We start from the raw sequence: 69,884 nt of genomic DNA on the forward strand, positions 1-69,884 counted from the left end.
CCGATGCGGATATATTCATGGAGTAGGTGAAATTCAAGAGAACGTAAAGCGTTTTGTTTCGCGTGATAAGGCTCGGGTTTAATTAATTGCCATGAATTTGCTTGGTATTTATAAAATATCACTATATAAGGGCTACCGTTTAGTTGTAACTTGGGTGATCCATCTCTTCGCCCTTGTAATTACTATACTTATCTCTCTAGAACAGTCATTTCTACTCCAGGTTTATAGAACAGGTAATGGATAATAAAGGCCATTTGTTTTCGGGATATTAAAACAAGAAGGTATAATTTCACGGCAATAAAAAAAAAAGATAGAAAAAAAAACACCTCCCAACTTTCCTTATAATATTCACTCCTACATCAGAACGTTTAACTTTCAATTTAGGGACGCGAGGCTGCGTGTTCGTGTGAAGTGGGTTCATTTGGAGGGGTGAGGGAGGGAGGGCAGAGGGAGGAAATTAAAGGTATCATTTCCAAGGCTATTTCTAATTCATCTCCCTCGCTCGGGGCGGACTCGGCGCGGCCCGGGCTCAGCGTCCCGCAGCACCAGCCGAGGGCTGCGAGCACCGTTCGGGCTGGGTTTCCCTTCTTTTTCTTTTCCCTACCTGACAATCAATGGAATGAGCTTTTTAATCCCGTTTTTCTTCCCCAAATGAGCTGTTTCTCGGGGCAAGGTGGGGCGGCAGGGATGCTGCCCGGCCAGCGCTCCCTGCATCGAGGGCTTGAGGTGAAAGTCTGATTTGTTTTTATCCATAAGAAATGGAAAGGACACCCAAGGCTGGCAGGGAAACCACGCAAGGCTTAAACCTCCCTTTTCCCGTTGCAAAACAGGTGTGGGCTGGTTTCCACCCTCGATACATTTACACAACTCAGACGCAACCGAGGGGCTAGTTGCTCCTTATTAAACGTTCTCCCCTAGAGAAGCATCTCAGGCTTCCAGCGCTCCCCGTTTGCTGGGGGGGGGGGCTGGAATTCCCAGTTTCATACACAAACCCGAAAGGTTTGCCCTTCAGAAAGGGAAAAAAATCAAGTCAAATCCCCATCCTCATTGCTGCCAAACTCGAGAGCGAGATCCCTGGAGGAGGTTGGAGAATATACCGGGGGGGGTGTGTGAGAAATAAAAAGCAAGAGCGGAGCGGGGCTGGGGGGTGCGGAGCGGGGCTGGGGGGGCGCGGAGCGGCGCGGGGTGAAGCGCGGGTCAGCGCGGCTCTCGGCGGCCGCCGCGCTGCGGACACGCCTCGCTGTTTAACAAAGACTGACAAACTATGAGATTAATACCAAAACTTGCGGGTTTCCCACCCCAAAATGCTCAGAGGGCCTCCTGGCGCTGCCAGGAGCAGTTCCGCTCGCCTGTAAGGACAATAGTGGTTTATACTGGGGGAGAGGGGGAGGGGGCACCACCAAACCGCACCAAAAAAAAAAAAAGGAAGGAGAAGAAGAAGAAGAGAGAGGGAAATTAGTGTTCTTATCGAGAAATAATCTCATTGAAAAAGCAACACGGGGGAGAGAGAGAGCAGAAGAGCCCAGGCAGGATTGGGGAGGGGGTGGCGGGCCGGGGGGGGCGGTGGGGGGTGTTCAGGGGGTTTCTATAGGATTCTGCCTGCAAAACCTTACCAAGTTTTGAGGGAGCGCCCTGAACCCTCGGGGATTGCTCCGGGGAAGGGACCCACGTTTTGCCAAGGTAGGTACGGCTGGCGGGGTTACACCTGGGCGGGGGGGGCAACCCTCGCTTCAGGCCCCCTCATTTGGGGCGACCAAAACGGCGCTGAGCACCAGGAGCGGCTCAACAGCCCCCGCTGCGCTGGCAGGTGCCTTTGGGGGAATTTGGGGCGGGTTGGGGGCTCCCCCGACCTCCCCTGGCTGGGAGAAGCAGAAGCTGGGGGATGCGGGGAACCCCCCCCGCTTCCTCCCCATTGAGGTCGCTTTGAAATGGAAAAGAGCCCGAGTGAAATTTGCGGTGAGAAACTTCCGCGTCGTGGGGCGGTTTCCCAGCGCGGGGGAGAAAGGTGTGCGGGGGGGCAGCGAGGGGCTGCCTTTAATTTGGGCTCAGGGAGATTTCTTGGAGGTGTGTGGGGGGAAGAATTCTGGTAAACGCTAGGGGTGCTGGTTTGCTGGCTCCAAACCCCGTGTGCCTTTGGGTAGGAAAATTAAAACCGATTTTTTTTTAAAAGGATGTGGGAGGGGGTTAAAAATACAGAATAGGCCTAGTTATTCTCATCCAGACTCCTCTCCTCAGTTAGGAGATCGCTACGGTACCGTCTGCGAGGAAATACAATAAAATAAATCAGATATGGGCTTGGAAAGGAGGAATAAAATTTGAGAGAGAGAAAAAAAAAAAGGAGGGGGAGCTCTAATGGGATTGGTTGTGTAGAATTATTTTATGGCATTTACCTACACGTTGTACAAGCAGATTTGATTTGACTTGTTACTTTCACGGCAGGTTTTAGAGGGGAAGGTCAATTGTAGCGCTGCTGTTCGCTGCCCGAGCGCGGGCGCTGCGGGGGGAGCCGCTGCCACGGCCGGAGCGCGGCGGCGTTGGCTCCGCTCTTCTCAAACCTGGGGCTCGTTCGGGCTTGTCAAATGCTTCGGGGCGTTTGGGTTTGTTTATTAAAATATAGGTTCGTTTTTCTGCTTACCTGGGGATTATACGGTTTATCAGGAAAAGCGACTATTCACCTGAAAAATCTCGGGGCACCGTGTGTCCGGGAAAACTACGGGACATGAATTCTTGGTCGTAACTACTTTCGGCAGAAAAAAAAAAATGCAGGAGTTTGTGAAATATATTTAAGATGCTTTCCCAGGAATTTTAATGTAGGGGAAATGCAGTTTTTCTCTGGTCGCTTGTCTGCTGTGGCATTTAAATGCAATTAATTCGAGAAACACTTGACCAAAAATGTTCTGTCTTTTGAAATACAAAAATAAGGGGAGGGGGGGAAAGGATGAGAGGATGTTCTACTTTTAATCTCTTGGGCAACTGTAATTTTAAACGAAATCTCAACATGATGCTACTCTCATTAGTTCCGAATGAAGGTTCATTACCTAGACAGTATGAATATTTTATTGCTTTATATCCCTTTTTCGGAAATGAAACGCCTTTGATCTTTTTCTCGGGTTGTAAAAAGAATTGCCTGTCATTAAAAAAAAAACCTGTCGTCCCATCTGCCTTTACATTCTGTATTTCTTTTCATCTGCTCCTTCCTTTTTTTTCCCTCTCTTTCTTTTCATTTGTTTTTTTCGCGCACACACACGTATCAACTCAAACCTCTGTTCGTATCAACTCAAACCTCGGTTTGTATCAACTCAAACCTCGGTTCGTATCAACTCAAACCTCGGTTCGTATCAACTCAAACCTCGGTTCGTATCAACTCAAACCTCGGTTTGTATCAACTCAAACCTCGGTTCGTATCAACTCAAACCTCGGTTTGTATCAACTCAAACCTCGGTTCGTATCAACTCAGACCCTGGTTGACCTCCAAGAACGAAAAATGGATGAAATCTCGGCGCTGCATATCAGGGAATAATTAGGAGGGTTTCGGGGTGGAGGGGGACGGAGCGATGGCGTTTTGCTTTTAAACGGCGATTATTTGGATTCGGGTCTCGTTGTGCGTCTGCATTTCTATAGTTAACTCAGAACGCGGTATTTTTTTAGCACAGCGGTAAACTGATGTATGAGCTACGGAGGAGAAGGGAGGAAAATTCTAATTGTTCCAACCTCGTATCAGATATTCGGATACTGAATTAGTGCTTTCATTGTCTTTCCTCTGAGGAGTTAATATTTTCACCATCTTTAGATAAATTCTTGATCTCTTGAGTCACAAAACTTTGCCCCCCTGCCCCAGAAGATAATTATGGCAATAGGCGGAGATCTGTGACCAAGGAGGATGCATCTGTCTTCTATATGTACCCTGTAGATCCGAATTTGTGTAAAGGAAGTTGGGTCACAAATTCGTATCTAGGGGAATATGTAGTTGACACAAACACTACAGGTCACAATCCCAGAAGGCATTAAAAATAAACCCCCCCAAAAAAGCCATCCACACCCCCACAACCCTAAATAAAATAGTGAAAACAAGGTCTTAACCAGAAACCCGTTTTATAGCTGAAAAGAAATACTTTGGATTTGACCTTAGCTCAACTCCAGCGCTCCTGCGATAAACTTTGTCATCATTTCGAGATAAAATCTGAGCTGCGAAGCTGGGGGAGGTCAGGGGCGTTATTACTGCGGTTTGAGAGCCAGGATCCCGCTATTGCTTTAGTTTGTGTAATCTCAACACTGACACCGAAAAAAAGAAGAAATATCGCTTTCTTTCCTGCCGCTTGTGAGGAGCTTATTGCGCGTTTCAGATTTAAACGCGAATTTGAGGAATTAGGGGTGGCTTTTGAAAGGCTGCTGGTTCGCTCTGGCTTTTAAAGCGTCTTTATTACAAGAAGGGCGAGGCGAAGATGCATTAGGACTCGGGCTAATTCGCTTTTGTAATTGTTCATCAAGTCCCTGATTTCTTGCTCGGAGGACGGGCTCCCTTTTTTTCCATCGGTGCGTGGGAAACCAGTCAATCTCAGAGCACAGCTAAATGTGATTTAGGAGACCGGGTACCCCGAATTAGCTGATGAATTTCTTATCGATCCCATACAAGCCCTATTCATCTCTGCCAGGCTCGGGGCGCAATGTCCCTTCCCGTATCACCTTAGCGCGGAATGAGATGCAGCCGCCACCCGGAGGGACCGCCATGGATCATGTGCTGAAAAAACCCTGAAAAATCATTTTTACACTGGATTTTTTTTTTCCTTTGGACCGGGGGGGGCGATATTTTTATTTCTTTCCCGCCCTCCTTCCCCCGGTTCCCTCCCGCCCCGAGCCAGGACACACCCCCGAGGGGTGTGGGCCGGGGGGGCCGGTTCTCGCCCGCGGGCGCTGCGCAGCCTGGGGCCGGTGGGGCCGGCGGGGCCGGGGCGGCCGGAGGGGCCGGAGGGGAGCGGGCGCCCCCGCCGCCTCCCCGGGGATGCTCGGGGCCCCGGGAGAACCCGGGCTGGGCAGATTTCCTTATCCGGGGCTCGCAGGGCACCTCGCCATTGGCCCGCGCTGTCACATGGACTCCAACTTTGTTCACTTGACAGTAAGTAGGAGGGTTTCACGAAACAGGAAAACGAGTAAAGGGGGGGGACAGGAATAAATTTTAGGAGAGAGATACATATATTTTTTTTTTCGTGTGTGCAATTCTAAGAAATTAATGGCCATGAGCTCGTTTTTGATCAACTCCAACTATGTGGACCCCAAGTTCCCACCCTGTGAAGAGTATTCCCACAGCGATTACCTTCCCAATCACTCGCCGGAATATTACAGCAGCCAGAGGCGAGAGAGCACTTTCCAGCATGAAGCGATGTACCCGCCGCGGTCAGCCTGCAAGGAGCAGCTCTACGCGTCCTGCCCGAGCTCCGGCCACCCAGCAGCGGTGTTGTCCCCCCGGGGTCATGTCCATCCTCCGGCCGCACTGCACAGCCGCCTCTCGGAGCCGCAGCCGCCCTGCGAGCCGGGCACCCCCAGCCCGCCACCCTCCTGTAGCCAAAACTCTCTGAACCAAAGCCCTGCCAGTTCCTCTTGCAAAGAGCCGGTAGTTTACCCCTGGATGAAAAAAGTCCATGTAAGCACGGGTAAGTGAACTAAAGTGGCTTTGCTTTATACTAAGTAGCACCTCAAAGTCTTGTAGAAATCTTATTGCACCGGTTGTAAAATAACCATTCGTGGAGATTTACGATCGCCTGTTTGCAGAGCGGTATAATTACATCCTCCATAAATTTTTATTGCTCTGCTTGGCCATGTGCCTTTGAAGTCTCTGTTACCATCCTCCTCCAATTTCTTGCAGGCTACTTTTTTATGGCTGTTGAATCTTCATAAGTTAAGTTTTATGTTTTTGTAATTTGTATTTAAGTGGCGGGTTGAGTAAACTTTTACTATTTTCCCTCCCCCATCTTTTTTTTTTTGGTGCGTGTGTGATATTTAATAAAAAGGAGTGTCTGTGTTTGCCTGTTTGCATGTGTGTAGGGGGAACTTTAAAGATTTGGGGATAACAGAGTTATGCTCGGGCAGAGGTGTGTGTATAAATGGATATATACACACGTAGAGGGCATGGAAAATGTGTCTAGGGGACCTTATAAAAACGTTTAGACAGGAATACACGTCAAGCAACGAGGATGGAGGTGGAGATTTGGAGTTAGGTTCTGGGTGTATTTTTAGAAGGTTTGCGGTGTGGCTTTTTGAGTATATCCCCCCACCAAAAGAATGTGTGATGTTTTTTGTGGGAGAAAGGACCCATTAAAGGAACCGCTCAGTAATTCTTCTGCTCTTTTTTTTTTCTCCTCCTTTTTTTTTTTTTTTTTTCTCCCATTTTCTTTTTCCTCCTTTGTGTTTGTTCAGTAAACCCCAATTACTCCGGAGGGGAACCGAAACGCTCCCGCACAGCCTACACCAGGCAGCAAGTCCTGGAGCTGGAGAAGGAGTTTCACTATAACCGCTATCTCACCCGGAGGCGCAGGGTCGAGATCGCCCACTCCCTCTGCCTCTCCGAGCGCCAGATCAAAATCTGGTTCCAGAACAGGAGGATGAAATGGAAAAAAGATCACAAGTTACCCAATACCAAGATAAGGTCTAACTCTTCCAGCTCCTCGGCCAGCCTGCAGATCCCACAAGGAGGATCCCAAACCCGATCCCATGGACCAGCCAGCAGCCTATAACTGTTCCTTGGGTGCATGCATGGATGGATGGATGGACGGATGGATGGATGGATGGAATGTGCGTGGCTGTGGGTGTGAGTTTGTGTGTGTGTGTAGGGAACACATGATATTTTTTTTTTGTTGTTAGTGCTCCAAGAAGCGAGGGAAGGAGGGCTGCTCTTTATTTATAGGGGGAACAGAGGGAGACTCAGCTGCAACAAAGCCGAGCTGCGCCGTTGTGCCTCTTCCATTAGAAGAAGGCTGCAGATAGTCGTGTTCAGATTTGGCTAAGATGGATCCTTGTTTCATCTTTAATCACGCCAAGCTCTGCCCCATTTGTCATGTTTACTCTCCCGTACAAAGGATGGACCTTATGTCTGCTATTACCTCGACAACCAGCCCTCACTTTAATAAATGAGGCTCAGTTTCTTGAAGACGAACTGGATTTTCACCCCCACCTTCTTTTTTTTTGTTGTTGTTGTTTTTAATTTCCCCCCTCCTCTTTTTCTTTTCTTGCCTACAAACGGAAAGTTTATGCCCCATCATCCCAAAGACGCGGCGGTTCTAGCACAGTCCTACGATGGAGAAAAAACCCAACCCAACCAAACCCAACCAAACAACAAAGAAAAACCCAACCAACACAACCAAAATGCCCCCGAGCACGGAGCGTGGGGAGCGGGGGCTCTCGGGCGCTGCGCTGGTCGTGCTGGGGGGGGGAAGTGGAGACAACCCCTTGTGGGGGGGTAAAGAAAGGAAAATTAGGTCTAGTGAGTGGTGGACAAAGAAAGCGAGAGGATGGAGAGTGATGTAGGAACCCCCCGGCTTTGTTTTTTTTGAGTCCAGCAGGTTTAATTGCGAGTCTGGGAAAAGGGTTGGGAGGGAAAGGGGAACGAAGGGGTTTAGATTAGAAACTGGGCGAGGAACACCTGAATGCACAGAGCCGGGGGGGGACGGGCCGGGGGGGTCGGGAAGCTCCTCTCCCGCTGCCCAGCCCAGGTTTGTACCCACAATGTGAACTGCGGGCGGGGGGAGCCCGGGCTGAGCGGGGGTTCGGCCAGGGCCCCCCGAACCCTCCCGGCCCGGCCGCCCCCTCCCTTTGTCCTTCGTGCTGCCCAGGATACCTGTAAATAGCAGAGAAAAGGAACAAAACAACCAACAAAAAAAGCGCAATTGGAAATAAATTTTTTCATTGTGAATCTGGCCCTGTGTGTTTTTTTGGGGAGGCGGGTGTTGTCTTTTTGTTCCGGTGAGCAAAAAATATCTATTTGAAAGAAATTAATTAAACAGCACGTTTCTCTTTTTCCAGGGATTTCTGTTGTCAATGGCACAGCCTCAAGTCCCTAATGGAAACAAAAGATGTTTGACTATAGGGTATATCAGCCTTAAGTACTGCTAAGCCTTACATATTATGATTTATTTGTTCTAAGCATGTATTAATATGCTCTTCCCAAACTGGTCTCAGACAAACCAGAGGTAGTCATTAGCGCCTTGCTTTGAGTAAGGAATGGATGGAACGTTGTATTTCTCTAGAGACACTTTTCGATTTAAAAAAAGACAAAAATCTCCTTCTCCAAGGTAGTTAATGCATTAATGAGTCTAATTTTTGCACAGATGTTTCTCGGTGTTTGCAGGTTTTCTGTGTATTTTTATATTACAAAGGAGCTGGCTCCTGCGATAGCTCATAGCCTGACAAGCAAATAGATAATCAAGAAGACAAATGGCTTCTTTTGTGAGCCGCAGCTCTTGTATTAATTTTCATTTTCTTTCTCATAGAAAGTATCGAAAATACTGTTCAGGACGAAATAGCATTCCAGTTCCAAGTTACAAATGTACATAAAGAAAGACTATTGTGAGCAGGGGGTCCGCGGGGGGAGGAAACCTCCGCACCCGCCGAAGAAAATAATCATTTAAAACAAAAAGGCTTTTGCTTATTTGTTCAATGTCCACGGAATTCTCTGAGACCCCCCAGCAGGACCGAAATATCTCCCTGCACTATCCAGAAACAAAGACAGGGCTGGAAATACTTCAAGCCGGGGTGTGTTTCTGCGTTATCCCCGCAGTTGTATTAAAGTCACCGCAGCACCACCTTGCAAATAAAGTGTCCCCCAAGTCTCCCTGCCCCCACCTCACACGGCCATTAGATTTTTCTTTCCATTGACACTTTAATACTTTAAAATAATATTAATGTATCCCCATGGTACAGATCTGCTGCACACTCTGATATAGAAGAAATGGATTTATGGATGTATTTTGGGTTAACTATCGCGTTTTTAGGGGTAGCAACTGCAAGCGTTTAAAGTTTGGGGGGGTTTGTTGTTTTGCAGGGAGGGTGGCAAGGGCTGTATTTTATTGTAATGCCAGAGCTTGGGGTGTTTTGTTGTTGCATTTTATTTTACTGTTTGTCTCTTTGATCTGCTGGGGTTGTAAAGAGGGTGTTATTTTCAGGATAGTCCTTCTAAGAATGGCAAAAAAAATCGTTCTTAAAAAAAATAAAAGGAAAAGAAAAAAGGCAAAAAGCAAAGCATATGCTTCCAGGAATGTGGGGTCTATAGAAGCAAATCAAAGCTGGAAAGTATGAATAGAATAGAAGGGGGAGAAAAGAAGATTTCTATAGGACCTAAAAGTTCACAGCCATTATAAGCAGACAGAAGCCAAGAAAAATGCGAGAATTATACAGAAAATCATTAATCACTTCTTTTCTTTAAATACTTATCCTTTTCCCATTGTTATTCAACAGCAAATCTCCGCAGACCGTCTGTTGGGAAAAAAGCACCCGGAGTACTACGAGAATCTTCAGGGGAAATAATAATATTAATAATAAAATCTGGATCGTAAAGGTGAAAGCTTTATTTTTGGGGGAGAAAAACCAAAAGCAAAGCCCCCCCCAAGTCACCCCCTCCCCCAGACCTCTCACTTTGGAAGAAACCACCCAAAGCATGAGGGCCATCCCTGGGCCGCTGGAAAAGGATGTGGGAGCGAACCAGGTAACAGAGCTGCTCTCTTGGCATGCACTCCGCTCGGGTTAGCGCTCCTTCCGCCACAGCACTGGGGAAAGCAAAAGAAAAGAAAAGCTTGCAAAGAAAAAAGGGCAGAAAGAAAAACAAGACGTGAATTCTTGTGCGGGTTTTTCCTTCTGTTTTCTCGGTTTCTCTTGAGCGAGGGGAGCGGGCAGAGAAAGTTTGCAGGCGGGTTTCTTGTGGCGAGAGGGGGTTTTTCCTCCTGGATTCGCGGCTGTGCGTGGCTGGGGCTCAGTCCTGGGGGCTGTGAGCGGGACCTCGGGCAGGGCGGGGGCCCGAGTTTGGGGATTCCCCCCTTTGCTCATTTTCTTTCTTTCTTTTTTTTTTTTTTTTTTTTTTCCCCCGAACAAGTTCTCCTGCCCGTGTCACAGTTTGGGAAGGGCTTGGTGGGGTGTCCCAAAGCGGACAGAGCGCCGGGGTGCGGTTGTGCCGGGGTGCGGGTGTCCCAGGACTGTGGGTGTCCTGGGGGAGCGATGCGGGGTCCGCTGCCCCGTCCCGGGGGCGCTGCGGGAAAACGGTGGCGCAGGAACGGGGTGAAAATTGGGGAGACAAAACCCAGAGCTGGCAAGTCCGGCTCGGGGGATAGAGTTCATGCAGAGGACACGTTTTCTAGGCGATTAGCGGTGTATTACAGCCGGGGAGTGACCTCCAAACCCCTTGACCTCTCCGAGGCTGGACATGGTGCTGGGCAACAGAGAAACCGTGCGGGGTCCCGCCGGCCCTCCCCGCGGCCTCGGGCCGTGCGAGCGGAGAACCGGCTCCGAGAGGAAAAGGTGGGGGGAACAAGGGGTGCAGAAGGGATTTACAACTGGGTTTATTTCTACTTTTTTACGGTTTAATCGTTCTGCTGCCGAGCCCGGGGCCGGCAGGCGCTTTCTTCTCTGATTTCACATGGAAAGCTCCCGTTGTTTGCTTGTTTGTTCGCTTCTTTGTAAGAAGGGAGGGAAGGAGAGAGGCGCGGGGGTTCCGCAGGGCTTTGCCTCTGCAGAGCGGGCTGCTCACTGTTTGCTCTACAGAAATAATTTGGGGAGACCAACACCAACCCAAACCCCAAGCAAAGGAGCAAAGCCCCCAGTCCGCCGGCTCTTCCCTCGTCCCGCGTCTCATCTCGCCTCTTATTTTCAGAAATTCCTTTGTTTCCGAGAGTCCCTCTCCATCTTCCCCCCCTCCCTGCCCTCCCCGCACCTCCTCCCACTTTGCCCCTGCCCACGGCGCTCTCAAAAGCCTCTCTGTGCCCAGCTGTTGGCGCGGAGCTGCGCGGAGCGGTGCGGGGGATCCCCCGGGCCGAGGGACGCTCGGGTGGACTCTCCCCGGTACCCCCTTACCGGGACCCCTACCCACCCCCCCGGCACCGATCCTGTCCGAGCTGCTGAACCCTTTTGTTTCCTTTGAGTCTAAAAGTTGGATTAAAAATCGGGCTTCGTGTGAGAAAAATAGCGTAACCCAGCATAAACGAGATGTAGTTATTAGAGAGAAGGGGTATACGGGAAGTAAAAATAAATATATCTGTGTATATCAATCTATATTTGTATGGATGTGAGGCGGGGCTGGGGGCTCTGCCGGGTTTAGGGGGCCCGGGGGGGTCATGCAGCCCCGGCCAGCGCTGCTCGCTGGAAAGGCGGCTCGGCCGGGCCAGCGGGTTGGGAGTTTCTCAGCACCAGTGACAGATTTATGATCCGCAATAAGAACGGCGTGTTTAAATCCGTAAATCAATCTCGCTTTCTCACTATATAAACGTTCATTTTGTCTTTAGAAAGAAAACGGCTTTGATCACGGCACCTCGGAGGCGAAGCCGCTGTTTATGGCCGCGTTTCCGACCCTTTGAAATGGGGGCTTTAAAAAAAACACCGAAACGGGTTCTCCTTTTGCATGAGACAAACCCCAGAATGGCAGCGGAGGGGCAGGGGGGGTTATGTGTCCCGTTTGCTGCCTGTGACGGCTCCGTTCCTTCTTTTATTATTATTTTTAATTTGTATTTACTCGTCTCCATTCACAGGGACACTTCGGTTTATGACTAAGGAAAACAAAAAAGTTTAAAAAGAACTAGTGGTAGCAAAGCGAAAGTTGCGGGTTCTGAATTGACCTGAAGCTCCCATAAAAGGCCTCCCCGAAATTTCCTCCCCCGTGGGACCCACCCCCCCCAGCGACGGGAGCCCCTTTTAATGGGATTTTTCCCCCGCTTCCTCCCACACCTTCACCAAACGTCTCTTCCGACAACCGCTTCCACTCGATAAAATCGATTCAGATATCATCGAGGGCTTTTGAAAACCAAGCGCTTGCCCGCTCGCTCCGTGCTGGCCGGGGGGAGCCCAGACCTCCCTAAGCTCGGCTTAAAGGGGGGCAGAACCCCGCTTGGAGACTTTAAGGGTTTTTTACGTGTAACACGAGCTGTCTCCGGGTTGTACCCGCGAAGGGCGGGGGGGCATTTCAGGGCGTCGCTGCCCCGGGGGGACTGTGGGATGCTGGCACGTTGCGGGTGGGAGAGGCTTTGTCCTGGGGTCCCCCGCGCTCTGGGACACCCCGAGGTTGCTGCATGTTCTCGGGTGACGATTTCCCCCGTGGGTGTAGGGCCGCGCCTTGGCTGCTCCGCGGCCTTTCCCATCGCCTCCCTTTGTTGCGATGTTTTTTTCCCGAGATCCTTGTACTTGGCAGAGCTCTTCAGACTGAAAATCTGATTGTTTTTTAATGCAATAAGGGCTGGCCAAACAATAACAGCGGCAGGGAGAAAGGCCTGGAAGTGAAGCAAAGGGAGGGCCGAGTTGTTTAAATCCAGGGGTACAAAAATATTCTCAGCTGGTTTAGACTCTCAAACAGTTGTGCTATTCAGTACAAGATTGTAATAAAATCTCAGTGCCAAGGGGGGGTGGGGGAAACAACAACAACAACAACAAAAGGGGGAAAAATGGACGCTGTAGCTTAGCTGAACCAAGGTCCAGCAAAGCCAACCTCCAGGAAAGGTTTAGAGAAGGGTTTAAATGCTCCCAGCTCCAGGCAGGAGAGAGGATGGGGAAATAAACCTCGAATCGTGGCCTCTGATGGAGGAGTGGGTGAGGTGGGTGCCCTGCGCACCCCCCGTGCCAGGCGGCCCTGGGCAGGGGCTTCTCTGGCCAGCAAGAAAAGCTTCGTTCAGTTCGAAACTTCTTTAAAAAAATCCTGTTCCGGTGGAAGGTCACAGTGGTCCTTTGAGTATGAAACTGAGAGACCCCCTTCCCCCTTCCCCATCACGTGATTCATTAAATAATTAATGCAGAGGTTGCAGAATAGATATGTATTCGTCAGGAAAATCGCAGACATGGTCTCCTTGTGTCTGACGTGAAATTCAACTGTCCTTTAAAAAACAAGCCTATAGCTGAGGAAAAAAAAAGGAGAGAGAGAAAGAGCGAGAGGGAGAGAGAGAAAGTGGGGAGAGGAGGAGAGAGGAGAGGAGTCTGCAATAAAACAATTCTCAGGAACCACGAAGCCACGCCGAGGGCTGGATTATTGTAAGTAGCAGGGGCTTCCCAATTCCTAGCGTGTCTATATGTCCATGTAAATTTATTGTTTGTTATTAATGTTATTGTCGTAAAATGTGACAAATAGCCGTCTTCATTTCCTCCCATTTCTCTTCACATGGTGGTATGTGTGTTTATACCCATCGAGGCATTTCATTGATATTTTTAGGAATATTCCTCTCTCTCCCTCTCCCTCTCCTCGCAACCTTTTTTTTTTTCCCCTTCCCTCCTTTCTTGATTTATTACAATAAACATGTCAGCAGCAGTGCGGCTGCCATTGTGTGTGTGTTTGTGAGAGAGTTGTGTTGTTTATAGTGGTGTCCAAGATAAATCATTTCTCGAGTGAAAATGATGTGCAAGCGATGATATTTTAGAGCGAGGATCTCTCTCTACCCCACTCCCTGGAGTTGATTATTTCAGACGATTTACAGTAATAGATCAGCAGCTAATATGAAAGCTCTGTAGCTGGGGGTCTTAAATTACAGCATCTGTGATTACCAATTAAGGAAAGATTTGTATAAATTTGGTAAAGCGGGAACGCCTCGTTGGCATATGAACCTAGTAAAAGAGCACGACCTTAATATAAAAATTACAGCTCGGAGTCCTGCTTTGCCGCATCCCTTTATCAACGAGATCTCATTTTCTCCCCATCCCCGGCAGGACTCGCTGGAGAACAGGCACAGGTTGCGAGGCCGTTTCTGGAGATGCCCTATTTTAAACTAGACACAGATATCGGACTTAAGATGGAATTTTAAAAGAAAATAGAGTTTACAGCAAGAGGACTGGAAGGTGGCTCCTGTGAGGGGCACGGCTCCGGTCCAGGCAGGAAGGGGAGTTTGCCCATCCAAAGCAGAACAATGGGGACCTGCGGGAACGGGGGCGCTGCCGGGGACACCCCAGCAGAGGCGGTTTGTCCCTATAACCACTGAGGACAGAAAGGGGGATCAAGTCCTTGCGGGGTGATTCGGTGTTTTTCTAGCAGGAAGGTAACTGGCTGGCTTTGAGCGCCCGGGTCTCTCTGAGGCTGCGACGGTGATGGACAGAGAGTCAGAGGAGAATGTTCTTATGATGAAAGTTGGAGAAGGTGCTCTGAGGAATTTATTCCTATTTAGGATCCCAGGCCTGTTATTTACCTCGGGAAAAGCAGAGCTACGAGGAGAAATAACACTGAAAACAGGCTGAAATAGTAGCAAGACCTGGCCAGCAGCTGTTACCTTTTTGGTGGATCCTATGTAAAACACAGCTGAGCTCTATCAGGGAAATCTCGGTCAGGACACTGAGGTTGGGCAGAGAAGCTGCAGCTCTGGGGCCGAGGTGTGTGTCCCAAAGTGGGGGCACCGGTACCTGCCCAGTGTCCCCCGCGGAGGATGGGGCGTCAGGAGTCACTGCCCTCCCCTGCCGCCCCCAAACTGGACCAAATTGGTCCTAACCCAGCGTGTTGAAAGGGAAGGAGGAAGTGGGAGATGGCGTTTTTAAATATTTTACAAGCTCCAACATGCGAGGGGTCAATAAAACTGACAACAGGAGCAAAGATTAAATGTTCGCACCGGATTCTCGGATGAGAATTTAGCGCTTTTCCCCCTTCCCTTCCCTGTCCTCCCTCCGCTCGCCAGCCAAGTCTCACACCGCCCGAGCGGGATATTTAACTCTGTCTGCTAGTGTAAACCTTTATGTAGCAAAATTAGAGCAACTCAGCGACTTTCATTAAATATTAAGGGAGATCCAGGGACGGTGACTGAGCCAGAAATACAGCATCATTCTCTGTCAAGCCCCGTATGAATTTAAGTTGTCGGCTTCAAATGGATGCAGACCCCCACCCCCCTTTATTTTATTCGGTGGTATTTGTTTTATTTTGTTGCATTCTTATTTTCCCTCTCTGTCGGCTTGGGATGTTGAGCGTGAGAAATTGGCCCTTGGCGGGGGGCGGTTGCGGGCTCGGTGCGGGGGAGCCGCCCCGCAGCCCCCACCCTGGGCGGCAGCTCCCTTTAAATCAATACCGGGGCTTTATTTATCCCCGGTCCAGACGCCTTTGTGCGAGTGTCGTCCTTTAATAATCAGATGTCAGGAGGAGATGGGGTGGCCGAGGGCTGCCGGGTCGCTCTAGCCGAGCCTCCGTGCTGGGGACACTGCCCCGACCGCGGGGCTCCGGACCCCAAATATGACCCTGAGTAAGAGCCCCAGACCCCCATTAAGAAACTCAGAGCCAGAATAGATGCTCAGATCCTGGATAATAGCTCCGCATCTCCATTAGCATCCCGAGACCCAAGAGGACATCCCGTAACAGAGATAGGATCCCAAAACTCGGGAGAAGAGACTCAAACGTTGGAGGGGACTCCAGAGCCAGGGTAGTAGCCAGAGCTGGGAGAGAACCCCAGAGCCCAGGTAGGGAGCGGGGCCGGGGCAGAGAGGGGCTTGGGTGATGCAGAACTTCACCAGGATCCGGGCTGGGAGGCACTGCCATCCCCGAAGCACCAGCTCGGTCCTTGTTTCTGCCCCAGATCCTCAGGGCTCTTCTCCTTCTACCCCTGTCAGCTCCATCGTCCTCAAAAAAACAAGTTTATCCATCCTGCGGTTGACGGTGACCCGAGGGAAAGTGCTTCATTTCGGCCACAGCTTGGGAAGGAAAGTCCGGAGCAGAATCTCCTGCCCCGCGCATCCTCCGCGCATCCCCCGCGCAGTCCCGCCGCTCTCCACCGCCTCTGCCAGCGCAACAGCTTCTCCTCTCCCAGACCCGCTAAATAGAACGAGCAAATCTCTCCTTACCATTTCTAAGCACTATTTCTTTATTAACTCCTTGAAACGGAGTTTTTCGAGAAATCAGCTATTGTAACTTATAGTTACAAATGCCAGAAATAACATTCAAGAGGCGGGAGAAGATAATCAGCTATTTCAAGTAGCTCGAACAGGCGCTATTTCTTGAATTTCTGTGCAATAAGCCTTTCCCCTCTCCTGTCATCTAGTCAGAAGTTCCCGGTCTATCCGAGCTGCGAATCCGTGTTTATCACAGTTCATCCCCAAAGAAATCTCCCTCCCTTCCCCTTTCGGCCACACGTACCCTCTCTCTTTGCCCAAAGAGGAAACTATTAACGTTGTAAATATGAGTCAACAGCACCTTAATTCATAATTTATTGCAGGCGGTAGGAGAGAGATATTTAAGATCAAAGCATCACGGAGGGCGAGAGCTGCAGAAGCGTGGAGACCAGAGAGCGGAGCCGTGAAGGAGGATAAGGCGGAAACCCGCGGAGAGGCGCGGAGACGGGCGGGCAGGACGCGGCTTTACCTTCCCCCCCCTGTTTTGAAGCGGCTCCGGCTGGAGCAAACCCGGTGTCACCCCCAGCCCTCCCCACTGCAGGCCCAGGAGCCGGTGCCAATTCTGCTGCTTCGTTTTCGTATTTAAAAAGGAAAACGAACACGGGCCACAGGCAGACGAGACAAAAGGGAAGAGCTCAGTCTCTTTTCAGTTGAATGGGCAAAAGTTTGGAAACGGTGACAGTTTTCTTTGAAGTTCTCTCCTTTTTTTTTTTTTTTTTTTTTTTTTTTTTGTCGGTAGGAGGGGAAAGGCGAAAGAAATAAAAGGCAATAACCACATTTCAACACTTCCCTGCGCGTAACCATCCCAGTTGAAAAGGGAGGTTATAAATCAGAGGCGATGGTGGAGATTTGACTCTTTTTTTTTTCTTCTTTTTAGGGTAGATATGAGGGGAGGGGTTAAGGCGAAATCCCCACTCGTTGCTGTATCGTCTCCTTTTGATGTCCGACTCAATGCGAAATATATCAGGGCTTTATTGGCAGCGGTATCTAGAGGTCAGGAGAGAAGCCTGAAAAACTCCGGGTCAAATTCTCTCTGATCATGTCCCGGTGAAGTGAACAGGGAAAGGCCGCCGGTGGGCTCGGGAACTGGGGGGCGGACGGGCAGAGGGTCCGACCCCCCCTCCCCACACCCCGAAACTCCGGGGTCTCCGGTCCCACCGAGCCCGTCACTTGCAGCCGGGTCCAGGCTCCGGCCGCTCGCACTGCGCCCCCCGGGTGATGGGGGTTTGCTGACCTACCCCGGGGTGAGGGAAGGGATTTTGCGCCCTCCCCCCCCAACCCCCTTCCCTCTGTTTTTTGGGGGCCGGCGGCGTCTCCCTTTCCCCTGCACCCAGGTCTAGGTTTCCTCTCCCCGCACTCAGGTCAGTTCCAAGAAAGCCGAGTCTAAAAATAACTTCCAGGATCTGGCTTGTTGCTCCTGGTACCTCTCTGTGTTTCGAACGCGAGAGACCAAAATATTCCCTGGAAAAGGGCAAGATTTAATGGCAGGGTATTTATCCGGGGCTACTGGGAAGGGTGGAGTTGAAAGGAAGAAAGAAACGCCGTGGGTTTCTCATAAGTTTTATTTCCCCCCATCTTTCTCTCCTTCTTTCTTTCATTCCTTCGTTTTTTCCCCTTTCCCCGGACGAGACATATGGAATCAATTTTGCATCCTGACATTGAAGGCCGGCCAATTCCTACTGGCTCTAAAAACCAGAATCCATTTGGTTCCCTTCTCTCCAGCACCCCTTGTCACTCAGTATTATAACCGTCTTGCAACATTTTAAGTCTTTATAAAGAGAAACAGCTTTCCAGATAGATACCAAGGATTCGGGAATGGGGGAGGTTTTTTAGGGCTTTTTGTTTTGTTTTTGAAGGGGAATGTGCGCGCAACCCCCCCTTCCCGACACCCCCATCACATCTCCCCCTGCTCGCCATCTCTCTGCAAAGGGGGCCGCATCCTTGCAATACTTTAAGCTATTTTGGAAGAGTTTCTTTTATTCTCCACGTCAAGTCGGTTCCGTTTGAATCGAGCGAGTCCAAAAAAATAATCAAAGCATCTTTGGGGACCAAAAAAAACCCACAAAAAAAACGAGAAAGCTGTCAGCAAGATCCACCGGGGTGCAATAAAGTAGTTTCTTCTCCTTAATTTGCCTGCTCCAGTTGCGAATTCACACCACCCCGGTCCGGCTTCGCTCCTCTTCTTCTTGAAATCCTGGGTCGGACAGTATCGCAGGTAAGAAGTTAAATAAATCAAAGCATGATGCAGCTCTGCCTTTTGTACCTTCTCAGCTCCAGCGCTGTGAGATATAATGAATTGCTCCGAAAACTTTGACAGGCTTGTTCCCCGGTCCCCGTGAGCTGTAGCTGGTTTAGTCCTGGTTACAAATTAAGAGAGATGCCTCGGGAGCAGGATCGGGGAAGCTGCAGCTGAGCAAAAATCCTCTCGTAGGGTCCCTAACGGAGCGCGACCGCAAAGCGCCGCTTCCCGAGTGCGTGTTCCCCGCGAGGTTTGTCTGGGACACATTTGGTAAAGGTTTAGCACCTCTCTCGTGTTTGAAAAAGCAACTACAAAAGCCCATTGGAAAAGCGGGGTGTTAATCTGAAGAATGTATGTGATGGTGATTTATGACCCTACAAAGTTTTTTGTTTACTTGAAGCAGACCTTAATTACAAAAGCTTCTTTAAAAAGAAAGAAAGAAAGAAAAAAGGATTTCCCATGCTCAGTGCCTGTCCATAGCGGGTTTTCCCTCCCCAGGTCTGGGTGTAGTGGCCAGATGTGACTAATGAACATCTGGTTAGTTGAGTTGCTGTTTCTTTTAGGCGGTCGAAATGGGTAAGACTGAGACTCTGAACCGTCCAGCATGGGAGCGAGGGCTACTAGGGAAGCCCCAAAATATCGGGCTTTTCAAAAGATTCAAGGTTTGTTTGGGTTGGGGGGAGATGTCCTCGAAAATGGGTCATTTGGCTCAACTGGAGTTTCTGGGATGGCCGGGAGGGCGAGATTTCGCGGGGGAATATCGGGCGCGTTATTTGCTGTGGACTTGTGCTGTTCATTTCTGGGTCAAAAAACCCACAATCCCCTCCACCCTCCCCCGTGACGGCCCGATGGGTGTTTTAAGAGACAGGAAAAACGTTTGTATGGAGGAAAAAAAAAACCACCTCAGAGAAATCTAATTAAACCTGTAAAGTTTATATATATATATATATATATATATATATATATATATATATATGTATATATTTGTGCTCTCTGTCCTCCTTTCGTTCCTTTCTTTTTAGAGCGAGATAATAACTCAGTCCCCGGGACAAGCTGCCAGTTCTAAAAATGTCTTTATGCATTGTGAAACTGGAAAAGTTTTGACTCAGTGACCAATATTTCCTGAGGCGAACGCGTATATTGGCAGGAGCAGGAGCTCGGATACACAAGCGTCTGGCTTGTTCTTTTATATATATATATTTTTTTTTTCCTTTTCTTTTTCTTTTTTCCCTGAAAATTGCTTTGCATTAAATTTCCTCAGCTTCAGAATTATCTTTACTCGCCTCCAGCTACACTCGAAATTTTTTACCAAGCGCTTGATGTGTTGGCGAATGAAATCTGAGAAGAAACCGCAGGCCCTAAGTGGCCGTAATTTAATTGATTTTATCATAAATCATCAACTTCATGAAGACCCAAAGTTTTCATTGAAGTAAATTGATATTAATGGACACTTTCTGAAATCTAACCGTATAGATCTATATGATGGTGTTGCTCCCACTTCTGCTCTTTTGGGACAGATTTTAGGGGAGGGATTTTTCCACCTTTCTCGTTTTCGTTTCTCCCACTCTCCCTTTTGATTCCTCTCTCTCTTCCCCCCCCATCGTGGGGACGCTGAGCCCTGGGGTGGGGGGCGGATCTGGGAACTCGGCTCCTCTTCGTGGGTCAATCCAGGAGCACCGAGATGAGGCTTTTTGGGGTGGATGAGCACTGGATAGTTGGGTTTCTCAGTTCTTGCGTGTGGAGGCCGTGGGGAGGGATATTTCTGGCGAGAACACGCGTGTTGCAGCGCGGAGCGTCCCAGCGCCAGCACCACCTTGCTCGCCTCCGTGTGACAAACAGAAATTAGGGTTTAAAACCCCCGCTTCCACCTACGTGTCCTCTGTTGCGTTTAACATTGCCGTTCCCAAAGCTTTCTCGCCTAATTAAAAATTAACTAAGAGCCAGGCATGGATGGGAGCCCTTTGATGTGGTGATGAGGGTGACAGAGCGAACACCCTTCAGCACCGAGGATTCGGTGGGGCCGCGGCTCGGGTGTGCGTGTTTGGGGGGGTTGCAGGGGTGCGCTGTGCGGGGAGGATGCAGGACCCAGTGGCATCCACACGGTTCCCTACAGCCGATAAATATTCAGTGTGGACATCCCAAACCAGAGAAATATAAGCCTTGACACCCCTTCTTTCTCCCTCTGCTGAGACTTCTTCTTCAGAAATTTGGGGTCTTTACAAATGATCAGGTGGAAGCAGGTACAATGGAACTCATTCCTTCTCCCCCACGCCCAGCTCGTTCTCCAGCGCCAGCCGGGTCCCGGATTCAGGCGAGTATCACTGCAAAAACCACCCGAATTCCTTCCTTTTCTCACAGAAACATCCACGGCGGTAGCGTGGGTGACTGGTCCTCCCGGGGGGGAGGGAGAAAGAGCTTTGAATCCTCGTTTTCTCCCTCTTTTTTCTTTTTAATGGGAGGAGCAAGGTGGGGGTTAAAACGGGAAGAAACGGGGAGTCGGGACGCGAGCGCAGGAAGAGCAGGAGCCGCGCCCGGCGGTGCCAGCCGCTCTCCTTTCTTTCTGTCCCCCAAACCCGTTTGTTTTCCCCTCCGTTTCCGTCTTTGCCCTTCGGTTGGACGCTGTGGCTGCTGCAGTCGCTTTCCTCTTTAGTGTTTGCTCGCTTCCTTCGCTTTCGGGTTAAAAGATAAAAAAAGCAAAAGGAAAAACTAAAAGAAAAGCAGAAAAAGCAGCCCAGAGTGCCCCAGAGCCAGGGCAGCCCCAGTGCGGCAGCGAGCGAGTGGCATCGCCCGCCCCGCTGCCTGCGAAGTTTGGGGAATTAGTGGGACGGGAGGGGAGAGTCGGTCATGGACCAATTCTGTACAAAACGGGCAAAAGGTTGACGTGTCCCAGTCACGTGAGCGCATAATTCAAGCTATTATTTTGGCATTTGGAAGGCGGGGGGGGGGGGGTGGCAGAAAGAGGAGTGAGAATGGTGATTCCCAGCCCGCCTCTGCTGAGCTGCTCCCAAAATAGCGATTTGTAGCACGCTGATAGCGCGAACTGCCGGCTCCTCTCCCCCCGCACATCCCATGGCCCCCCCAAACCCCACCTCACCCCTCGCTGGGGCTTTTGGGGACCCGTGGGAGGGAGACGGGCGGGGGTCGAACGACTCAGTGCCCTAAGGAGCCTGGGACTTGTGGTTGTTTTTGTTTTGTTATTTTTGAGACAATTCCAAAGCACTTCCGCTGATTGATCATTAACCTGGTGAGTTATTGCTCTTCTAAGCAAAGGTCAGGGAGAGAAAAAGGTCTAATCTGTCAAGGCAAGCCCACTGCTCACTCCGTCTCATTTTGATTTCTTATCCGGGCTGGCTTCTGTTTGGGGTTTCAGAAGGTCCTGGACCCTCCATAACTCTCCCTCCTCTTCGGAGCTCTCCCATCCCTCGGGCTGTTTGTGCAATGTGAAAACACAAACTCCTTCCCTCTAGACAAAAAACAAGGGCCAGGGCAGAGTGGGCAGCCCCACGGGGGACGCGGTGGGGCCGGGGGCAGGAGCTTATCGTGGGGTGCGGGACGAGCAGGGGCCGGGCTGGACCTGGGGGACAAATCAGTGCAACTAGAGGAAAAACAAAACAACAAACCTCAATGAAAACAAAGAACAACGAGAGGGGAAAAACCCCTCTCTCCATCCCCCTTTTGCCTGTACTGCGAGGGAATAAATGAAAAACAAAGAAAAACAGCCCCACAACCCCCGCCCTCCTTGCCGGAGCCGTTCTTTATTACAGCGTCTTTTCGGTTGTTTGCTTGTTTCTCTTTTCCCCTCCTCCCTCCCGAATCCACTCGGAATAAACGCGATCTCCCCCTTTCCCCCCTCCCTGGGCTGCGTGGGAGGAACTCGCGGAGGCTCGGCCCGGTTTTGCTGAGCTCACACGGCAGAGGCTGCTGGTTTGGTTGGTTGGTGATTGTTTTTTTTCCCTGTTTACAAATCTCTGTGTGTACTCTACAGAGGGAACTGAAAAGCCCCAGTTAAGCGGGGAAGGCTGTGATGTAAGTGGAATATTGCCAAAGCTGTGTATTAAAGCGTGCGCGCGTGTAATAATAATACTAATAAAAAATACAGCTACAGGCCGCCGACTAGAGAAGGTCATGAAGCATCCGCGGGTGATTTATGGACTCGGGGATGTTGTCACAAGCAGAGCAAGGGTGTGAGGGGAACATTTTTATTTGAGATTAATAACATCAACATACAGAACGGAAACGGGATTATTAAAGCGACTGAATGTTTCCCAAAACGAAAATATTTTTAAATGAGATTGCTTTTTCTTTCTCCCTTTCTTTCTCCCTTCCCCAGTCCTCCGCGCCAAAGTTGCGGTGATAAATCTCGGCGTGGCTTTAAAAATGTTTACGGCTCGATACCGTTAATTCTGATAGCGTATCACTGCTGTGTGGATGGTGTCCTCGTACACTAGAAAGCTTCTCCGTCCTCCCCCTCTTCGTGGCGATTTTCCGATCACATTGGAGGGGAAAAAAAAAAACAACACCCAAATTCTGAATCCTCAGGAAAACGGCCTCGTATTTTCCGTACTGTTATCCCGTTGTTGAACCCAGAGCTAATTGCGTGTATTTAATCTCTAAAACATAGTTAACTCTGAAATTACTACTAGGATTTAACCAAAAGCCTTCCCGATGTATAGATATTTTAAATGACATTCAGAGCTCGCCAACCCACCCCCGGTTGGAGCCAAAGCGTCTCCATCCCCAACGCCAGGACGGGAGAAGCGCTTCCCGGGCCGGGGGTTTCCACAGGGAAGGTGGAAGGAACGGCCGGGAGCGGGAATTGCATCAGATTTCCAGAAATCCACCTGGTGTTCCCCTCCCGATGGGAATATTATCCATGAGGAGCCCGGGCAGTGCCGGGACATGCTGGGCTTGCTTGGGTGGGAGAATCCCAGAGGAGCTGCTGGGGCTTTGTTCCTCAGCCCATCGTCTCCCCATTGCCACCCCAAGGTTCTCCCTGGGATCAGTTCCCTTGGCCACGCTTTTCTGATGGAAGTTTCATACTTTCCCCCCCTCTTCTTTTTTTCTTTCCCCCTAGTTCTCCTTTCTCAAAGTTCACCGCTGCCTCGTATTTGCTGGACCAGGCATTCAAGAATTGGTGAGTTTTGCTGAATCTCCTACCTGGTCCCTGTCTGTGTGTCCGTGTGTCCCTCTGCAGCAGCCTGGGCAGCCATTCCTTCCCCAAACTCACCCAACGGGACTTCTGTTTGGTTTTTGGTCTTTCCCCCCTCCAGCACCCCCAGGATAAGCACGGCTGCCCTGGATTTCAGCTGAGTATTTTCATTTTGCTACCGGCTTGTCTTTAAACTTTGTGATTTATGACCGTAACTTCGAGGGAGTGTTTTAAATGGAAGATATTTCCTGTGCTCCCTTTGAAGGGAAACCCAGTCAGATTGCAACATTTGCTGCTGATTTCGTGACGAGTGCGAGGGAGTTACATTTTAAAGAAAAATAAGCTGCAACCAAAGCAAAGATGGCAATGCATAGGGAGCCTAAAAAATAAAATATAAATAAATAAATAAAATACTTACAGGAGAACAACATATAAACGTGCAACGACTTTCTTAACAGTTAAGGTTAAAACAAAATTTTGCACTTCGGAAGAGCTACTTGCAGAACCCAAGGTACCTCTGATTGCCCAGGTACTCCAAATAAGTCACTGGAAATCCATATTCAGAAATCCAGAGAGCACTTCACCTACAGAGCAGGGTTTAAAAGAATAGTCCACGACTGGTTTTCCTCTTTCCTTCTTTGGAGTTTCAACGCCGGGGCTCCAAAATAGCAACTACCTTGTAGCAGAGGATTTATCTCGGATCAGTTCATAGAAAGTCAGATGTGGTAAAAAAAAAATGGCATTAATGGTGTCTCCTGGTCGAACCCCTCCCGTCTGGGGCTGCAGGCAGAACAATAGCTGGAAACCCCGTAGTCCTTGGGGTAAGACTTTATCCATCACCTAGAAAACCTTGGCTGTCCTCTCAAAACTCAAATGTTTACTTCGGCACCTTTCCCCCCCCGCAAGACGTATCGGTCTGAAGGTGCACACACACAAACACACAAGAGAAGTGCGATGCAACTCCCCCCCCCCCTCGATGGGTCATACCTTCCCAGCGAAGTCCAGAGAGCCTTTGTGGTCCCTCTTTTTCTAGCTTTGCTAAACGTAAATTCCCCCCGTCAGCACTTAACCCAAAGGAGCGAGCGGCAGAATTAAAGGAGGGCAGATAATTGCGATGGGAAACAAAAGTAGCACTTCAAAAAAAAAAAGTGCAGACACCTCAATTCCTTGCCCTGCCTTCCTCCCACTGCCGGCCCCTCCTCGACACGGACTTTTCCCGAGCCGCGTCTTGGCGAGTTTGTGCTTTCGCAGCCGCGTGGGAGCGGGAAACGCATAAATCTGCAATGTGCCGTGGCGACAGCAGCAGCGCCCGGCGCAGCGCTACCGCCCTTATTAATAATAGCGAGAATCATTATAATCTTTATTGCTCAACACCTCTCTGCCTTGGCCTCCCCCGGGGGTGATTTGCGCCCTGACCGCCCCCCCCCGCGCCTCGGCGGGGCCGAGCGGAGCCTCCAGCCAGCGGGACGCACAAACTTAACGCCGAAGTTCCGCGGGGTTGCGGAGTTGCAGCAACACAAGAGATTCCTCCCCCCTTCCCCTCCGCCCTTGCAAACACCGGGGCCGGGGGCTCCAGCCCCCCCCCCCCGGCACCAGAAAAGGGGGTTTCCCATGGCGGGGTGTCTGCGAGCGGCCAAGCGCAGCCGAAGGGCCGGGGTGTGGGGGGGCAAGCAGCAGCTCCTGAAAAAGCCGCGACCGCCGCCGCGGAAGGGGAGGGGGGCGACTATGACTATGTTGAAAGGCTTTATTAGCATAAATTGACACCTAATTGTTAAACACGTGAATCAAAGGCAAGCTTTGCTATCTTTCTGCCTAGGCCTCTGTCCACCACGTCTGCAATTAGCATAATTTTTCACTAGTGACGCTGTTTGGGAGGCTCGTTGGCTTTGCCCGGCAATCCCAACCAAATCTTGATTTTTAAATATCCCCTCCGCTTTCTTTCCCCCTCACCCGCACCCCCACCCGTAGCCTGGATTCTTTTCGTTATTATTTTAATCCCAGCCAAGCATTGCATAGTTAAAGGGGGGGTGTGTGTGTGTTGTGTTCAGCTTTTCTTTCTTTCCTCTTTTTTTTTTTTTTTTTCCCTTCTCTTTCCCTTCTTCCCCTTTGCTGTGGTAAAGCAGAGGCCATTGTTATCAGTGAGCAGCGCGTACCAGTCTATAGGGCAACTAGAATCTCAGGGTTTGTCCATTCAAAGCCCTCAGCTTTTCTGCACATCTTGGAAGCTGGAAAGCATCTTGATTTTTTTTTGCTCTTCCCCAAACGGAGACAGAGAGACAATTTGAGCTGCCGTAACCGAAAGCTCCACTGGCTGAGCCCCCTCCCCCTCTGTTTTGGCTTTTTTTTCATACACATATACATGCATATGCTGGATTTTTTTCCTCTCTCTCGTATATTCCTGTAACGTTTTTAAAGGAAGGGGGTCACTCCTTGCTTATTGATTGCGTGGATGCTGGATGTGAAAATATATTATGTCTGCCTGTGCTTTGCTCGTCAGAGACTAAGGTAAGCCGGACTCAAATAGGCTATCACTTTGTGAATGGCGGAGTATATGTCCCAATGATTTATGACCATATGACTCCAATCTCGGTTCAAGAAGAGTTCACAAGCTTTAAGCTTCCCCTCCACGCAGAGCCGCTTTTGCAGCCCCATCCAGGGCCCGTTTCCCCCCTGCTCCACAACTGGGAGTTTGCTGGGGGGGAAGCTCGTTTGTGGGGGGAGGGAGGAGGGAAATTTTAGGAATGTGTCTCTATTTTCCAGGCATACGCACCGCAAGGCAGTCGCTGGGATTTGAGCTCTTTCTGAGCAGCCGACCTATTGTTAAGGGCACGTTTGGAATATTTATTATTACTAATAACTGGACTGCAAAGCGGGGCTGTGCCCGGTTCGGGGGCAATGGACCTTGGGGGGGCGGGGGAGGGGGAAGGCGCTGCTGTTCCTCAGAAACACGGGCAGGTTGTGAATTTAGGGTTTCCAACATGGAGGGGATGGCTTTGCAGGAGAATCCCTCTGCCTTCCCGTTCTTTGCTCTTTTTTCCCGGATCGCTTGGCTTTCATTTCTCTTCCCCCGAGCACCCTCCTCCCGCAGCCCTTTCCCTCTCGCACCTTCCCCCGATTTGATGTATTTATTTTTAAAATATCTCTAAATCCTCGCACTCCAAAGTTGCAGGCAAAGAGTTTGTGGTTAAATGTAACCGCTCGCAAAGTGAAACTTGGAGCGTGCTGAAGCACCCGGCACGGATCCTGCCCGGGTTTAATTGGCGCAGGAGATCATCGAATATTTATTATTCTGCCTGAGATTCTCCTTTTTTTAAACAATTCCTTGGAGTAAATAATTAGGATTGCGGCCGTCCTCGGCGAAGATAAATGAGCGGCATTTGCGAGGCGCTGAGAGATGAGGTACAAAGCAAATCTTCTGTGGAAGCCACAAGCGAGCGAGCGTTTGGGCGAAGGGGATTGTAAATTTATTTAATGGACATTTAACAAAAAAAAAATCGCCGGTGTTATTTTTAGCTACTTTAGCTGAGTCTCCCCACTCGGCTCTAGTTCGGGTTTGCTTTGTGGTTTGCTATATCTTTCTCTTTTGAAAGACCCCGATGCCAGACAGGAAGGCCTCGGAGAAATTCCCACCTCTGCCCTCGTAGATATTTTGAGCAAACCTATTCATAATAAAGGCGCTGCTGTTTGTTAATTAATTCACAGCTCCTCGGCTCGGGTAGCGCAGTCTACTTTTTAATAAGACATATTTATCATGGCGAGGCAACAAAATGAGAATAACTCCCCGCAAGGATATCAGCCCCTCTGTAGACAATAATACATCTCCGTGGAAGATACAATGCAGATTTGGGAATGCAGAAAGGATTTAATCAGGGGAAAAAAGCGAAACAGCCCCTTCGTGGACACGTCGGCTGTGGTAGGACTATGTGGAGGTTTCATATGACATGACATAAGAACACAGCAGTCAGGGAAGGGAAAAAAAGACGTTATTTATAGTCTGGCTGTGGCTTCTCTTAAACACCGGTACTTAGAAATATCGCATTAGACTTTATCTCCACAGAGTTTATTTTATTTTATTTTAGAGAATGAAAGAGCGCAGATAAAATTAAATATACAAGAGATACAATTAAATATACAATGGATATCAATTTCAAAACAAAATGCACCGTGGCTCCTCGCAAACTCTGAGCTGCACAGAGAAGTCTCTGCCCTTTTAAAACCCGTGCGCTGCTTGGTTGATCCGCATGCAGATTATTTGCAGCTCAAGACAGTTTTAATATTTCTAATGGTAATTTTACCCTGTCTTTATGGTAGAGTAAGTTTATGCTTTGAGAAGAGAAAGAAAGAGAGAAAGAAAAATAAAAAGGCCAGAGAGAGAAAGAAAAAAGGAAGGTTTCGTTTTGTAATCTGAGGCTTTGGATGGGGTTTTTAGACTTTTTGAGCTGGATTGAGGGAAGGAGGAATGTATAAAAATCAAAGGGGTAGAAAGTTAAGAGCAAATGGCCCGGTGAGCATTTGTTTTCAAGGAAAAAAAAAAGCCCAACAGCAATTAAAGCGGTTTGGGAATCACCTCCTGGCAATGGGAGTTGCAGAGCCGGGACCAGAGCACAAAGCAGTGCAGGCAACGAGGGGCTGTTTGCTAAATACAACCTGTGCTGCCAGAGAGGAGACACCTCCAGCCAGGCCAAGGGAAGCACATTCTTGAATTCATGCCCCTGCTTAAATCTGCTGGAAATATTTGCACTGGATTCCAAAGACATTGTGAGTCCCTGTACAAACAGAAAATTAAGCCAACTGTGTCAGGACACCATTACCATATAAAACATATCGACTATTTGCTGCTTTCAGTTTAAAACCAAATATATTGGACAGAGGTCCTACAATAAACTTAAGAGACTTTTAATTTCTGACAGTGTAACATCTCACTGGATTTTATGTGTGAATGGCTGATTGGAATAAGTTGGGGGTAAGAAAGCAAGACTTTGATTCCTTTAATGCTTGCTAGCAATTATCCATTCTGTATTCTTATATTTACTTTAATGTGTGTGCTATCTGTACAGGGATGTGTACGTGTGAACACGACAGACACATCTGCATGTATAGACACACATTTATAGGGGTGTTTTATATGTATATAGATAAATATAGAAGTAAATAGATGGAGACAGATGGAGCCACGTGTACTTACAGAGCACGTGTGTAGTTATACATGCTGGGTACAGACCCCTAAGGGGAAAAAAGGTGCAACCGACCAAGCAGGAAAACTGCTCCCCAAAATCAGCTCCACACGTTTGCCCTGCAACATTTGCTGAGCCTCCTTAGGCTGCACGCAGGACAAAATCTGCTCCAAGCATCTGTTCGCCCTGTTCTGCGGGACCCTATTCATGTCATGAGCCTTTCAGGCCCCAAGATGGATTCATAGGCCGGGTACTATTATTGTGTGTTTTCTCCTAACCTTTCAGGTCAGCTTCCAACAGACAGCTGGAAACGGCCTGTCACGTGGCCTTGGGGTGCCAATGTTCTGCCATAGGGGTGTCAAGACCCTGGTAGCCGGAAAAATCATTTTGGAGAGGCCCAGAGATGCAGAAGACGACGTACTACGACAGCTCCACGCTCTTCGGGGGTTACTCCTATGGGGGCACCAATGGCTTCGGCTACGAGGGTCCCCAGCAGCCCTTCCAGCCGGGCTCTCACGTGGAGAACGACTACCAGCGGTCTGCCTGCTCGCTCCAGCCCCTGGGCAACACAACCCCGCACGCCAAAAGTAAAGACCTGAACGGGAGCTGCATGCGCCCAAGTTTAGCCCAGGAGCACCATGCGGCTCCCCCCATCTCGCCGCCCCCAAACCCGGCTGCCAACAGCACCAGCAGCAACAGCAATAACCAGGCGGGGAGTGGTAAAACTGCCCCCAGCAAAGCCAACCTCAGTGCAAACGCCAGTCTCACCAAGCAGATATTCCCCTGGATGAAAGAATCAAGGCAAAACTCCAAACAGAAAAACAGCTCCCCTAGCACAGGTACAGTGTTCCGCTTTACTAACACTCCGCTTTCATAAACAGCGAGGTAACAAGGCCACCGGCTGGAGTAGGCTTGTTTGGAGGCAGGGGAAAGAGGGAGAGGATGCAGCGAGGATGCAGCAAGGATCCAGCAAGGATCCAGCGAGGGTCCTGGTGCTGGGCAGGATCCCAAGGCTGCCAGCCACACAGCCCAGCCCAGCCTGGCGAGCGAGCCCTGGCCCCTCCTGCAGCACTGACTGTGCACACTTGGTTTCCTTTCAACATCTCCAGAGCACCGCAGGGCGATACAACCGGGCCCATGTGCAGAGCCCATGTCCAGCTGGGTAGATACAGACCCACGGACACGTCTCCCCACTGCTCACCCCGCGATGCCCGAGCAGAGGGCTTGTTCTCTTCCCACCCTCCGCCTCCAGACGCAGCACTGAACGTGGTGCTCTGATTCTGTCTGTGCATATATAAAGCATATGCACAAACACATGGGTATTCTTGCGTGAGTACACGCACATCCCTAATGCGATCAAGAAAAAAAAAATCAGTATGGAAATGCCACTGTTGAGAGAAATACGTTCATACAAACTTCACAGCACACACTTCGTGTTAATATAGTTTATCTGTTATATCTGTGTCTATCTCACAAAAAGGTAGGCACAGATGCGATTTGGTGTTTAACAATGTACACACGAATATTTGCACTACACAAATAAAAGACGCACACAAGATGTGTGTGTGTGTGTGTGCATTCGTACCTTGGCAAACAAAATACCTCCCAACACTGACCTGTGTTAGTATTAATTGGCTTTGCAGTGACTGCCCCCGTGCCAAATATTATTTTCTCAAAATTATCTGTTGGAAATAATCGACTCCTAAATAAATGGCCCTGGAATCCTTTTCTACATGACATGATCAAATTTTCATAAACCAGGGGCAGCTTTGGAGAACAGAACTCTTAATAAATGACATGATTATGGAGTGCAGGCTAATGCAAAGGGGTGAGGAAAGGGGGGGGCGAACTCTTGTGCCTGTTCCAGGATTTATTAAGAAACGATGCATTCAATTTCTGCATGTAAGTAATTATCTTTTATTTCATTTCACGGCCGGCAGAAACCTGCAGTGGCGAGAAAAGCCCTCCAGGCTCCTCGGCCTCCAAGAGAGCCCGCACGGCCTACACCAGCGCTCAGCTGGTGGAGCTGGAGAAGGAATTCCACTTCAACCGCTACCTGTGCCGCCCGCGGCGCGTGGAGATGGCCAACCTGCTGAACCTCAGCGAGAGGCAGATCAAGATCTGGTTCCAGAACAGGAGGATGAAATATAAGAAAGATCAGAAGTCGAAAGGCATGGGGTCTTCTTCTGGAGGGCCGTCCCCCACGGGCAGCCCACCCCAGCCCATGCAATCCTCCGCTGGCTTCATCAACGCCTTGCACACCATGAGCAGTAACTATGATGCCCCCTCACCGCCTTCCTTCAATAAGCCCCACCAAAATGCCTACGCCATGTCCACTAACTACCAAAACCCCATCAAAAGCTGCCCCTCTCAACAGAAATACGCCAACACGGCCCCCGAGTACGACCCCCACGTCTTACAAGGGAACGGGGTGGCCTACGGGACTCCCAGTCTGCAGGGCAGCCCCGTCTATGTTGGAGGTAACTATGTGGATTCTATGCCCACCTCTGGCCCGTCCCTGTACGGCCTCAACCACCTGCCGCATCACCAGGCGGCCACCATGGACTACAACGGGCCCCCGCAGATGCCCCCGAGCCAGCACCACGGACCCTGCGAGAGCCACCCCACCTACACAGAGCTTTCCACGCACCACGCTTCTTCTCAGGGCAGAATCCAAGAGGCGCCCAAGCTGACCCACCTGTGATGGGGAGCGGGGACGGGCTCAGGTGACGCGGACAGGACCTCATCACAGGGCAAGGGAGAGGGGAAGAGGGCAGGATCGGCTTCAGGAACATTTGTGTTGAGCTATTTTCTTATTTTCTTTGACAGGGCAATTTCCACCAGGTTGTTGTGCTTGCTATTATTATTTCTGGGTTTTATTAGGCACAATTTCCAATCATTTCAGTGTTTCCTGCCAAGATCAGTTCTCTCTCTGAAGAGATATACCTCCTGCGTTTCAACACAAATGCTTCTGAAACGGCTTTGGTGTAGTTTTGTGGCAATCTAGGAGATTCGAAGCAGCAACACCCTTCGTTTCCAAAGCAAGTACAGATCGTCACTCGTAATTCTTGGACACTGGAAAGGAGAATAGTCAGCCAGCCAAGGTTTTCCAGTGGGTGTTTCTGCACATAAACATGCCCATGTGAACACGTATGCAATCAAAAGAGATTCACAAGAGCCGCCCTCCTCTCCAGCTCCTCAGAGGAACCTCGCGCATCCTTGTCCGGGAGCAACTGCCACCAGTCCCCATGGAAACTGCAAATATACAAACCTGCCAACACGTGGGATTCACGCTCTTCCCCTCTGGCCCCTGCCTCCCCTCTCAAAACTATTGCAAAAAATAGAATAAGAGAGGTCTAAGGATTGCAAAAGGTTTGGGAAATCAAAATCGAAATGCCTAAAAGCCCCCACCACCAATAACCGCAGCCCAAAGGGAGGAAGGAGGAGTTGACAGGTCTGAATATTTTCCCACCTTTGCCTCTGATGACGTGAAGTCTCCATTCAACAGTGCCGGGGTTTTTAATTTGGGGGTATTTTTCTTAGGGTTCATTAACAGAAAAGCAATCTTAAGACTTGGAAGTCCTATGCTTCTTTCCTCCTCTTTTCTTGACCTTATGTGAAAACAGGGTATATTTGAACAAACGGAATGTCCTCCCATCAAAGCAGAAGTGAATGGATCTCTCATATTTGCTAATGCTTTCTTGTCTGGACATCTTTGTTGCACTTAGAGTTTACATATAATGGGTATAAAAGCAACTTTGAAGGGCTTTCGTCCAACTCAGTCGAGATGTCCTTCAATGGGTGTGTGTTCTGGTGAACATTCATATATATTTATTGGTTATAGCCAGTTTAAAATATTTTCTTTTTTTTTTTTTTTGTATTATTTATCCCCAATATTATGTATTTATATGAGGAAAAAAGAAACAAATTGTACTTTTTTAGTATTTACTTGTTATAAAGGACATTGTGTTTCCTTGTCATTGTACAACAAGCCTATTTTAGTTATTGTAATTTAGAAAGACCAGTAGTTTTATGTTACCTTCGTACTTATGAATAATGTAATTAGTTCTACTGGAGGCATGAGAGCAGAACCAGACTGTAATTGTATAGTCCTGAATTAGAAGAACTATAGCTAATCCCTCCCTCCCACCTCACCCCTCCTCTTTCTTTGTTCTTATGGTAGTTCTTTTCTTTCCTTGCTTAAGGGTTGTCTGTTGAACAATTCTTAAATAAACTTTCTGTTATCAATTTTACCTTGTCCTATCAGTCGGATTTGAAGGCAAAAAGAAACGAACGTGTAAGTCAAACCCGGGAGGAGACGGCAGGAAAGGGACCAGACAACGGGGTTCGTGTCCGTGTCCCGTTCTGGGCCCAGACCCCGGGGTTGGGGCAGGGGCGGCCCCGCGCTCCGTGCGCGTTCCGTGCGCGCCCCCTGCGCGCTCCGTGCGCGTTCCGTGCGCGCCCGCGGCCACAAAGGCGGTCACGTGGTGCCGGGGCCGGGCTGCCATTGGGCCGCGAATGAAAACAAAGGAAAAGGATTAATCACAAAAAAAAAGGGTCCAGAGTTTCTATACGGAGACCTTAAAAGTGAAGAGAAAATCAATTACTCACTATAATTAATTGTTAAAATACGCGCACACGTGCACACACACACACAGGCACACACACATACATGTGCACACATACATGTGCATGCACACACATGCACACACACACACGCATGTGCACACACAAACATACCCAGGCCTACACCCTAAAATTGTTAATAAAGGGGGGGAAAAGCCACCGTCAAAGGTTCCATTCTCAGTGCAAGCAAAAGGGAGAAAACCCCTTTGTCAGCAGCAAAAGCAGATGGGATAATACCGTGAATAATTTGCCTTTCATGCTCTAAAGCCCTAAGAAAACTTATATTAAAGCAGAGAGGGCAAATAAAAGTTTTACTGCTCTGGAAAAGGTGTGAAGTGCTTGTGAGGCTGGAAACGCTCCGTCGCTGTGGCTGCTGAAGGGGGACGGTGCCCTTCAGGGAGAGCAGAGGCGGATTTTGACTGTTGCCGGGAGAAAAGGCTGTAAAAGGTACCGAGAAAAGGGCCGGGCTGTAGAACCAGGGAGTGTGTGTGTGTGTGTGTTTTATCCACCTGTGCGCACACCCAGGGACGTGCTGGATAAACCCCCCCGTGTGAAAAGGGACTGGAGGAAGCTCTCCATGAGGAATGGTCTCCTGCTCCTTTCCATCTCTGATCTCCCTTAATAAATGAAGTTCCAGGTTAATAATTATAACCTTCGCGCAATAATAAATAACGGTGTAAGGGAGAGACAGGGCTTGTTTTTCTCCCCAGGTCTGGGCTGGGTTCTGGCCATGCAGAGGAGAATTTACCGTCCGGAGACGCGGGGATGTAAAAGCAGAACCGTGTGCGGGCTGTGATGGGATCGGCTCGGAGCACAAGAGCTCGGGCTGGGGCTTCTCCGCGGATTCCCGCCCCCGCTCCCCCCTGGAGTCAAATGTTCCCAGTGTCGCCCCGCGGTCGCCATGTTGCTGGGCTTGTGGCCGGGATTCCCGGGAACTCGTTAAAATGGGGAAAAAGCAGCAAATTCCGAGGGATTTGTGCTGCTGCATTAAAGAAACAGGCCCTGGTTTGCCTCATAATTATTGCATTTCTCTGTCGTTCGTTAACCCTGTGAATGTATTTATTATTATTATTAAAGGTGATGCCTTTCCCCTGAAGTACAGTGATATTTTTTCCCTGCTGCTTCTGCGTGGTGCGTGGGAAAAATCCTTAAATCCTTCCCGAGGAGGTTCGGGGTGGTTTTTATTTTGGGGGGGGGTTTGTTGTTGTTTTTCTGTGTGTGTGTGTGTTTTCTGGCTCCAGTGTCAGCACCAGCAGCGCGAACAGTGGGAGCGGCCGGGCAGAGTTTCCTTTCGCATCCCAAACTCTTTCTCCTCATCCACCCGCACCATCCCCCAAAGAGGAGGCCGAGACCCCCAAAATGCCATTTTAACCCAAACAAGCAAGAAATAAACGGAAATTCAACGGTTATTTTTTACATCGGTCCTGAGGCTGAGTAGATTTATGCTGGTTTTGATAAACGCATTCACAGATACGAGATATTCAGGGAAATTCTCCCGTCAACCGAGCTGCGTTTTGTAAATGCTTAAAAACGTTGTTTTTCTTCACCCCTTTGCTAAACTGCACTTTGGTCTCGGCTGCAGCTTTCAGTTTATTATGTGTTTCTCAGAACCTCTCGCCACCCACACAGATGCTTCAAGTGACAAAAGTTTCCAGGCTTGTCCCTGCGTGAATGCGGCCCCGGTCCCTCCGCTGCAAAATGGGAGAAATGGAGCTTGAACAAACCAACCCCAAACCGGCCACTTCTTAATTCTGCAGCACGCAGCTTATTTCTTCCCCCCCGAAAGTTTGATTTTAGAGACTTCCCGAATTCAGGCCCTTGGATGAAACTTTTTGAATCGTTCTTGGTTTAAGTCCCTCTTTAGCAAAAGGCAAATTTCTTTGCTGAGTTAGGCCGAGCTGTCAAAAGTCTTTCAAGGAAAAGATTGATCGTTTCTCTCTCCTTTTTGGTTTGTGTGGATCCAGGCACTTTAAAGGGGGAAAAAAAAGCTCTTCCTGGGAAAAGACTTTTCGTTTTATGTATTTATTTTGTAAACTCTGGAAGTGGAGCTGGTTATTGGTGGTGAGGCGAAAGGGGAAAAAAGATGAGAAGGAAGAAATGTGATTTCAAAGATATCCGTGACCTTAAAAGATGTTTGGCCTTTAAGGAAAGTGTAAAAGGTCCATGAAGTCTGGCTTTAGAAGCACAAGGATTACACTGTTCTTTAGAAGTAATTTAAACGGGTAAATCAGGCCGGTCTAACTATACTTGACTTTCCTAAGTGCTCATTCCCAGACTCAGACACAAACCGGACCAAACGCTCCTGCTGCCTTGAACTTTCCAAGCTCTGAAGTGTGTGCGTGTATATATACGTATATATAGGATTTGCAAAGAGGGTACAAACCCTGGAAGCTCAGTGAGGGCGGCCAGAGCCCCGGCACAGGCAGCGCAGGCAGCACGGGCAGCGCAGGCAGCGCAGGCAGCGCGGGTACAACAGGCAGCGCGGGCAGCGCAGGCAACACAGGCAGCGCAGGCAACACAGGCAGCGCGGGCAGCGCGGGCAGCACGGGCAGCACAGGCAGCGCGGGCAGCACGGGTACATCAGGCAGCGCGGGCAGCGCAGGCAACACAGGCAGCACAGGCAGTGCAGGCAACACAGGCAGCACAGGCAGTGCAGGCAACACAGGCAGCACAGGCAGCGCGGGCAGCGCAGGCAGCAGCTCCCTGCCCAGCGGAGGAAGGGTGGCGGGGCTGGGGGAGGCTTTTCTGGGGATCTTCTCTCGCCGTTTTTTTTTTTCCTTTTAAATAAATTAAATAAAATAATGCTTTCTGTTTGCCACCAGGCCCCGCCTGCCATTGGCCAGGGCTGGCCACGTGACCAGGAATTGGCTGCAATTTCGCCCCAGTCTCGAGTTTAATAGAGCAAGGTCCCCATACGCCTGTATTATCAGCAATATAACAATTATAAAAAGCCCGAGAACCATCATCATCACTGCCATAAAAACTGAGGCCCTAAGATTTCTTTCCCTCTCCCCATCCTCCTCCCTCTCCCCCCCCTCCCGCTTTTTAAACCCTGGGCCCTGGAAAAGCCATGAATTTTGAATTTGAGAGGGAGATCGGGTTTATAAATAGCCAGCCTTCGCTCGCAGAGTGCCTGACGTCTCTTCCCGCTGTCCTGGAGACATTTCAAACTTCATCAATCAAGGACTCGACATTAATTCCTCCTCCTTTTGAGCAAACCGTCCTCAGCCTGAATCCTTGTTCCAGCAGCCAAGCAAGACCGAGGAGCCAAAAAAGAGCATCCCATGGCCTGTTCCAGCTGCAGCCTCGGCCCCCGGCACAGCCCGGCCCCTTGGCCGCGGAATTCCCCTGGATGAAAGAGAAGAAATCCTCCAAGAAAGGTGCCCAGGCTCCATCCTCCTCTTCCCCCCCATCATCTTCCTCGGTGCCGGTCCCTGCCGCAGGATCTCCTGCAGGTTCGTATAATGGGGGGGTGAGGGGGTGTTTGCTGAAATCGGAGAGAAGCCGAATAATAAACAATTCCCGGCCCAGAGCAGCCCTACCCCAGCCGCCCCCCCTCCCCAACAGACTTTACCCCGCACCTCCCCCGAAACTGTGTCACGCAATAAAATACAGCGCAGCAATGCACACAGATGGGGAAGGGAGGTGTCTCCTGCCCCCACCCCCCCCCCCATCCCAATAGAAGATAAAATTCCTGTAACTCCTGCGAAAGCGAAGAGGGAGAAGGGGCCGTGGGAGCCGGGCTGTGGGTTCCACGGGGGAACCTCGAGGAGCTTGACTTTCCCTCCCAGCCCAGAATTTTCCCTATTTTTACAGCCTACAGGGGAAAAATAAAGACGGGTGGGTAACGGGGAGGCCGCTGCCAGCAGGATGGGGAGCGGAAAGAGCGAGAGCCGGACTCTGAGCGTCCAGCACCGTGGGGAGAGCCAGCTCCCCACTGCAAAATAAAATACACCCCCCAGCCCCTCGATAAAGCAGCAGCCTCTCCCCTGCAGCTCAGCAGCCTTGCCCAGGGACCCTCATCCCCCGGGACAAAACGTTGAAGGCACAATTCACTGTTTCGGTATTTTAACGGCACCGTTCAGGTAAATGCTCGGGCAGGAGAAGGGCGGACACCGGAGCTCATTGGCCGGATAATACAGGAATAATGAAATCAAAGCACCGCCGTGTTCGTCCCTCAGCTACTGGGGAAAGAAAAAAATAAATAGAAAAAGCGCAATGGGTCGAAATTCCCTTTATCCGAGAAGGTGGCAGAGAGGGAAGGTCTCTAAACGGAAAGGCCAGGGAGCAAAATCCTTTCTCCTTCTCGGCGCAAGGGGACCGGAGTGATTTCCAACCCTTTTCCACAGTGGGAAGGGTTTAATTAAACATTTATTTTCTCCCGTACGGCTCCCCCCGCTCCCATGCTCTGCCTTGCCCGCAACAGGGAGGGGACGGATCCAGACCCTCCGTTGCCCCCGCTCCCTCTCTTTGCAACGTGCTGTTTTCTCTGTGTTTAAGACACCCAGGGGCTGGCAGACACCAGCGGCTCCAGGAGGCTCCGGACCGCGTACACCAACACGCAGCTGCTGGAGCTGGAGAAGGAATTTCACTTCAACAAATACCTCTGCAGGCCCCGGCGGGTGGAGATCGCGGCTCTGCTCGACCTCACCGAGCGGCAAGTCAAGGTCTGGTTCCAGAACCGCCGCATGAAGCACAAGAGGCAAACCCAGTACAAAGAACCCCCCGACGGGGATCTCGCCTACCCCGGCCTGGAGGAGGGCAGCGACCCCGCGGAGGAGGCGGAGGGGAGCCCGGCGGCCGGGCCGGGCCCGGAGCCCCGCGCTTTCCCCCGCACCGAGGAGCCGGGCAGCGAGCGGGCGGCCGGGGGGGAGCCCAGCGCTAGCGGCCCCTCGGCCCGGGGCTGCCCCGAGAGCCAGGACTCGCCTTTGTTACCAGAGCTGAGCATCTTCTCGGCAGAGTCCTGCCTGCAGCTCTCGGAGGGGCTTTCCCCAGTCCTGCAGGGCTCCCTGGACAGCCCCGTCCACTTCTCCGAGGAAGACCTGGACTTCTTTACAAGCGCACTTTGTACTATAGATTTGCAACATTTCCATTTTCAGTAGCCACCCCCGCTCCCCGCCCGCTCGCCGTTTCTGCCCCTTCTTGAGCCACTGCCAGGTCGCCCCAATCTTCCGCCAGAGGTGGGGTCACCCCCCAAAATAACCCCAAGCCATCTCTCATTAATCACCGGCCCCCGCCCCCCGAACATTTTCTTTTAAATCTTTTCACATTGTGGGACGAGAATCAGCTTCCCAGTGTTTATTCTAAAAGTCTCACATGAAAAATCAGCCCGATTTTTTTTGCTAAATGCAGGTATTTAATGATAGGTTTATTTTTTCTTATTTATTTTAACGAAAGCACCCGATGGTTCTCACGCACATCAGAGATGTCAGCCCTCCAGAGAAAACATTTGTAAATCCTTCAAACGACTATCTCAGGAATCAGAACGAGACGTTTAGATTTCTTAATAAAATGAAATAATAACAAAAAACAACAGGGGAATTTACCTTCCTCTTTTTAAGTTTTAGATGTAGACTATTTATTCAAATCCTTTAATAGTAAATGGGAAATTATTTATTGTACATTATTTTCATAGAGTAAATAAATGTATTTATAAAACCAAGAAACGTGTGTTCCTACATATTTAATTCAAAAATGTGCTTTTTTTTTTTTTTTTTCCTAAATCATTTGCCCTTCTCTTTCGTGCTTTGCAGTGATGATCTCCTAATAATCTCCTCGTGTGCACTGAGAAAGGAGACAAAAGAAATTGCTCCCAACTAACATTTCAAGAGGCTTCGGGAGCCAGAAATATTTGCTTTATTGAGTTCTGTCTGTTTTTTCCTTGAGCTCGGTTTTTATTTATTGTATTTTTTACTAAATCAAAGCAGGACATTTGTTTCTAATTTTAACATTCGCCGTTATATTTGGGTAACTCAAAAAGCAATCCCTGCTAGCAGGCAATGGCCGGCTGGAGGGATGGCAAAGGACACAAAGGCAGCGCTGGGGCCGCGCCTGCTCCGCGGAGCCCCCGCACATTCCGCGGCCGGTCTGGGGGCGGCGGGGCCGTTCACCCCCCAGCCAGCTCTGCTTCTTCAGCCCACTCCTCCTCCTCTCCTCTCTTGGAGTAGAAAATAGAGACGTGCCATAGCGCGGTTCTTGGTATTTTAAACGTTCCAGACTACAACAACAACCAAAAAAAAAAAGGCAGAAAGGGAGGATTCGATGTAAGTAGAAAAAAATCCACCCTGGGAGCGTTGTGCGTGCCGGCACTTTGGTCAACAAATAAAAGCTGCACAGGGAAGAGGGCTGAGAGCTCAGGCCGAGGGGCCTTTCTTTCTTTTTTCCTTGCCCCTTTTTCAGCAGTACAAACCACAACCTCCCCGGCCTTATAAATCCACGATCTCCTTCTTTCCACGGCCGTTTGTGCTGCTCCGTCCCGCTCGCCGATCCCTTTCCCAAAGCTTTCTCGCAACATGTAATTTTAAATACAAAACTCATATATCAGGGAGGGTGAGGCAGAGGGGGTGGGGAGGCTTACGAATGAAAAGGGGTCAGCGCAGAAATCAATCGCGGTGACACCCAAAATAAATCATATTACGTCTTTGCTAAGTCATTGGTGTTTCCTCAGACACGGCAGAAATTCGGTGGGCGTTCGAGCGGGGTTTGTGCGAAAAGGACCGCGGGCCGGAGGAGCCGGGGGGGGGGCGTGGGGCAGGGGGCGAGCGGCGGGGCCGGGGGGGTGACACACCCGCGGAGGCGGCCTTAAAATGGTGCGGGGAGCCGCGGAGAGGAGCGGAGCAGCCATGGCCGGCGGCGCGGCCACCAGCCCCGTTCTCCGGGCTGCGGGCGGGGAAGGCGCTGCCGCGGGGAGCGGAGCCGAGCCCGCTGGGGCCCCCGGCTCCCCCCGCACAGATCTGGGCCCTTGTCCGGGTTGCTCGGTGCCTGGAGCTCGCCTGGGTGGTGACATCCTCCCCCTCCAGCCCGGAGTCCCCGGGGAAAGCGTGGAGTCCGGGAAGCTTCGCTTGGTCGGCCGATATTCTATTTCGGATTAAAAGCATCGGAGCCGGGCTTGCTTTCTACTCTGGGCTGTAAAATGAAATAAAATGAAACCGAGAAAGCCCTCGACAGATGTTTTCGAAATTGCTGTTCGAAGATCTGGATTATCTCTTCTGCTGTAACAAAGAGGAGGTTGATTTTACGGCTACCTTTGTATTTTTAACAATATTGCCAGCGTCTTTCCCTACCAAATGAGCAGACGTTTCAGACCTCGCTCCGAGAAGGAGTAGGTTTATATTGAAAATCGAAGTAGCTTGCAATTAAAGTATGCAAGGGAACGTTACTTAACACCTTCCCACAACTAGAAGGCAGCGCCCAGTGCACAGTCTGCAGGCGAGTTGCCTTCGCATCCCAGGCTGGGAGTCCGCATCACCCCCCGCATCTCACCGATTCCTCTCCGCTCTCGAAGTCCCATGCGGGGGGGTTGGAAAAAAAAAAGCCCAGACACAGCCCAAGTACCACAGAAGGCTATTCATTATCTTTAAGTTTATTTAATATCTCCAGCTTCTGGAACATACTCAGCGGCAGAGTTGGCACTGCCAGACGTTGTCTATCAAAGAGCCATTTGTTCCAGTGTTTTACATATTTTCCCTCTCGCCTCCTCCCCCTCGCAATCTTGAATACAGGCTTGGTGGGGGACGGCGGGAGCAGGGGATCAGATGGTCGGGAATGGCCCACGCCAACAGCCCCGAGTGTCGCCGGGCGGGCCGGGCTGGGGTGGCCGGCGACACTCGGGGCTCTTGGTGTGGGTGGCTCAGCCCTTCCCGGTCCCCTTTTGCCTCTGTTCCACTGCAAAATACGTGCATATAGACATATATCTCTCCGCAAATCGATTCTTTGCAACGGATTTCCACAAACACACACGCCTTTTCCGTGGGGAAGGGAGGAGGGGAAGGGGAGGGGACAAGAGGGACATCGTCTCCTGTAAGGTCCCCCTCTCTGCATGGGACACATGAAGGAGGCAGCGGGGGGTGGGACGGAGACGGGGAAGGGGTTTCCACGAACCCCCCAAAGTAAACCCTGACACCTTATCAATAGAAATCTCTAACAAGGGCCCTTCTGCAGATTATAATGACTTCTCCAAGTTGCTGCAGGTCTAGAAAGCATGCCAGTCACAGCCACAGATCAATTCTACACCCACGGAAAGTGACTTAATAAATGGAACCTCGCCAGTTATTATCCTTGCTAACAGCAGGCCCCTTCTTATTTGTCCTAATTAGCAAGACTGAAATGTCGGAGGAAAGAAGGGGAATATTCAATAAAATCTAAATTATTGAATGACTGTAAGATTTTGCCATTAGTTCAGCCATTCTTTACCTTCTTCAAAATGTCAAACAAATGGGGAATGCATATTTGCAACCCTGCCCTTCTGTTCTGTGCAACTGGAGGGCATATATTAAGCATATTAAACGTATTCAGCTCTTGATCGTTGTCAAAACACTGCAATTGCCTCACGATTATTAACCTAGAAATATGCAAATGAGATACGTTCGCACGTGTTGTAGGGATGCTAAAGTAATATTTATCTTGTGCTGATCTAGTCTGGGGATGTGTTTGCTAAAGAGCTACTCGAAGCCCTGAAGATGTTGACCCAACCCCTTGGAGCCATGGGAAGGCTCAAGGCGGAAAAGCTTCTGGGAAGGAAACGCGGGTGAAACAGCGAGGCAGGAGTTGAACTTTAGAGGTGTGAGGTGGGAAGAGTTAATTCACCTGAGGAACCATCCCTACTTTCCTCCCGACTCCGGCTCTCCGGGAATATCCCTCCGGGGAGTGTTTTCCCAGCTGAGCTGAACATCCTTCCCCAGTCCTGTGCGGCTGAGGGACGCTCCCAAGTCTCCAGGACCACCGAAGGAAGGGGCTGCCAGAGGGAACCACCTTCTGCTCGCCATGCTGGCACCTCCCACAGCGATCCCAGCTTTGCCGGTTGGGTTTTCCCGGAGCTGTCCGAGGCCGGCCCTGAGCGCAGAGCCAGCCGGGCCCGGGCGAGGGTCCCCGGGGCGGGCAGGGACCGCCCGGAGCGGGCCTGCGCCGGGATGAAGAGCCCATCGGGTCCTCCCCGCTGTGCACAGAAGCAGTAGATACAGACCTGTCCTGTGCTCTCACCGAGGTGAAAGGCTTAAATGAATCTCATTAGAGGAGACCCGGCTTACAGACACACCTCTGCCTTGGGGACCACATAGAAATAGCCGATGCCACTCACAAGAAAACACGACAGGTTCCCCAGAGCCCGCGGAGGGAGAATGGGATCTTTTGGCGCAGGAGGAGATGGGATGTGAAGGGTTTGTGTCACCCTGAAAAGGAAAAATATCGAGAGAGGCATTTCCCACCCAAATCTTCCACTCCAAGTGTTGGTCAAGAGCCCAAGAACACAAACCGTGTCCCTCTCCCTGGCTGAGAAGGCTCCCACCCCTCCGGGGGACACTGACCACCCGTACCCGGCCAGGTTCCGCCCCGAGGATTAGTGCACTTTATCTTAATTGCCTCGTATTTATTGCGCAGCTCGGAGGTAGCTCGCTGCTTGCGACTCGTTCAGAGAATTCCTTCTGCGTTTCTTTAGACTCCCAAACTCTAAAGCATATTTTCCATATAGTATTTTATTTTCCCTCTTCAGTTTTCGGCCCCAAATATATCTCAGCAGGCTATGACTTAACCAAGACACATGCCGGGGCTATAAATGTCTCTGACAAATCCTAGGGACAAGTCCTTTTTTGTGATAACGAAGTCCGCAGCCAAACACGCACCCCAAGCGTCAGTAGCCCTTCTTATAAATCACCTCGCCAGGAGCCAGAAGTGACATTTCTTACACACAACACAAACTTTCTCCGCAGAGAGTTATATTTAACTCTGAAACGAAGCATCCGAAAACTCCGAGCACTCTGGAGCCTTTGGAAATGCCTCAGTCCTTCTGCGTCGCCTGCACCGAAAACTCCTCGGGTCAGGATACTCGCAAGAGGTGTTCCCAGAAGGGCCCTGTCCTACATGCCAGGGCCAACAAACCATCTCTTAGGGAAGGACTAAACCTCCCCTCGCTCCCCGCACAGGCTGCTCAGCCCCGGCTTTGGTGGAACCGCTTTATGCCGCTAAAAGGGAGAAACTGCTCTCAAGAAAAGGTTGATTTTAATAAGATGTCTTGGAACAAAAGGCGTGGTTTTCCCCAGGGGATCAAAAAGCCCCATTTTGCTGATTTAGTGGTGAGGGGTGGGGGTGTGTTTTCACCGATGAGTGGCCTCAGATTCTGTGACATCGTGTCCCTCGGGGTGGACGGAGGGGCCAAGGGCACGGGGTGCCTTTGGGGGACATGACGGGTCCCCCGCCACCAAGAGCTCCGCGGAAAAACCATCTTACGCTGGTGCTGAGCCCCTGGTTTCTTGCCTGCTCATCGAATAGAGCCTGTGCCTTGGCGTGGTGGCTCCTGAGGAGCTTCAGGCCCGCATCAGGTGTCGGGAGGAGGGAGCAGTTTCTTTTCCCAGGAATCAAAGAGCTAAAAATCCCCACTCATCCTCTATCTCCATGTATCTCCAGATATTTTATTTTAATCCTGTTGAGTGAAAGAGAGCAGCAGCCACCAAAAAGTGTTGTCTGTGGTTTAGGGGGTCGGAATAATTACGGTTTCCTTCAATACCTAAGTGAAAATCGAGTAATAAATATAACGAAAGGCTAAGCAACTGTTTGTCGGCTATGTAGGACAGAGCTCTGATAATTTGCGAATCTTCACCGATACTTTTTGTTTGACCACCTTCCCTCTCTCAACCTCCCATAAAGGAGGCTTTTAAGAAATAAATGTGTAAGTGATCGAATGAGGTTCACCCGATACTTGGTTGTTAACAACAACCTGTCCCACTCCCCCAGCTCACCCGTATCTCTGCTTTGGCCCAAAGCCGGGCCTGGGGGGGCTCCCAGGACTGCCCTTCACCCCTGCTCGGGCCGGGCTGTTTGCTGCTTTTAATGCCTCAAATTTTGATTCTCTCCCATTCGATTTTCTCATCAACCAAAGAAACTCTGCGCTTTCACCCCAGAGCCGCCTCAGGTCTAAACTTTGGTTTAACTTTCACGGGGATGAGATGGATAGCAAAAGTTTTTCCTCCCTAACTCGGCAGCAGAGAGCTCCCGGAGCCAGTTCTGGAACTCCACAAGACAGCTCCATTTTAATGACATAAAGCATCCCCTTAATGTAACAGTGGAGTGAGATCATGGTGGAAAATTATCAGACAATATGAAACAATTGATTCAAGGACGAAATAAACATCTATCCTTTTCTTTTTTCATTTTACACCCATAAATCATCTATTGTAAGCATCGTTTAAATATAATACATCCAATTTAAACACGAATGCAACATAATACAAAAAGCACTCCTGGAATCAAATTAGAAAGCGATTTCTTTTGCAAGGGGAATGACATGAGAGTTGCTTTGAATCTTTATAATCACTTTCGGTTGTTTTATGCAAAAAAGGAGGGAGCGAGTTTCAGAGAACATTTGTAACCTAAACTATTTCTTATTGAATATCTCAGTATCAGCAAAGTGGGCAGAATAAATGAATAAATAGGCACGCGTCTCTGGAAATCGTTTTCTCCTTATTCTTTTTATTGAAGGACGAGAATTGCATGTGGCTAAAACTCACGTTTTCCCGGGGGAATTTAAGGGAGGGAGAAGGTTGGTGCCATCGCTGCCTGTGTCGCAGTTTCTTAACAAATGTCGCTCCAACGTGTTGCATCAGCCAAACCTACCAACTAAAGGAGGTGTTTATGCCTTTCAAAGTGAACTTTTGGCCTAGGGGGGAAAAGAAAGAGCCCTCCTGGTTCTTCTTAGAGGCTGAACAACCAGTAAATATCCTGACAAGTAACAAATGACTGTGGGCGTCATATTGTTGGGTGCTCTTGTCTTCCTTCTGCTAACAAGTAAATAAATGTTGCCTACCTATGTTTCCATTCTGTGAGCAGTGGAGTGGCTGTGCTGAACTCAGGGTCTTTCCACCTACTCATCAGCTGGACTCTGCTCCAGCCTGACCACAGATTCAGGGGAAACATCAAACCAGGTTCGCCATAGAAAAGCAGGGCTCAAAGTTCCAGCATTGCTTAAAGCCCTTCAGACTTGCCCTGTTTTCAGTGGTAAATGTGCAGATAGGTGTGTGCAGGGGAGAAAGATGGACAGAGAGATATATAGGTGGACACATGGATTATTTTTCGTTCCGTTCCTCCAACTGCTAAGCTGGGCATGGTATTTCTCCAACAAAAGACATTCTGTCTTCCTAACTTTATTTCATTGCCTCATTAGAATATTGATTTAATTACGGTGCTTTTACCCACACTGGCCCTAGGCACAAAGCCCGTGCGGCAAAATTAAAACACATAGAGTGTATTTTTTTTAGGAGCTTTTATGCGACGGCTCAGCCCAGAAAACACCAAACATGTTCAAGCCATTTGCTAGGGAAAAGTTTCGAAACGAAGGGAAGAGCATCCTTTTGTGGTTCGGGAGAAGCGCAGTCAGACCTCCCCACCACTTCCCTCCGTATCCCTTTTTGTCACATGGAGCTGGAGCTGGGGCTGGGGAAAATCTTATTTTTAAGTTGGGACGAGGGGAAGTTCTGCTGAAATCGGCTAAACGCATAACTTGGAGGCCTTTTTAGCACTTAAAACAGTCGTGGATAATTCTAATTCTTCCCCCGGCCCCTCTTGCCCCCACCTCCCCGCACCCCACCTCCCTCTTCTCTTTTAAAGTCTTTGAGGAAAGATTTTGACGTATTCGTGTTGTTATCAGATTGATGGGCAGGGTTTGATTGAAACCCCTTTGTCATGCAAATGTCAGGGCCTTGATGGATGAGCTCCGAGATGTGACAAACTTCAGGAGCCCCTCGCTCATTGGGCTGGGGCCGGACCACGTGCCCGCCCCCCCGGTCCCCCCCGGCCCCGCCGAAGGCTGCGGGGTTCGAGGGCCAGCGATGCATGGAAGGAAGTTTTACAGCTTTGACATACTATCTAAAGGTTGTAGGGCAGGCGGAATCCCCCCCAAAACAGGCTGACCCTCCTCCATCAGTGGCAGATGGACAATACGAGGATGAACTCCTTCTTGGAGTATGCAATTTGTAACCGTGGGACGGGCGCCTACCACCATTTAGAGCAAAGCTCCCCTTCCTTCCCCTCTTGCTCAGGTAGCCCCGCCAGTGACACTTTTAACGGGGACGGGCGCTTTGGCGTGGGGGGGAGCGCGGCCGCCCCTCTGCCCCAGCCGAACCCCGGCTGTCCCCCGCCCTCCGCCGGCCGCCCCGGCCCCTTCGCGGCCGCTGCCCCCGCCGTCGGGTACCCGGCCCAGACCTGCAGCCCCAGCTACGGGCACCCGCAGCTGTACCTCGGGCAGCAGGACGCGGATGGGCTGTACTTCCCAGCGGCCGGGTACTCGGCCAGCGCGGGCTCCAGCCTCAGCTCCCTGGCAGAGAGTTACTGCGGGCCGGTGGCCGCTGGCCAGTACCAGCAGCAGCACCTTTACGGGCAGGAACAGCCCAGCTACTTGCCCGGCGTTTACAGCAACCTCTCGCCTTCTTTAAACGAGGACAAAGAGCCTGCGTGCCCCTCCGAGCCGGGCCCCAACGCCACGCAGACCTTCGACTGGATGAAAGTGAAGAGGAACCCACCCAAGACAGGTGAGTTTGGGGAGCTCAGAGCTGGGCGAGGATGGGCCGCAGTCGGGGAGAAGGGCGGTGGGACAGCTCCTCAGCCCTGCAAGAAGAAGTTGCCTTCCCCGGGGTTGGTACCCAAGGTAACTGGGCTCATCTTCCAGGGGACCACGGATTTGGTTTGCCTTTTTTTTTTTTTTCTCGGCGGAAAAGGCAGCTAGAGATTTTCCAAACACATCTAATGGAGGGTCCCTGAGCTCAGTTTCCCGCAGGCCGAATGTGATTTAAGTCCAGCTCAGAATAGGAAGCGCTCCAAGCTTCCTGCTTCTTCCACATTCGTGGCTTCCATCTCTCCCATTGTTCAACTTCCTTCTCCACAATCTTCCTTAAATCACAGTCTTCCCTCCTCCCCCCATCATCACCCTCCCCTTCCACTACTTCCCACGCACGTTCAAGTTTCATGGCAGTTTGCAGGGAACTGGGAGGGAATGGTTGCAAGACAAGGGGTCAGCCCTGCAGAGCCCGGGGAGCTCTGTCCCTCCAGCTTGGATCCCTGGGCTGGGAAGCCAGGAGTAGCTGAGGATCGGGGGAACATGGAGCTCCGGGCGGTGGGGGGACCAAACGCCCAGGAGAGGAGGGGAGCGGGGGGAAATCCCGCACTCACAGCCCGCCCTTCCCAGCCAGGGAATTAATTGCTCTGGCTGCTTCTGCCCTCTTGGTGTTTGCTTCTTAACAGCCAAAGTGTCGGAGTACGGACTGCTGGGCCAGCCCAACACCATCCGCACCAACTTCACCACCAAGCAGCTGACGGAGCTGGAGAAGGAGTTTCACTTTAACAAGTACCTGACCCGGGCCCGAAGGGTGGAAATCGCCGCTACTCTAGAGCTCAACGAAACCCAGGTCAAGATCTGGTTCCAGAACAGGCGAATGAAGCAGAAGAAGAGGGAAAAAGAAGGTCTTGCCCCGGCTGCTGCCTCCAGGGCTGCGAAGGAAGCAAGTGAAGCCTCAGATCAATCCAACTGCACCTCACCTGAGGCCTCCCCCAGCTCCGTGTCCTCCTGAGCCGTGTCCCCCGGGACACAGGACCAGCTGCTCCCTGCACACCCGGCAGACACACACACGGACGCGCGAGGTCACGCAGCCTCCACGCTGTCCCTTTGGCCGTCTCAAAACGTGTGATACCAATTCCCCCACTTGCATTTCTCTCTCTTAATTTATAGACCCTCTGTCAAACACTGGACTCCAAAGGAGCAGCCGTGTCCTCGTACATCCTTAGCAATAGGCGTTTGGCTCAGGGACGTTTCTCCCTCTCCTTTCTCCCTCCCTTACAGGAACTGCACTTTCAACTACAGAAACTTTAAAACGAATTTAGTTTTCTCCCGTGTTCAAAATGTGCACAACGACTTTTGCCCGCAAGAATCCTGCGTTTCATGTGTTTTTCTTCCCTGCGAGACTGTAAAAAAGTTTGGGGCTTTTTTTTGCGGTTTCGCTTTTGTTTACTGTATGTATATTTTGGAATGAGATTTCAGGTGCCCAAGATGCTCAAGGCCTCTGCAAAGACCCAAACACCCAGAAAAAAAGAAAAAGCAAAAAAAAAAAAAGCAACTCCTCCCTTACCATTTTGCACTATTATTGCTGTACAGGGTTTTCTACGCGCTCTGCGCCAATGGCTGTTCCCGACCCGAGGAGGAGGGTTGTGCTCGTAGAGCAAAGGAGATGAGGCGCAGCTGAGCTGGGGTGCTTTGGGGTGTGAGGGGGGGACAGGGCTGCGGGGGCGAGGGGCTGGGCTCCCCACCACTGCTGCACTGGCTGCTATTTATTGTACGTCTCGATAGCCTGAAGTCTTGGAGCGAAGTAGCACGGTTCCTGTGCCCCCACCCTCCGAGACTTATCGGAGCCCGATAAAAACATTATTTAACCATGGCTAATTTTTTTCCCTTCCTCGCGAGAAACTTTAGGGAAGAACGAAGTGAAAACCACGGCAAATTTTGTTAAAGATTGTTTTAAAGGGAAAAACGTCATCGAGAAAAACTAGCGGTTTCTTAATTGGAATCTCCTGTTTCCCCTCGAGTCCCTTCCCCGTGCTCTGTATCTCGAAATGAAACTACCTCAGCCTAATAAAGTTTACTTTTTTTCCACATGCAAGTTCTCTCGGCTCCAAGCGAAATAGAAATCTCTCCCGTCCAGGGAAACGCGCGATACGGGCCGGGGAGCCCGGCTGGGAAGGAGGAGGAGGAAGGAAAAGGTCTCCGGCTGCAGCCGAAGTTCCCAAACCAAACGCCCGATCCCGCTTCCTGCGGGTCCCCTGCGCCACCCCCCGTGGCAGGGGCAGCATCGGGCCCGCCGCTCGCCCCCGCACCGAGGGCGTTCAGAGCGAGCGGCCCGGGCGGGACCGGGGACATCACGGCGCTCCCCACGCGGGGCAGTTGCACAGAGCAACGAGGCCTGAGAACAGAAAACCATCATCACCCCCAGTGTAAGCGTCCCAGTACGGAAACATCTGCATTACTGAAGCAACAACATTAACTGGAACGGACTTGGGGTCCGGGCTGGGGGCAAAGCCAGTTTCTCATTTATACGGAACAGTTCTGTGAGGCTGATTCAACTAAAAACCAAAACGAAGCGTCAGTTTGGTTTCCTCCCTTCAGCTTCCCAAGGCGAGCCCTGAAAGGGTGTTTTCCACCAGTATAAGTAACACACGAGACCAGTTCGCGGGGGATGGAGCCGTCCTGGGGCCGGGCGGGGAGGGGGAGGCAGCGAGCCCCGGGTATAGCTCTGACCTTTTTACCTCGAAACGCCTCTGGGATTTCTAAACAAGTAAACAGAGGGGCTGCCAGGAGAAACTATTGTTCTGGCTTCGTCAAATTTGCAAACCTTTTCGGTGGGGGCGTGAGTGGGGTGAGGAATGAGCACAGTACCTGCTGCAACCGCGGCCGAGCCCGGCCCCCCGCCCCGCAGGGCTCCGGCTGGCCGGGGACACCGCATCGCTCTTTCCCGGAGACACAATCTTTCCCCATCTCATACACCTCTCTGGCTCGAAAGAAAAGATTTTTGAGTGTCCAATTAGCTCAGAGACAAGAAAAAAGAAAGAAGATGGAAAAGGTGAAAAGAGATTTTGTTACACTAGCGGTTTGCAAAGCATCAGGACAGAAAAAAACCCCAACACAGGCAGCCGGACTGACTTTAGAACCTGTTGGGTGTGAGTCAGCTTGGTTTAACCTGTTCGTTGAACCAGTGCGATTGAAGGTTTTGTTGAAGCCGTGTGATTTAAGCTGTCTCACTGCGCTCCAGAGAGCTCGTGGGTTCCCACGGAGCCGATGTTCGGCCCCGGCTGTGGCTCCGGCCCCCGCTGTCCCCTCCGCCCGCCGCAGGTGAGGCGGGCAGCCCGGGCCGGAGCCCGGAGAGCCGGCGGGAGCGGAAAGAACCGGACAAAAAGGAGGGGACTGATGTGTCAGTGTGTCGGGCACAACAAAGGCTCCCCGCTCCCATTTGAAACTCAAAGGGAGTCTCCGGAAGAGTCCGCAGAGACGGTGCCGATGCGCCCTTACATATGTAACCCCCTCCGGGCTCCCCCCCGGCCCGTTCCTCTGCCCCCCCCCGCTGCCAAGCCGTGTTTCTCTAAGGACGAGCAGCGCACACAGTTAATCTCTTTCCCCCGCGCTCTCCCTCCGAGTTTCTCACGCTCCCTTTTGTCTCCAGAGCCCGAAACCCACCGCTGTGCAGCAGGAGCCGGCGGGAGAGGCCACACCAGGACACCCGGGGCTGCGGGTCCCTCGGCCGGTGACAGATGTGAGGGGTGAGGGACACCCGTGTCCCCGCACCCCGAAACGCGGATAAAGAGCGGGCACCGGCCCTTCAGTACCCACACAGGCACCTATGGATCCACACGGGACACGGCCACACGTTCCTTCCCACCGTTCATTGGCGTGGACTGCACTGCAAGAGTCGAACAGGAGTTTGTAGAGCCTTAGCCCTATCGCCATAGTTGGGCTTTATCACAAATACGAGGTCTGGTCACAGTCCTTTGTTTGATATAAATGATACGCAACAACGTGGCTATTTATAACCCCGTCCCATATCTCCACGTGTGTCTGTCCGTGGATCCCTGATGTTGCATTTTTCATGAGCAGGAGGATTAGTCGAGTCCCCCTGTGCATTCACACACAAAGCCACGTCTTAATGGAGATTTATTCTTTTAATATCCCAAAGGAAGGGGAAATTCCCAGTTAAAGAAATGTAACCATGTAAATTCTGAATGGCGGTTGCCGTGTTGGAGCTGCTGTCCCTCTGTGGGCGCTGGGGGGGTGGAAGAAACGCCCGGGGTCCCTGTGTTGTGGCTCTGGACCCGGGGAGCACCCCTGGCGCTCCGGCCTGGCGCAGCAGCTCCTCCAGGGCCATCTGTTCCTTACCCCTTGGTGTGAGATGTTGCTCTTCTCCCTAAGCATTTGTTCTCACAATGTGAGGCCCTTTTGATCTCAGAAGAGGACATTCTATTAAAAAAACAAAAATAATAATGCCCTGAAAGCTTCCTTACTTTCAACTCCACTTTGCTGGCTGCTATTAACTCTACTCCTTGAGCTTCTTTGCACTGAAGGTGTGAAGCATTCCTGGGGGTCTCTGTCTGAGGACAAAATCTATTCTCAGTGAGTGTACTGTGGTTGGCTTGAGCCCCTAAAAGCCTTTGATGACTTGAAATGGAGGAGAAAAGGGGAGGAAGCCTTCAGGGTTTCTCCAAACTAGTTTGACACAGCAAGATTAGTCAGAGGCCACCTTTTCCCCAGCTCTCGACAAAAACAGAGTGGGACGAGGGTGAGACATTTCCACTACACAGCGAGGAGTCACAACTGAAACAGTTTGATCCATCTTCGGCAAGTGGCCCCAAGGCAGCAAGGTGCCCACGCACCTGCTTGCACGCTAACATTGCCAAGAGATTGATACACCCCAAATCAGGTAAACCAGGAGGCAGTTCCATGCCTGCGAAGTTTTCTCAACAGTTTGACATTAATACATTTTTAGGTGTCACTAAAATCCCTGGAGAACCGGTGGGAAGAGCTGCAGCTGTGGGAAGTGCTGGGTAAGAGCAGCAGCCCTCAGAATCCCACTGAGCGGGAGACCTTGCACACCCCCAGTCCTTCCCCATCCCTGGGGACTGGTTATACACAATGTATTTCACTTATATTTGTATTAAATGTGTAGAATATTTGTTTTTCAGGACTGATGCTGCATAGGTCACCTGGATTTAAGTCAGGGACCTTCGATCTGCTGTCTCATGTCTGACCCCAGCTATAACGCTCCTGGCTCATTGCACTCGAAGGGCCACCCCACGGTGCTGTCCCCTTGCTCACCCCTCTGCCCCTCAGCCATTCACTTCCACCAACACAGATATTTCAGCACCGATCGGCTTCAGGGTTGCTTTAGCCTCTCAGGCAGGTGAAATGAGGTCTGGGGCAAAGGGCTCGGGTGGAAGGAACAATTGCAGAAGTGAGTGTACAAAATGTTTCCTTGCTCTTTGGAGGCCTCACCTATCCTTTCAGTTTACACCGGTCTGACAGCTCCATTTCAATCCCAGCCTTCACATGGACTTGTTCAATATTTACTCAGGCTGATGGGTTTGCTCAGAACTTGCCTCCGTCAGCCTTGCTCTGTCGGGTTCCCTTCCCCTCGGGCCCAGGTTCACACAAAGTTCAGCCTGAAATGAATTCACCCAAAGATGGGCCCAGCTTGGCCTGAGGAGCAGAGCTGGGGTCAAGCCTGGGTCTCTGCACCCCAGCCAGCCCTGGCGAAGGGCAGCGCTCAGCGCTCCCGGCCAGGAGCCTGCTTTGAAAAATTATTTGGGGTTAAAAAAGAAAAAGCATTGGGCAGGGAGGACACAGCAAGAAAGGCAGGAGCTGCTTTTCAGTGCAAAGAGCACAGGTCAGCCCTTCCGGGAGGGTGGAGAGTTCACGGCCGTTTACTCTGCCCAGGGGGCCTGTGTGACAAGGTACAATCCTGCAAACTCGCTACTACCATCAAAACTGCGGCGGGGGGCAGAAAGTGATATATATCTTTATAAAATTATTAATATCAAGTATAAAATGCACACATATTAAATATTATAGAAATCGATATTTTTCTATAGAAAAGTATATCTGATGGCAAGGGATTAACACCTAAAATGAGCAGAATCAAGACCGATTTGTTTTTTGCCTAAAGCCATGACAGAGAAGATGGCTTTAGGTAACAGCAAACTGAAATCTGCCTCAGCAACAATAACAAAAGGGTTTTCTGAAAGCTTTTTGTCAGAAGAGCAAATCAAAATTTGACGCAAAACAGAAATATTGCAAAGACGCTTATTGCAAAACGTGTTCTCATTAAAAAGAAAGAAGACAGAACCACGAGGCAAGTCCAAAGTGGCTCCAAAGGAAATAAGACGGGGTTGATACCCAGGGCAGCTCTGGGGCTGACGCTGGGGGTGACTGAGGGAACACAGGGTGGTGGGGACGGTCGCAGGGACCTGAGATGACTCAGGGATACGGTGGGAGCTGAATCAGCCTCTGTCTGGGGCTCTGGGTCTCTGGTAAAGTGACTTTTGTTTTGGGCACCCGCTGTCTGTCTGGGGCTTGGCAAAAAGTCTGTGAGTCTGTGAGCCTACAGCCCTTCCACACAGGATTGCCGAACAACTGGGCGCCAAGTGTCCCTTAAAGTTAGACACGAGGAAGGCGAGCGCCATTTTAGTGGCCACAAAGCTAATCCGATGAGATTTAACGGATTTGTTAATGGCTATAAAATTTTGGAGGTTATCACAGTCCCTGTTGATTGAACAACCCGGCGAAACACAGGAATAAAAGAAAAAGGGGAGGGTAGGGAATCTCCCACGATTCTCCCCATCTTTCCCCCAGAATTTAGCTCAGTGGAAATATCACCTCGTGGAAATCTTACCTCACTCTGTCTTCATTTAATTTCTTCCTTCATCCATCAGCTCTGTCCGAACCATTTCCTTTGCATTGTGCTGTCCCAGTTCAGCAGTTGGTGCCAGGAGTCCCCAGTCGCTTTTTGTCCCACGTCTTTACGCACTTGTCACTTCAGCCAGGCAGGGGCTACGGGAGGGAAGAGCAAGAACCCAGCGTTACCGACAGCGAACAGCACCCACTCACTTCAGCCAGAGCAGCTGGCACTGCAGAAAGCGGCCAACTAAACCATCTCTTGTCTGGAAACCAAGTCTCTCTAACTTTCGCCAGGAGTTCAAAGAGTCCCTGTTCTTGCCAAGCTAAAAGATCAAAACCACCACCAAAAAGCCTTTTCCAAAGAATTTCCATAATTTAGGTGAGAACAATTTCCCTCAAACAAAAAAGTCGCTTTTAACCTCAGTTATACTATTAAGTCTCGGACAAAGGAAGGATTTTTTTTTTTGTAGTTACTATTACAAAGTATTTCTCTGTATGAGTTACTCTGAACATCAAACACCTGAAAATGTTGGCGTTGCTGGTGTGAAAAGGAGCAATACTTGAAAGCCAGTTCTCAGTTTGAATCCCTTTTTCTTCATGAGTATGTCAAATGGGCCCAGATTTACTGTGCTTCAGCATCCCACACAGCACGGAAACACTGGGCCTAACTCCTTTATTACAGAAAAAGATATGAGAAAAATGCCCTCTCAATGACACTTTAATTGTGTTTCCTACGGAAGGACTCAAGATAGTTCACATTTAAATGCCGATTGACAGAGTGAAGAAAATACAGCTCCTTCTAGCAGCCGCAGATTTTTTAAGGCTCTCATATTTCAAAGGCGACGCTGAGTCTTCTTGATAAACCACTCCAGCGTGTGCAAACAAAGTGGTTTTGGAGCAAGGCTGCGGAAGGCAGAGCTCCCCGCAAGGGACCCGCTGAGGAGCCGGGTCCCCCCTTCCCTTCCCTTCCCTTCCCTTCCCTTCCCTTCCCTTCCCTTCCCTTCCCTTCCCTTCCCTTCCCTTCCCTTCCCTTCCCTTCCCTTCCCTTCCCTTCCCTTCCCTTCCCTTCCCTTCCCTTCCCTTCCCTTCCCTTCCCTTCCCTTCCCTTCCCTTCCCTTCCCTTCCCTTCCCTTCCCTTCCCTTCCCTTCCCTTCCCTTCCCTTCCCTTCCCTACGTTGGAACACCGAGAGAGGGGAAAAGGGGCAAATCCTTCCCTTAGCATCACCGATACCCATTTCCGTAGTGGTTTCCAAAGGATCAATCATTTCCCCATCCCCGGGGAAGCGGATGAGTTTACTGCCTTCCAGATTCTTTTTTTCCCAGCCACTCTCCCCTTTAATGTATTATCCCCCCTGAGCTGAATGGCAAAAAATTGTTATTTTCGTGCATTAGAAAGAGTCTTAAATTGTTCTTCAATAAAAGATCAAAAGTCACGGCAGCATTTGTCTACCATAATTGTTTTTGGAGTGGATCTTGTAAAGAAAAAAGAAGTTTATGAGAATCATTCTCCACTTTCCCTTTGTCCATTTGCTCCGTGAAAGCTCTCTTCTCTTTATTATTAATGGATTTGGTGAAGGTTTTCCTGCAGTTTGGAGGAATATGCTAGCAAATGAAAGCATCTCATTGATGGATGAGGAGCTGGGCTTTAAATCAGTCCCTACTGATACAAATTATTTTAATATGCCCCTTTTATGATTTATTTCAAATTTATGAAGTAGCGAGCTATGTTGTAAGACTTGATTATGGAGGCTGGTTGCCTGCAGAGTTACAGAGTCTTCTAGGGGAGCTTTTTCGAATGGCTTGTTACAATTTCAGTACATTCTCAAGTGCGTATCAAGGAAAAGGAAATCTTTCCTCTTGTCTTTCCTCCACGAGAGGAAATGGACAGTGCTGTGAAAATCCACAGGTATTTTAGTGCACTTAATATTGTTTCTGCTGCTCCACCCAAAAAACCCCACAGATAACACAATCCAAATACAAACCCTTGTTTTTTTCTCAAGCTAACGAGGGGAAGGAGGCAGGGAAAGGCTGAGATAAGGATTTGTGTTGTGTGCAGCGTTTCCTGGGGGGGTGTGAAGGGGACGGGCACCAGAGGCACCAGGGCTGGCTGGGCTGTCCCCAGTGCCTTTGCCATTTGCTGTGTGTCCTGCAGCTGGAACAGCTGGCAGGGCGGTGACGTTGCTCAGGTGAGCTGGACCAGCCCCCTCACTGCTCTGCGGCCGTTCCCGCCGCTGGGCTGGCTGTGTGCAGGGAGGTTTGGGCAGCGCCGAGGGCAGGAACCGCAGCTCGCGGGCAGCGCCAGCCCCAGCGCGACCCCCCCGGGGCCCTCCAGTGACAGGCACAACAGGGGGGTTATTAAGGACCTGAATTTTTGCAATGTCTTTGACCTGCTGTGTTAAGCTCTGTCCAGTCACACATGAAATACAGCAAGAGCCCTGTTTTTACTGGCCTGCACTTTTCTGTCATCATCAGCACTGGATATAAATCAAGTGCGCAGTCTTGGCTATGAAAGGTATGACTGGAACCTCATCTGGCTTGCTTAACCGTCTCTGTGCCAGGGCCTGGGCACCCTGTTGCGCTGGACTGTGGTTCAGATGAAGCACATTATAGTCATTGTTTTTGATGGTCACCATCAAAACATAAGGAGAATAACCTTTCTCTGATGTTGCATAAAATGAGTTCAGCAGATCTAAGGCCAAGCAGAAGTGCAGTTTTGCTGTAAAAAATAAAGAAACAAACAAATAAGGAGAAACATAAAAGTGGATAAGTCACCAAACTAATGCATTCGATGCATGCAAAGTATCTGCTCAGCATCTGAGTGCTTCTTGGGGTCTGTCTCTGCAAGATCAGAGTATTTTAGATCATTATCAGCATCTTTTCAGCAGCTTAACAGTCTAAATTTTGTTCCTTCTGAAGACCTTTGTGCCACCTCAAAACTCAGTTAATAATATTGGCCTTGTACGAGCTGCTTGGACACAAAACCAACACAGCGATCAGAGGTCAACAGCGTCAAGCGCAAACTGCTGGTGTTTCTGGCAGTGAATTCAGAGCTGTGTGTCCCCTCGTGGTTTCCTGGTTCTTGTTCGCTAAATGCAGAGTTTGGGAGGTGCCTGGGGGAACGCGCCCCTGTGTGCACTCAGCAGGTGGGGGTGGCGGGGAAGCCTCACTCTGCCCAGGCTCGGGGAATGGGATCCAGTGTCAGTGATTCACTCCATCTCCAGTCTGTGCTCGGCAGCATCATTTGCTATGGGTTTGGCTTATTTGTTTGTTTCTTTATTTTTTACAGCAAAACTGCACTTCTGCTTGGCCTTAGATCTGCTGAACTCATTTTATGTAACATCAGAGAAAGGTTATTCTCAATCTCTCCCAGCTTGGTGAAAGTCAAGCAGCAGCATGAGCTTCCCCCACTTTCCCACTCTCAGATAAGTCCAACGTTGCTACATTTCTACTTTTTGGCTCAATCTTCTGAGGTGTGGCCACATTACTGTGTAAAGGGGGTGGGGAGAAGCATTCCAAGGACATTTACTCACTAGCTTATTTAAAACATCAAAAACATGGTTTTTTTTTTTAGTCTGTTCAGCTCCTGTAAGAGCAAACGGGCAGAGATAGTTGCAAAACTTCTCCTGATATTACTGTCAAAGGATTTTAATAAAAAATAATGTTACACATGCAAAGCGTCCCAGCAAGATAAAAATTCTCCTTGATCTGCTGATAGGAAGGAATCCAGGAGAGTGGCAGATCAAAGGGAGAACAAAGGCCAAACCTTCGAATAACAAAGGCAGTTACGGCTTCTCCAGCACTCCGCAAAGTTACATCTCCTTCCTATGTTCTTTGGGGCAAAAGATTTCCTACAGTAAATAATTTCCAGAAATGCAGCGTTTCAAGTGGCACAATAATCCAAGGAACTTGGGGAAAAGGAGAAGGATTGCATTTCAAAATGTTTCTTAGAGTCTCCACATCTTTCAATTTCTTATCAGTTTTGAAATACAAGGCACGAAGTCTCTAGCACCATTGGGACCAAAAGGTTATCAGCATGTAAATACCTGAACTGGAAAGACATGTTTGAGAAAGAACAGATAACATTTTAAACATACTTATAGCCTGCATCCTTCCAGCTTTTACCCCTTTTTCACCTGAACTTTCACAGGTAAAGGTGCGCTTTTAATAACCCGGCAGATAAAAAAAGGGTTTATCTCGGATTAAGAGCAATAGAACCAGCGCTGTGACCACTTCTATTATTTACTTTTTGTTAGAAAGTGACAGCGAGCTCTTTCTTTTAATAAAGAGTTTTTAAACCTGCATCTGGGAATGTGAAAGCACTGAGCCAATGGTACCAGGGCAACCCACACAACAGGGTTTCACTGTATCTCTGACAAACAAGGACATTCAGGCAGAAGATGTGAATGAATCCTTCCTGCACAGGGGTAAAACCAGAAAGAAAATCCAGGATTCAGACCAATGCAAAACTGGGCACCATAGTAATTTATTTTTTTCCAGTCAGCTTCATTGTATGTCTCATAAATCTCCTGTTTAAAACAGATTACAAGTTAGTGTTTTATCTCTGGTATGTGCTACCCCATGTTTTCCCCACTCAGAGCGTATTAGCCTCACACAGGTGGGGAGAAAGCAAAATAAACATTATCAAACAAGGGCATCAAATATTTAGTGTAGAGGTTTCTGAGTGCTTCAGGATGAGTGGGACTGTTTAGATATCAGATGTTCTCCTGCCAGGTCAAACGAACCACTGCTGAGTAATGGCGAAGTTCCCCCAGCCACCTTTGGCCACCAGTGCATTATCACCCCTGCCCTTTAACTTTCCGTCCAGGGTAAGAATCGCTTTCTTAATCCAGCATCTCAGCCTAGAGCTGTTTCACCCGAGACAGGAGATTGTTTACAGAAGGTGCCGGCTCCCTCCCCTCCACCTGGTTTGTGTCTGGCCCACACTGTTAGGGCTGAGGGCAATACATCATTTCTGCCGGCCGGTTTCCCGCTGCCGCGGTGCTGTGCTGGCTGATAAGCCGCTCTGCGGGCTGGGTGAGCAGCACACGAGCTGTGCTCTGCTGATACCCCCGCGCACAGAGCGCTGCAGGACACGGGCTGCAGCTGCCAGGGGCCAACAGCAGTTTATGCAGAAGGGTCAAGTGGTTCTTGTGTTCAAGGGACCAGGAGATATTAAATAGGGGGCTTTTTTTTTTTTTTCTTTAGAAGTTTTTTTAAATTAAGAGAGAACGGCGGGAAATATTAATGTCTTGAGGCTGATTGAAATGCTGGTGCAGCCCTTCTAGAGGGTGTCCTTTGCTTTTTCAGGGCTTAGGGTTTCAAAAGCAAATGGCTAAGCATGTGGCTCCAGTTTTTAATATGGACACTTAAAGTGATTGCTGTTAGAAGCAATCCAAGTAAGAAACACCATCCCTGTCTGATAATACAGAAAAGGGGGGGAGAGAGGGGAAATGTTCAGAGTTTTGTAAAGTTTATGGACCTTCATGCTGAGGGGTATAAACTAACGTCTAATGGGTGGGTGTGAGGCAGAAAGTGTCCTAGTGGGGAGGTGATTTGATAATTGCATTTGCAGAGGTTTCTTGTACCTCCCAGTACAGCAGCTGGTGCTGTGTGTCCTGGAGAGACTGTAAATCCTGCACATCACTTCAGACAAGATCTTTGCTCATCCACCATTGTGAAAACATCGAACATGCAGGTCACATAGAAAGGATAAGGGAACAGAGAACCAGGCTCAGTGACTTTAAAATGGTCTATTTTAAATCACACACGCCTGCTTCTCTCATCATATTGATTTCCCTTTTCTCAACAAGTGCTCTTGGCTGCTGAGAAGCTGGCTGAGGCTTCGAAACCTCTGAGTAACTAATACACTGTGTCAGTTTGTGTCATTTCGTAGAGAGAAAAATGGCAAATCAGGAAAGCAAGCCCAGCCCGTTTGCTTAGCTTGAAAAAAAGAAGCTGTGTCAGTAGGATGACAAACATGGGCATCTTTCTATCCCAAAAACGCAGGCTCATCGTGTTCATAAAGACTGACCAGCAGATTTCAGCAGAGGGACTCATGTCTGCTGACTTCGGGTGGTGGCGGTGTGCGTGTTTTCATGCCACAGCCACCCAGACTGTGGAGCGGGTGGAGGGCAACAGGCGCTTTGCCTGTGCAGTTCAGATGGACTCTGGCTCAGGAGATAAACTGAGCCTCCCAAGTGCCCCCTGCCCTGGAGCTGTTCTGCACTAAGCACAACGTGCCAGCTCAGAGACAGACACCTGCCCTGGCTGGAATGCCTCACCTGCAGTACTACTCATATTCCTCCCTGTATGATGTACCAGTCTGCCTAAGGCAATATTTTAAAAGTTGCTCATAAGGCTTTAAATATTCTCTGTTTTTTCCTGGATAGAGTTTTGGATGAAAAGGGAGACTTTCTCTTAGAGTTGGGTTGGTTTCCTGTCCACCACCAAAGCGTTTGTAAGGAGGAGCAGCATCTCCCAGCAAAAGGCAGCTCCAGATCTGGGTGTGTGCCTCTGGAAGTCTCCCCCTTCCCACACCAGCATCACAGCATGCTGACAACATGGAGAATTTGTTTCTGAACACCTGATTTTGCAGACAAGATGCAGATAAACAGCAACAGCTCCTCTTAATGAACACAGCAGCATCTCCAGATAAACTGTCACCACTTATGTCGTGCCCAACTTCACTATCACCAGAGGAGGAAACGCCTCTAAGCTTGTAAAAACACATTCCCCTCTTCCCAAAGCTGGAAACCATGGAAGTAGTTCTCTACAATGATTTTTGAACAAAGTAGAGATGAAGAGGCTGCTTCCACCTAATCTACCGATGTGCGAACAGGATGCACAATGCTGTGAATTATTGCAGTTTCTGGAAGTGTAGTTTGGCTCTGAGATCAGCCAAGCAGTTTCCAGTTCCTGGCGTACAACCCCTGGCACTCCTGGACATCAGACTGTACGTCAGCGGGTGACGTTGGAAGTTTACTGTTGTGAGTATCTGCAAAGAGAACCGTTGTGCCCCAAGTGAGTCAGACATTTCAAAATCAATCCACAGAAGTCTGAGAGCAGCGTATGTAAAAAATGGGCTTGAATCAGTGCCTCGGTGCCAGAAAGGACAGGAGGGGGTTGAAAGTATCGTGCATCCCACATCCTCCTGCTTCATGATCTCAGCGCTTGAAGCTGCTGCTGTTGCAGCTGTTGCTTCACCACAGATCAAAGGGGAAGAAGAAAATCCCAAACCTGGGCTTTGGGTGATGAAGTTGTGCTGTCCTGCAAACCAGGAAACATTCTGGACTAAACACCTTTTTTCTCTTCTGTACCTGAACATAAGGTCCTGACTCAGGATAACAGCTTCTAGATGGTATCACCACCCTCAGGAGCAGTCAGGATAACCAGGAATCTGGAGACAGAGCCTATGGCTGTCACGGGGCTATTGGTGGAAGAATTTGACATTTATAGCAGACTTATACAGATAAGTTAATATCAGGAATGTTCGGCTACAAACAAGAAAGCTAAACTAGTTGTATTTATAATCCTCATCTGCCTGGAGAGACCAGCAGCCTGATTTTCATTCCTGCTAAGGTCCCTTTACATAAGTTGCTTTCACACACACTTTAGAGACCCTTTTTTCCAAACCAGAGAATTGTAAAGGCAGTTCAATGTAAATGAGAATCAGGCCATCAGTACGAACGCTCTCCATGTCTGCAAATGTTTGCCAAGCTCCAGTCCCCCTATAACATCTGCTGAGGAGAAAAAATTCGTGAGCCTCAGCAGTTAAGGGTTTGGGGTTTTTTAAAAGCCACATCAAGGTCCTGTTGAGCTTTGTGGTGGCTGTTAAGCTTATTGCCAATGAGTGCATTTCTTTGGACAACATCACAAGGAAATGTGAAATGGAGCAGAGATTAAAGCACGGGTGGATTTTGAAAAATGTAGAGCCTGGTTTAATGCAACCAGGTGGAGATTGTCCAGTGCTCGGAGCTTTTCTAGGCCCCTTTGTTAAACATCTCAGTCTTTCCACTACTTCTTTGAAAAGAAACTTTTCCTCATTATTCTCTGTGGTTTACAAGAGGTCGGTGGAGCTAGGCCAATTTACCCCAGTTCACAATCTAGCTAATTTAAGTGCGGTTGTCTCAGCAATGTTGTGACACGCACCTGAGATTCATGCAGTTTTATGGCCTCTGAAGATCTGTCTAAAAGCTACGATTACCTTTGTTAGTCATTTGTCTCTTCTTTACATGATTTCCTACTCATTCTGTTTCTTCCTTTTGTCTCTGCTGCATTTATGTTGGTCTGTGGCCAGAACGCCTGGCTCTTCCATTCATGGCTAAATTTAGAAAAACACACTTGAAAGAGGAGGAACATGCCGCACAGCCATAGCACGTTTCCCACCCATCTAGAAAGAAACCTGGGGCCTGGTGTCATCCTCTGCTGTAAGAATAATGTTTAGTCTGTAATTCAGTTCCGAAACGAAACAACAACTCCATCTCTTCAGATTATACAGCCCTAGAATCTGGGATCCTAAATTTCAACCACCACAGATTTTGTCAGTGCTCTTCTAAGAATCCAAAGGCCTCAGTCATGTTTTGTACCGTATTCCACTCTCGCACACGGACAAAATGTGGCTCCAGGCCTGGTGGGAGGTGGGAGAACAGCCCAGAGTCTTGCCAAGCGAGCCCGCTGGGGGAGTTCAAGTGCTGCTCAGTTCTGGCGGCAGAGGCCGCGGGGCTGTCAGCAGGAATCTGCCCGCTCTGCACAAAGGGGACGCTGGGTCCTTGGCACTGACAGCCCTGGGAGCCCTGCAGGAATCACAGCAACTCAGCCAACGACAAAGAGCACCAGCGACTCTCTGGGTGTGCTGGGTGAGACAGCAAAAAGAGGCATTACATGAAATGAGAAAAATGTTGTGGCAGCTGAGGATGTGTCGGTCCGTCTGCTGCGTGACTCTGCCCTTTGCTAATTCGCAGTGAGAGCGAATTCTAGCGGCTTTGATTTAGAAACTGCAGTGGGGCAATGGGCTGGGATTTTGAACACACTGATTCTTTCAAGGATGAAGTCATTTCCCCGCCCCCCTCCCCAAATGCGGTTATTTCTCTGGAGGATTTTTCCCTTTGGTTATACCATCTTTCCAAAGTTGGGACTAAAAAAAAAGCAAGGAAAAAAAGCAGGAGACATTTCAGAGGTGAAACTGGCCAGCTGGCAGTTGATTTATGAAGTGCTGAAAAGCATCTTCGGAGCTGTCATTTATCTTAAAGCTCTCAGCCTAAATAAACAAGGAGCCCCCCTTCCTAATTATAGTTACAGTAGAAACAAGCCCAAGGCCTAAGAGCTGGCACTGGACAGCAGCACCCTGAGCCGTCCAGCCCACAGATGCACCCTTGTGGATCACCCAGCAGCCTGACCCTTCTCTCCCTCGCCTTCAAAAGGGAAACCAAATCCAAAGCAACAGGGAAACCAAATCAAAAGCAACAGAGCCATCTCAGTCCTGCTGAGGAACTGCAGATCCACAGCATGCTGACAAGGAAAACTTGCCCCGTCACTACCATCAGACGCTACTCAAACAGAAAAGTGCTCCCCATGACTTTGTTTTTAATATTGACGGATGCTGCATTTTTCCTGGGTTTCGCTCCATTTACCAGGGAGGGTATCTTACCCTCCTGGTTCAGCTAAGGAAGGAAAATAAGTCTTCTGTAATTGCTGGTTGTCCTGTAGGGTTTGGGCTCTGGTTTAGCTTTCCATCACACTGAAGTCTGCACTGAAGGGCAGAAAACAACGCATTAGCGAAGCTACATTGTGAGTAAAAATATTTGACAGCATGACTTCAGCCTCTCCGAGCAGCTGCATATGTCTCTGTTCCTGCTCAGTTCGAAGGCATCTTATCCCTGTCTCTCAGATCTGCTTTCACGGAGAGCAAGAGCAGCCTTTTCTCCCCCATATCTTTCTCTACACCCAACATCCCACCCTGTAATCTCAGTTTCTCCAAACTGCATGAGATTAAACACTTTTGTCTATCAGCATTGCTAAGACCCTCCATACCTTTGATCAATTTATAGCCCTTCTTTGTACCTTCTCCAGAATTTGTAAATCAGATAAATCCTCATATCTAACAGATAAGTGAGTGAGTCCAGATGCACCAGGCTCACCCAGAAAGCACAGGAGATAATGTTGGGGATTCCACATGCACGAAATCTGGATCCTTGTCTAGTGGAAGATACCAGTGTTTTGGGACTTGTTAACTGTTGTTTTTTAAACACAGCGTCCTGTATCAGATTATTTTTGACCAGAAGCTACAATTGCATATCTGATGGAAAAATAAAGGGAAGGGGAGAAAAGAGACAGACATGAGAATGAGGAATGGGAGGTATTTTGTGGAGATAGCATGAATTGAAGTTGTCACTCTTCTGAGTGCATGGAACTCTGTAAATACTGAATTGCACCTGCTCATTGTGGGTGCAAAAATGTGAAAGAAAGAGAGAAAGGAAAGGGAAAAGAAAGCAATGAAGACTAATAGGGAAAATTCTATTCTGCAAAGTCATTCTGGACTTTTTTGATTGCTTCCGTCTGTTACTGTTTTTGCACCAATTCAGCCTACCTATTACTGCTTACAGGAACAGAAAGAACTGCATCTCTTCACCCAGAAGAAACAGAAGGAGGGAATTATCCTGGGCTCAATTGAGACTGCAGCCAGCAGAAATCTGTGTCTGTTTTTTCCTCCAGCTGCGAGCCATCTGTAGTTATCCCTATTTTTTTTTTTTTATCTGTAATAAACTGATAGCTCCAAGGGGCGAGCACACTGCAAGGCAGAGAAACAGATTTCCAGGTTGCCATCAAGAAGTGCTTCAAACGACTCGAATGAGAAAGGAGGAAGCTGCTCCTCACAGCCATCGCACCAAGTCAGCCGGCAATGAGGCAGCGACACGTCATCTCCTGGTGGCATCTGAGCTGTGCGGAGGGACAGGAAAAGAGGCCGCTTGGACCTGGGCTCTAAAGCTCGTGGGAAGGGGAGAGTCCCAGCTGAGCTTGCAGCCAGGTTCTCGTTCATGCAGTGCAAAGGGACTGGACACGTCAGGTGGAGCCAACTGTCCCGCAGCCCCGTGCGCCAGCAGATAGTCTCGGGTCAGCTCTTTGGGAGTGCCCTGCAGATCTCACAGGCTGGCCTAGCAGATGGCAGGCTGCACAGAAAGCATGCGAGTCACAGCTGCTCTCAAGCCCATCCTTCAGTCCCACAAGAGATGAAGCCACTTCTGCCTCACCTTATCACCAGATACCTTGTAAAAATGGAGAACGCTGAGGCTGCAAGTCTCCCTTTGCACTACACCTCGCATTGCCACAGTCCGCTGTGCAGCAGGCTGATCCGGCGGCGATTTACATCTGCATCACGCAGGTGTAAACCGGGCTACTGCAGCTTTGCTTTGGTACCTGGAAGCAACGACACAGAGGGGAATGCAACGCTGCTCCAAGGGGTGGCCGTCCTCCAATACGGGCCCTGTTTTTCAAGGGAATGCCAAACATTTCTGAACCTGAAACCCCAACAGTTTCCCTTGAGATCAAATGGTTGCTGAGCATTTGCAGGAGGCTGAGTCAGTAACTTTGGGAAATCACTAATGTCAAGCGCTCCTGTGTTGACAGGCAGAGGAACAGCGGTTTATGGTCTTCCTTGTTCACCAAAAGAAACCTTATCTCTGATCCTATAGGCACCCTGAACAAATGCAAGGCCTTTCTGGGGGAGATGTGTGTGTTGTGTTAATTGCATATTTTACTGAGATGAAAGGTCTCAGCATCTCTCAGAAACTTCCTCTGCTTCCTTTTGTTCTCTAGAAGCCTCATTTTTCCCTCCTAATATTTATTCATGAGGATTTTTGCTTTCAGAAGCTTTAGAGCAGCTGCTCCTGGTCTGATGGAATTCACTCAGCAGCAGAGATATCTTTTCATCTGTTCAGCGCAGCCAGCTTTGCCATCGACAAGCATCTGCTTCTCTGGACAGGACTCCAGCTTCAGCACCATTAATATGCATTTTATGGAGTGCAATGGAACACATGTGCAATCTGCAGGCAAAAGCGCCGCACAGTTTTGCACATATGCACACCTGCGTGCACAGGGCATCTTGTCGAGCCAAGATCTTGGTCTTCATGAGATTGACAGGGATTCATGAACCGCAGTGATATGTGATTTGGTATATCTATGCATATATCCTGATATCCATATTTGGACTTTTGACTTTTTTGGTATGTGTTACAACTGGCCAAGTTTATCTTTGGTGTCACTCCGAAGTCCAGGTTTTTAAAGTCATTAGTCTGGTTGTGAGTTGACTTTTGATGACTCAATCCCAGAGAGTGGAAAGAGGCTTCAGTTTCATCACGGCAAAGCAAAAAGTGTAAGTTTCTGGTAACCTGTAAGTTTCTTACAAGAAGGGACAGACTAGAAGTTCTATTGTCATGACAGTATTAGTAATGCAATAGGAGAAGATTTCACCTTCTGTGCTGTTGTGCTCACTTCAGCACATACTGCTGAATTCATCTATACATTGCAGACGTACAGCTCATTTTGAACACACAAAACATCTGGTCTCATGGGCACATCTGGCAGCTGGAGGACCAACCACCTGCTATGCAAAGTGGCAGCTGCATGGGGGGAATGGGGATGTACAGCTCAAAGGGGAGAGAGCGCACACGTAACCTGAGGATGGACTCAGGGGCAGTATGTGCCATCGAAAACCTCACCGCTCGCTGGAGTTGGAAGCACAGCTCCTGAGCTCAAGTACGCATCGCTGCTGTAATTTCCCCACACATCAGACCTCCTAATTGAAAGCAGCCAAAGTTAGAACATTCAGAGCTAGCAAATCAAACAGGGAAAGGGAAAGGGAAAGGGAAAGGGAAAGGGAAAGGGAAAGGGAAAGGGAAAGAGAAAGAGAAAGGGAAAGGGAAAGGGAAAGGAAAAATACAAGGAAAAAAAAGAAAAAAACCCAAGGGTAAGACTGAAACATATGGAACAGGTTCTGCTCTGGGGCAGAGTTAATTCACAGAGCTGAGTGAAACTGGTGTAATTGCTTCATCCTCCTCCCACATTCCCCATTAACTTCAAAAGAGGAACCTCTAGGTAATAACTGGAGTGGGATGACTGTATCAGTTGCACCTTTCAGAAACGCAGCCCCCTGATGTCTCTGTGATTAAGTTTCCTCTCAGCTACTAAAGCAAAATAAAATCTCCCCGGCCTCCCCAGCCCCGGAAATTTTGAGATCCTCAGGTGAGTCACACTGTGGAAGTCTGAATCACTACTTAATTGCTTCATTATTTCACTAGAGAATTTCAGTGGAGTTTGGAGAACCAGGCTGGGGCGTCCCCAGACCCCCTGCCAGCATGGAGATATCCCCTCGGGGAACCTAGAGCTCTGCAACAACCACCTCCAGAAGGAAAGCTCTGGAGCTGCGGGGCTCGCACCGGGGCAACAGCCAGAGGCGCTGCCTCGCCTGCCAGCCCGTCCATCTGGATGTGTCAGAGAGCACTGGGGAGCCACCGAGCCAGAGACAGATGCCGTGAACAGGGAGCAATGTTTCACTGGTCTGTCAACATGTCATTAGGCTCTCACGAGGGAATATAGAGCAGAGGGGTGTGGGAAGGAGGGGGGAGATGGCCAGGGGAGGCAGAACGAAAGAGAAAGAGGGGCAGAGAAAATGACAGAGTATTGGAGAGATGGAGAGGTTGGTGCCAATGCCATGTAAATCACTGCCAAGGGGAGAGCTCCATCAGACACAAGGCCAGTACTATAAATCAGCCCATAATTAGGTGCAAAGAGAAAGCTTTAACATCCTCATCAAATTGATTAATACATCTCGTGGCTCAGGACAGATGTAGATGGTGTTTATGAACAACTGCAAAGCAGCCAAGGCTGTGTCTGGGGCAGGAGGAAGAGGGGCTGGAGGGAGCAGTGGTGGCTCTGAACACACCAGCTCCCCTTTGTCACCACAATCTCCTGGGCAAGGGCTGAGGGTGTCCCTGCCGCTCCGCTCACCCGCCTGCGAGCCTGGTGGAAATGCAGTAGTTAATGCTAGCACAGCGTGAGGGCAATGAAAGCCTTTATTTTAGGGGGTGCTAAGGAGCATCTTCTCATTGATTTTGGTGCAATTTAGTTTAGATCATTAATACGGTTACAGGTAGTCTTGGGTGAAGAGAATTAAGAGCAAGCTGCTGGCTACAAGAAATCAGAGAGAAGAAAGGACAGAAGATGAGACATCTGAACTCGCCTCACATTCGACTCAGAAAATCTATCACTGAGTTGTTGCTGCTCATATTTGTTCATCATCACAAACAAACAAAGATAAGACAGACAGTAGGTGGAATAGAAGGGAGAGCCTAAGGAAATGGTGAGACAATGCTGGGCAGGGCAGTCAGGCCGCAGCGTCAGCGCGTTCGCTGCCCAATGCTGTCAAACGAGCGTGCAGAGCGCACAGGTGAGCTGGGCAAAAGTGCGCGGTGCAAACCATTCGTCACGCAGCTCTACAACTCAGTGTTATTCGTCACTTCCAGGGCAACTGAGCATGGGGCAGGAGGAACAGCTCTGTGGAGGGAAAGTTGCAACAGAACTTCAAATCTGCAGCTTTTCTGCTCATTTGGCTGCAATAAATACCGCAATGTCCAGCTCTTGCAGACTGCTTTGGGTCACTTTGGCTAGAAAACCTTTCATAAAGGAGGTCAGCATCACTCTTGCCTTTTTAGCAAGCGGAGAGACTGAGGCACAGAGAAAGAAAGTGACTTGCTCGCCCACTGTCCGCCAGCAGGTCAGGGACAGAAGCTGGAGCAGCCCCCGACTCTTTGGAGCCCCCTTCCCGCTCCCCTTTCCCCCCAGCCCATACTGCCTGGTGTTCAGAGACTATTCTGGGGTGCTGAGACCCCTCAGCTTTCACTCTGCCTTGCCAGCAGGGATCCCCTGCTCCTGCTGGGGACGGCTGGGGAAAGACTGGGATGTGCAGGTGAAGTGTCTATGCTAGAGTGACAAGATACTTAACCCCTCAGCCCTGAAAAGTTACAGCTGTGATGTGGTGTGCATGTGTCAGCAAATAATTCAGAGGTGAAGGGGTTACAAGAAGCCCAGCTCCCCCAGATCCCTCCCTTTGAGAAGATACAGGGTGACTTGATTCCTGTTCCAAAACACTGCTGGCCTTAAGCCCCACAATGACCTGCAGTGGCTGTTTCATAGGATATACTAAAAAATTTTAAACCCCCTGAAAGCAAACTTCCATAGAAATAGCACGAGCCTTATTAACTGGCAAGAAGCACACAGGAAAAGAACTCTTTATAGACAGGTTTTACCCACCACCAGTTCTGAGGACCTTTAACCTCTCTGTATTAATCCTGGCAGACAAAGACCTTGCCCATGCGTCATTACGGCTGCAGGGATCCCCGCAGCAGCCACCAGCCCCAAGGGATGAGCCACCAAAGGGACTTTGTCATCCTCTGTCTGCCTTGGAGAAGAGTTTGGGAGAGAAATACAAGTCTTAGCAATTATTCCACCTCGTACTGCCACCCACACAATGGTATGAGCAAGCATATGGAGAGAAATACTGAAACCACTTGGCTTTTAAACTTAAGAAGTCTTCAGATTAAGGAGATGATGCTCCATTTGGAGCTCGCTTGCTCATTCTCTGCTTTTCTGCTGGAATTAAGTATTCTCAAAACACAGGAAACACTAAAAAAGCAAAATATCCTTTTCAGCTGAGAAATCTCTCCCATGCACTCAGGCTCCCTGCCCGCACTGAAGGATAAACATCTAATCCTTAGTTAGAGCCACCATCCTCGCTGCAGAAAATAAATGCTTCCAAGGAGGAATAAATCAATGGAAATTAGCAAAGCTCAGAGTAAAAAATCCATGGCCTGCCAGTGTGATACCCGAGACAACATTTTTTTGCATGATTTAATGTCGTATAATTACAGATATCAGTTCCCATTTTTTAATTGATTCTTTCCTTCCATTTATTAAAGTTTCTTAAAGCTGAACCTGCTCTTCTTGTAGTCAGTGGCAAAAGGCTTTTAATGTAACAAGGGCAGAATCTGT

The 69,884-nt window shown here is 49.6% G+C and overlaps 4 protein-coding genes across 4 annotated transcripts; all 4 read left to right on the forward strand.

The window, feature by feature from the left end:
- Nucleotides 1–4,887: 4,887 nt before the first annotated feature.
- On the forward strand, nt 4,888–7,897 carry HOXB4 (homeobox B4). The gene is made up of 3 exons (XM_082070862.1): nt 4,888–5,113; nt 5,222–5,648; nt 6,412–7,897. Exons 1-3 carry the CDS (start codon nt 5,000–5,002, stop codon nt 6,726–6,728), a joined length of 858 nt encoding a protein of 285 aa, XP_081926988.1. The 5' UTR covers nt 4,888–4,999; the 3' UTR covers nt 6,729–7,897.
- Nucleotides 7,898–28,991: 21,094 nt separating this feature from the next.
- On the forward strand, nt 28,992–31,292 carry HOXB3 (homeobox B3; the record flags this gene model as incomplete). The annotated part of the gene is made up of 2 exons (XM_082070861.1): nt 28,992–29,427; nt 30,529–31,292. The coding sequence occupies 2 exons, from the start codon at nt 28,992–28,994 to the stop codon at nt 31,290–31,292; spliced, it is 1,200 nt and encodes a 399-aa protein (XP_081926987.1).
- A 4,989-nt stretch (nt 31,293–36,281) lies between these two features.
- Nucleotides 36,282–38,775, forward strand: HOXB2 (homeobox B2). Its single transcript, XM_082070840.1, has 2 exons — nt 36,282–36,669; nt 37,715–38,775. The coding sequence occupies exons 1-2, from the start codon at nt 36,285–36,287 to the stop codon at nt 38,314–38,316; spliced, it is 987 nt and encodes a 328-aa protein (XP_081926966.1). The 5' UTR covers nt 36,282–36,284; the 3' UTR covers nt 38,317–38,775.
- A 7,574-nt stretch (nt 38,776–46,349) lies between these two features.
- On the forward strand, nt 46,350–47,982 carry HOXB1 (homeobox B1; the record flags this gene model as incomplete). The annotated part of the gene is made up of 2 exons (XM_082070852.1): nt 46,350–46,947; nt 47,657–47,982. 2 exons carry the CDS (start codon nt 46,350–46,352, stop codon nt 47,980–47,982), a joined length of 924 nt encoding a protein of 307 aa, XP_081926978.1.
- Nucleotides 47,983–69,884: the final 21,902 nt, after the last annotated feature.

Source organism: Streptopelia decaocto (genome assembly GCF_964273445.1).
Source record: "Streptopelia decaocto genome assembly, chromosome: 22".
Classification (NCBI taxonomy): domain Eukaryota; kingdom Metazoa; phylum Chordata; class Aves; order Columbiformes; family Columbidae; genus Streptopelia; species Streptopelia decaocto.

Bases quoted from the DNA above. Each gene is read 5' to 3' on its own strand.
- HOXB4 (XM_082070862.1), top strand. From the start codon at position 5,000: ATGCTCGGGGCCCCGGGAGAACCCGGGCTGGGCAGATTTCCTTATCCG. The intron at 5,114-5,221 runs GTAAGTAGGAGG...TGCAATTCTAAG, and splicing joins CCAACTTTGTTCACTTGACA to AAATTAATGGCCATGAGCTC. The intron at 5,649-6,411 runs GTAAGTGAACTA...GTGTTTGTTCAG, and splicing joins AAAAGTCCATGTAAGCACGG to TAAACCCCAATTACTCCGGA.
- HOXB2 (XM_082070840.1), top strand. From the start codon at position 36,285: ATGAATTTTGAATTTGAGAGGGAGATCGGGTTTATAAATAGCCAGCCT. The intron at 36,670-37,714 runs GTTCGTATAATG...TCTGTGTTTAAG, and splicing joins TGCCGCAGGATCTCCTGCAG to ACACCCAGGGGCTGGCAGAC.